The sequence below is a fragment of the Triticum urartu genome, chromosome 2A (genome assembly GCF_056163025.1).
Source record: "Triticum urartu cultivar PI428250 chromosome 2A, HENAU_Tu73, whole genome shotgun sequence".
NCBI lineage: Eukaryota > Viridiplantae > Streptophyta > Magnoliopsida > Poales > Poaceae > Triticum > Triticum urartu.
This window is the reverse complement of record NC_141874.1, coordinates 441,921,797-441,993,885: the sequence shown is the minus strand read 5'-3', so window position 1 is coordinate 441,993,885 and position 72,089 is coordinate 441,921,797. Positions and strand designations below refer to the sequence as shown.

The window sequence follows — 72,089 nt, the reverse complement described above, 5'->3', positions numbered from 1 at the left end:
ATTTCTGAAAAGATTTTTCTTAATTGCTCAACGAACCTTCCAGGCATTTGCCATGTTGCCATAACACTCTGCAAATTGTGGGTCAATGGCAAGAGCCTCTTCATTCTTTGCGATGCAAAGATCATAATCACGAAGCTAGAGGAAACCAAGCTTTCAGTGATAAATTTGGAAGAAAGTACTCCCTCCGTTCCAAAATAGATGACTCAACTTTGTACTAACTTTAGTACAAAGTTGAGTCATCTATTTTGGAACAGAGGGAGTAAGAAAGAACATGCCCAAGCATCACAATAGTAATAACCTGGAAATAAATAGCCCCGAGGAGAAGTAGATTATCAGTTCGACGTGGATTCTTCTCGTAAACAGCATTTCCATGCTCCAGTGCCTGACTATATTTTCCTGATTTGTAGCTCTGATGTGCAAGAATCAGGTGGTCCTCTTCATTAACTAAATCATTTGAAGAAGCAGGATGGCAATTAGAATATGAACAAAAAGTAAAATTTAGAAGGTACAAAAGATCAATTCCAACATGAGTATCCATTTGAATATCTACACCAGCTAATCCCACACGATGCAACAGGTACACTCCAATAACTCCATAGTTCTAATAAGGTGCATCAGATCGCCTCCACCATGAGGTGTGGAGAGGCCAAGAATACAGCTTTTCACATGACTTAAAATTGTAAGTCTTGCACAAACAACAAAAATCATGTGGAGACCACCTTTGCCTTCAAAACACCGTTCAAAATTATGCATACACTTTCCGACAACCCGCTAACAATCCTACAAGTGGTAGAGGTGAGGAGTAAAAAAATTGTTAGGAAAACACAACAAATTCGCTGTGACTGAATGTAGTATATACCACAGCCAACGCCAAAAGGCATTCCAAAACAATCTTGTTCATTTCCTGGCCCTGAAGGATTTGAACACATAGGTGCGTCGCAAATTCCAAATTATTACCAGTATGACTAAATCTGTCAAGATATCAAGGGTGTAGACAAACAAAACTGTTCTAATCTGACCAGGTTATTCACAAGAGTATCCTAAGTGTCAGGTAAACTACCACATTAATAAGAGATGTGATGCTGATTCACGTACCAATACTAACAGACAACATGGTAACGCAAAAGACAATGGTTTGGGAAATAATCCATCCATGAATCTAACCAGTATATTATCAAAAGCTCAAATATCTGCAGTAAGTTAGCCGGCTTGAGCTCCATTTGGACTAGTACGCAGATAGTTATGTGAAATGTATGTGTTTAATACCAGACAATTAGGGGCAGATACACAATATAGCCACTGGTTTCCTATGAGTGAATACTTTCCGCCCAAGACATGGAAATGTTCTAATTATAAAGGGGCGACTCCGATCGGCTGAAGCAAGTGAGCCCAGAACTTCATAATAGCCTAGACTGCACATCACCACTCAACCAGTGGACTCCACATGCCCTCAACTAATCTAGCTCTCGTCTCAACCCACATGCCCACAGCCAACATGTACAAGCAAGGCAGGCCAAACAAATTATGTGCACATGTTCCTGCTGCATCGACATGGACTGTACCGACCATAAGCGCTGAAAGAGTACTCTTTTGCAATGGATGAATTATTTTTCTACTCCTGGCAAAATGATTGAAACATTTAGACTTGAACTGAATACAAAGTTCTAGATACTTAGATTGTATTCAATAGAAGATTGAAATTCAATTACTCCTACCACAGATCAAAGTGCACTTGGTTCTAGTACAATTAGTTCAGCTGTATACGATCTGATTTGACAGAACATTCAGGTTTAATCTAGAGGCCTGCCTGAGAAGGAAATTGAGTAGTCCACTTGTATCCATTTTATGAACTTGACATGCCCAAAAATGTTTCCGTGGACCTGCTTTGTTAAATCCTAAAAGAGCCCGAGGAAACCAGTAGTACAAGACTAGAATTCCTAGTACGGTTATTGAGTTACTAGCTCACATGTTCCTGGAGATCCGAACAACAACACCAGCCACGCAGACCATTCTGGGTAATAAAAAATGAAGCAGTTCTCCCGATTTTCCACTTAATTTCAAGCCCCGTAAACTCAAAACAAACACAAACAACACACCCCAGAGTACAGTTTTCCACAAGCTAAACTGAGTTAAGATCCTTCAGGCCCTAGCAGAAGGAGGAAAAGGGAACCCCTGGCAAATCGGTGATCACAACCTAAAAAAGAGATCAACGAGTAGCGAAATCGGGGATCAGCAGAGGTGCTCACCCCCGACGAGCTGCTTGGCCCTCGCATCCAAGGACACGGGGGGCAGCAGGAAAGCCGCCGCTGGCGCTGGCCCCTCGGGAGCCGGCCCCGCGCCGCCGCTGACCCCGAGCCATACGTCGTCCCCGCCGCGCACCACCGGCGCCGCCAGGTGGCGCGCGTCGCTACGCAGCGAGAGCATCGCGCGGAAACCCTAGATCCGGAGGCCTAGACCAACGCGGGCCCGAAATCTCGCGCGGGCGCGAGAGGTTTTGGGGCGGAGGGGGGAGTGCTGTGATGGACGACGGCGCCTCTCCACTTGCGGAGATTGGGGAATTCTTGGGAGAGATTTCCCGGAAGAGGTGGAGATTTTTATTTGCTCTGTTGCACCGTTTTCCGCCGCGGCAAATGGAGTGAGCCAAGTGGGTGCACGCCATGTGTCCTTGGTGTGGACTGTGGACGTGTTTGGTAGTCAATTTTGGTAACACTGTGGAAGGAAGGAACTTGCGAGCCCCACGTGGAAAGAATGGGTCTGTTTGGTTCCCGCATACATTATTTGACCTACATCACACGAAGTTTAAAGCATCTCCTAGTCTGAGCCAACTACTACATCTGAATCGGCAGTTTCTGAAGAGCCAGACTGGGCCGAAGCAAGGGAGGGGGAAGTGGCGCTGAGCTCGTGCGACCACGGAGATGGCGAGAGCTCACGCGCGTCTCCGAAAAATCAGCAAGAGGATTTTGGCTCACCTTCCGCCGATTTGGTCGCCCCATTTAGCCTTCCCCTCTCACCGCCCAAAATCCCGCCACCCTCCTCCCCACCACCACCTCCTCCCCCCCCCTCGAGCTTTCCCGCCGACGAGCAAGTAAGCGGCGCTCCTTCACCGGCGGGCGGGCCACGCCGGCGGAGACTCCTGTCCTTGACTTCTTCGACTGTTCCCGCGTCCCCCTCGGGCTGCAGCCATGGCCTTTGTGAGTTCAATCACCCTCTTCTCTGTGTTCGTTGTAACTAGATCTGAAAGCATGTGGTCGTAGGGTTTGATGTGCAAACATGTGGTAGGGTTTGATCTGTGAGCATATGGTAGATTGTGATGTTGTGGTAGCTTTTTGATGGTGGATTTGTAGCATGCTAGAGTAGTATGATAGTGATGAACACGATAGATTCATAGCTAGTTGGCTAGTTGTGATGTATGCTCCTTCTTTCATAGATCATTCGGTATTGTGTGTGTTATGCTTATTGTCAATGTGTGCTATGATTATGGCACATGACCACGCAAACCCAATATCTTAGTCAGGCCCTTGTGTAGTAACAAAGTATGTCTACCAGATGGGGTGAATGGGAGTTTTTAAAATTTCTTCGAAAATATCAAAACTCTCCGAACCCAGCAGCAGAGCGAATGAAAACAGTGTACAGTGAGCGAATACAAACTAAAGAACGAGAACTAAAAGCATGCATCGAGACAAATCACATGATTGAAACAGTTCGAATGTAAAGAGGAGTAGCAGAGGTAACCAGTGATGCTCGATGGCAATAAGGAATTTGGTAGACCAGTTCGCCCTTCTGCACAAGGATTACGTCTGGTTAGAGGGGTTGTGATTTAATACAAAAGATAAACTCTCTTCGCTCTATTCTCCTCGACAATTAGCTCGTCAACCAATGTCGGTCACTCGTGGCAGACACTTGAGGCGACCTCCGACCCTTTATAGACTTCTTCTTCGAGAATCACAATTACTCTTAGTCTCTGAAGAAATTGACGCATAACCGTCTAAAGAGTTTGCAGCTCTCAAGAGTAATAGGCGGAGTGTACTGGACTTAGATTTGAGTGATGTTGAACCACTATCTATTTTTTCGGCTCTAGGGGTTTTCTCTCAGTGGATTTTAAACTCAAATCACTCTGGAGAGGGGGTTGCTCAACAATCTTCTCACAATCAAACGGAGCAGCCACCGGATAACGCTGGTGAGGGGTGGCTATTTATAGCCGCAGCCTTCCCTGGTGGGAAATTACCATTTTGGACACGCAGACCAGCCAATGGCCAATCGACATGTTTACAACGGTCAGATTTCAAGAGCAACGGTATCATTACTTGAGGAACAAGTAATGCTAATGTGACGCCCCCGATTCAATCGTACACTAATCATACACGCAAACGTGTACAATCAAGATCAGGGACTCACGGGAAGATATCACAACACAACTCTACAAAAAAAAAACAAGTCATACAAGCATCATATTACAAGCAAGGGGCCTCGAGGGCTCGAATACAAGAGCTCGATCATAGACGAGTCAGCGGAAGCAACAATATCTGAGTACAGACATAAGTTAAACAAGTTTGCCTTAAGAAGGCTAGCACAAACTGAGATACAAATCGACAGAGGCGCAGGCCTCCTGCCTGGGATCCTCCTAAACTACTCCTGGTCGTCGTCAGCGGGCTGCACGTAGTAGTAGGCACCTCCCGAGTAGTAGTAGTCATCATCGACGGTGGCGTCTGGCTCCTGGGCTCCAACGTCTGGTCGCAGCAATCGAGTATAGAAAGGGGGAAAGGAGGGAGCAAAGCAACCGTGAGTACTCATCCAAAGTACTCGCAAGCAAGGAGCTACACTACATATGTATGCATTGGTATCAAATGGAATAAGGATATCCTATATGGACTGAACTGCAGAAAGCCGGAATAAGAGGGGGATAGCTAGTCCTTTCGAAGACTACGCTTCTGGTAACCTCCATCTTGCAATAGGAGGAGAGAGTAGATGGTAAGTTCACCAAGTAGCATCGTATAGCATAATCCTAACCGATGATCCTCCCCTCGTCGCCCTGTGAGAGAGCGACCACCGGTTGTATCTGGCACTTGGAAGGGTGTGTTTTATTAAGTATCCGATTCTAGTTGTCATAAGGTCAAGGTACAACTCCAAGTCGTCCTGTTACCGAAGATCACGGCTATTCGAATAGATTAACTTCCCTGCAGAGGTGCACCACATAACCCAACACGCTCGATCGCATTTGGCCGGACACACTTTCCTGGGTCATGCCCGGCCCCGGAAGATCAACACGTCGCAGCCCTACCTAGGCACAACAGAGAGGTCAGCACGCCGGTCTAAATCCTATGGCGCAGGGGTCTAGGCCCATCTCCCTTTGCACACCTGCACGTTGCGAACGCGGCCGGAAGCAGACCTAGCCTAGCAGGCGTTCCAGTCCAATCCGGCACGCCCCGCTCAGTCGCTGACGCCACGAAGGCTTCGGCTGATACCACGACGTCGAGTGCCCATAACTATCCCCGCGTAGATGGTTAGTGCGTATAGGCCAGTAGCCAGACTCAGATCAAATACCGAGATCTCGTTAAATGTGTTATCTTGAAATAACTGCGAACGCCGACCAGGGCCAGGCCCACCTCTCTCCTAGGTGGTCTCAACCTGCCCTGTCGCTTCGCCACAAAGTTTCACTCAGAGGGCCGTCGGGACAAACGTCCTTTCGGACCCAATCCGTGAATCACTCGCGGGTACTCCTACGAGCCGACCCGTCTTTAGTTACCACAAGTATCATATATTATGTATATAAGTATATACCCGTGATCAACTCCCGAGTGATCATGGCCCGATAGTATAGCATGGCAGACGGACAAGAATGTAGGGCCACTGATGGTAAACTAGCATCCTATACTAAGCATTTAGGATTGCAGGTAAGGTATCAACAGTTGTAGCAACAATGACAGGCTATGCATCATGATAGGATTAACGGAAAGCAGTAACATGCTACACTACTCTAATGCAAGCAGTATAGAGAGTAGAGTAGGCGATATCTGGTGATCAAGGGGGGGGCTTGCCTGGTTGCTCTGGCAAGAGAGAGGGGTCGTCAACACCATAGTCGAACTAGGGTCGCCGGCAGTCTCGGGGTCTACCGGAAAATAGTAACGGAGGGGGAATACAATAAATAATAGAGCAATCAAAGTATCACAAAGCATAACGAGACAATACGCGGTGCTAGAGGTGACCTAACGCGGTATGAGATGATACCGGTGAAGGGGGAAACATCCGGGAAAATATCCTCGGTGTTTCGCGTTTTTGAACAGATGAATTGGAGGGGAAAGTTACGTGTTCGCTATGGTAGGGATGCGTGACGGACGAACGGGCTGCGTATACGGATTCGTCTCGTCGTTCTGATCAATTTTCATATACAAAGTATTTTCATCTGAGCTACGGATTATTTTATATTAATTTTTAAAATTTTTAAATCATTTTCTAGAATCAACAGAATTAATTTAATACTAAAATACATTTCTGACGTCAGCATGACGTCATCACGACATCAGCAGTCAACCAGTCAGTTGACTGGGTCAAACCGACGCGTGGGTCCTACTGTCATTGACTAAGACTAATTAAACAGATTAATTAGTTTCATTAGTAATTAGGTCAACCTAACAAAGATTAATTAAGTTAATTAATTCATCAATTAATTAATTAATATTTAAATTTTTTACTTGTTTATTTATCTATTATTATTTTTATTAAATATCTTTTTTTTCGTTCTGGGGCGTGGGCCCGGCATGTCATTGGCCCAGAGGGCCGAAGGCTGGTGCGGGCATCGGGTGCTAGGCGCCGGGCCACGTTTAGCGGGCGCGGCCGCCCGACAAGGCGCCCGAGGGGGCGGCGAGGCCGTGGCGATGCGGGCGATCGCCAGAGGGGGACGCCGGTGCTGTGGAGCAGCAGTAGAGCCACCGCGGGGCGGAAGCGGGGCAACGACGTGAGGAGCCGAGGATGCAACAGCAGGTGGGGCAAGTAGTGGTGGCGGAGGCGGGGAGCGAGGCTGGTGACGAGCAGGCCCGCGGGCGTCAGAGAAGCAACAGCAGGGGGTGGACGCGGTCAGGGGCGGCGACGCGCGGTGGAGCGGGGCGGAGAGCGTGGGCACACGCAGCGCGTGCGGTGGGGCGTGGGCATGCGCCGGCGAGCCGGGGCATGGCCAAGCGCGGATGCGCGCGCGCAGCAACAACGAAGGCGTCCGGCGCCAGGAGCAGGTGCAGGCGGGTAGCGGAATCGGGCGCGCGGGCGTGTCGCGCGCGCGGTGAACGGCGCCGAGCAAGGAGGAAACGGGGGAAGGAGGAGGAGGGCGGAGGCCGTGGCCTCACAGGGGCGTGTAGGGACAAGGCTGCGGAGTCGGGGAGGGAGTCGAAGACGACGTCGATGGGGAGGTAGTCTGGCGGGGAGGTCCGTCGAGGAGGAGGGCGGCGAGGCGTTCCGGCCGATGGGGATCCGGGGGCGACGGGGTCGGCCCGATGCGAGGCGTCGTCGAGCGGGAAGGTGAGGTGAGGGGCACCGGAGCCAGATCCAAAACGGGGGGGAACGAGAGAGAGAGAGACGTGGGGGCGAGTGGGGTTGACCGGTTAGGGTTCGGTCGTGGGCAGGGGGCCATATAGGCCTGCTTAGCTAGGCCGGCTAGCACAGCGGTCTGCTGGGCCGTGGCCTAGTTGGGCCAAGTGGGTTTTCCTCTTTTTTACTTTTCTGTTAATTTTCTTTTTTTATCTATTTCTTTTCTGTTTTCACTTTAGTTACAATTTATTCTTTGTTTAGTAAAATATGACAATAGCTCCAACTTAGTGTTTCAAAACAATCCACTACCCTAAAAGTTTTACCTCAAAATAAAATAGTTTATGATTTTTTAAAAATATATCAAAGGCACTTATTCAATCGTTTTAACTACCGTTTTAATCATTTTAGAGTATTAAAACATTTTATAAAAGTGGGATTTCCTCACCTCAATTAACTTTGCATTACTTGGCACAACCCGGACATTTTAGTTTTAAAGTTTGAAAACTTTTGTTGTTTGCCTTTAATTCAATTTTGAATTTGAATCATTTTTGAACTAACCCGAGATTAGCAACTATAATCAAGGTGACGTGGCATAATTAGAAGAGGATCACTGTAGCTTAATTACCTGGGCGTCACAATTCTCCTCCACTACAAGAAATCTCGTCCCGAGATTTAAGAGGGGAAGTGCGGGGAAAGGATTAGGTTACGGAATTCTAACGGGTCTTGTTGGTCTTGGTTACTCTTCTCAAAGAGGTCGATCCATTAAGTTGATCTTCTCCAGGTCATCATGATGAAGTCGGCATCCTTTCTCCAGGAACTCCATCGTACTTACGAATAGGTAAGGGGCAGGTCGATAACAATAGGATGCCTACGAGGGGAACAATCTGGGGGTTAACCCATGAATGAGCATAAGATTTTCTCTCGAGTTGAACATATAAAATACATCGAGAGTGAGGTACGAAGGTACAATAAGAGGTTCCAAGCAGATAGATAGTTGCTCGAAGTCTGAAGCAGAGTGAGAAAGGGGTTTTAGAGCGGCGAGAGTAAGTATAGCGTCTGATACCAGAATAGAGCACTAGGAAGGTGGCCCGTAATTTAATATGAAGCCAAGCATGGGGAATAACCATTAGAAACAGGATTGTACAGGTGAGTCAGGTTTCGATCCTGTGGAACTGTGGGTTATGGGCCCACCATGTGGGTTAGAAGTAGGAAGGGCGATGACGTCTTGCATGATCATGTAAGCAAGGCATGTCAGAGGATAGCCTATCAGTTATGTTGACTGCATCGTTGGTACCAAGGGCGAGGGACAAAGAGAACCATTTTCCTGCTCGTTGAACGAGGCGGACCAATAGGCAAGTTCTCGTCCATCGGTGGCTACCGGAATGTCATCAACAATAGTACAGGGTCTTGCTGACAGAATTGTACATCAAGACATTTACATAAACAGGAGAATATTACTGCTTAGATCATATAGATCACAAGAAAGGTTAAACCAAACAATGGAAAGGAAAATGTGTTAAAACACATATTTCAGGGGTATATCCTTCACAAGGACAAGCAGAGCATGATATCCATGACATGATAGATAGTAGAAAACTCTTTAGGTTAGGGGAAGAATTTTCATGACATTACCCATACAGCGGTGTTTGGATAATCGAGCAGGAAACATTTAGCATTGGGCTTCAAACTTTTTTGTTGAAAATCGGAGTACCATAGACATGCTTCGAGATAGCATTGACATGGCCGTCAAGCAAAGATTACACTTCGGATACACGAAGGATCCATCAGGAACAACTTGTAGAATAAGCCTTACAATTTCCTCATGGAAGAATGGATAATCTTGCTAAAAGGAAGAACTATAACAATAGGCCCTCCAGCCAGGTGTGCTAGGCATGGCATCACCTTACCGGGTCATATAAAGACCAACGTTATAACTCTTGGAAAATGAGTTCCAACCATCATATCTGACCGGGATCCATATCTGATTGGTGTCAGGATACTTCAGACTCAGGATGCCTGAGAAGAAAAGGTGCAACACGATTTGACGAGATGACATTGTGAGATTCTCAGAAATGATCTATGGAAGTGAGCTTCGAAACAATAGTTCTTCAGTAAACCAAGGAGAGGATGAGGAGGTGGCTGATAGGCTCAGCAACAAATCATCGAGATTTCTAAAGGATTGATTTCCAAAATTATGTGAACAAGGAAATATCATTTGTCGGATCAAATGATATAATGATGTATGCTCGAGGGAAACATACACAACTGAACAATGATAGAAGGGTGCACCCAGGAATCTGGACTAGGTAGCACGATCAATGTTCGAATGATGATTCAATAAGCAATAGACTTAGAATGAAACTGTAGACCAATAACTTCAAAGCAATAGGGTTGCTAGAAGTTTAGAATTTACACATCATAGACCATTTGCCGGTATTCCTGTTAGAAACAACACGAAGACCAAGAAATGAACGCAAAAGGCGAGAGATATTACTATATCAAGAATTCTCAAGAGGTGGTAAAATTACCACGACATTCTTGACATAAAAGGTGGTAATATTCCAAGGTAAAGAAGAACAAATGCTGATAGCAAGGATCTGAAGATATAACACAAAACACGAATAAGTTTGTGTTGAACGGAAGGCAATAAGGTGGTCGAGGATAACACAAACCATTGAGGGGCGAGGATGGTATTTCTCATCAAGAATTCGATATATAACTTGGAAGAGCTCAGGATGTTGATGATGACCACGACACATTTGTCGAGAGATTTCATGAAGATGTAATCGGTTGGCGATGACATCAAGTCAAATGATGATGCAGCGAAAGTCAAATAATACTTGAAGAAGAACTCATAAGAAGTTATGCAGTTTCGTGGTAATCCCGAGATACCAGAGGGGGTAATACTCGATGACAGATCAAAGTAGAGGTTGGACTGGGGTATTTCTCTACAAAAGACAAGCGCTTAAACTTGCACGCGAAATGGTATTTAAAGGAGAACATGGTCGGAACCACGATTGCAAAAGGCCAGATCCCAGATATAAGATGAACTTATACCAAAGGAATAATTTAATTTAAGAGAAGCTTTAACGATAAGATCTACATCGTGTCCATGGGCATGAACACAAAGTTCAAGGTCGACTCCCACTTCTCCAATGCATAACCTTTCATTCACTTCTCACTTTTGAAGAAGTTGTAGTGTTGAAATTTCATCTGGCAAAATACCAGAAGTGTATGACTCGTGAAAACTTTCGAGTTCACACAGTTTAGAGAAGGCATATGTTCAACCCATAGGGGCTTCTTAGAAACATATACCACAAGTTTCAAGGGTAAATATCACAAGCTCGAAAGTAGAGCAAGGTTGAGAAAGTACATGATACAATTTACCAAAGGCATTATGTATCCGAGGGAAGGCTCACAAGGTTATTGAATATGAAGGACGCTGCCGGATAAAATCCATTAAAGGATCTACCGGTCCATAACAGAGCTGACGTGAGCATCGACACACAACCAGAGGAAGTAACAATGCAAAGGCATTGGATTATGGAAACAACTGACTAATCCAGAGCTCAAATGCAAAGGAATTATGATGTTTAAATCAAGGGATCAGAAGCGATGTTCTGATTAGGGATGGATAAGTCGAATAGCCTTAGGGGTACAATCGACGGCAATTGGATCTGTTGAGAACCAGCTCATGTTTAAAATGACGTCTGAGCCGGAAAGATAATTTAAAAGGATCAACTGATGATTGCGCGCATTCGCATTCATGTTGAATCAAAGGGATCAAAATGACGGTGCCTAAGGATACTAACGAATATTGCCAGACATATGGAAAGCATCCATCATGCAAGCAGACAAGTATTGCAGAGCAATAAGCTACTAAGGATTTTTGGAGGATCGAATAGTATTTCGATGACCATTGTGAAACACATGAACAACTGGGGGATGAGCGGATACTCGATAAGTGCGAGAATTATCCGTAGGGGTATTCAGGTGACAAAGAACAATAAGGCAGTAAGCCCAAAGGATTATCGAAACAACGACGAGTATTACGGGGTGTCTTATAATAACAAGACCAACTGGGAATAAAAGTAAGAACGACAAGTGTAAGTATTTATCCATAGGGATTTTTCGGTGGTAGGGAATTGCAAAAGCAACAGGCACAAGGTCTAGAGAAAATATCGGAGGGTATTGTCAGAATCTTCTGTTGAAGCAGTCGACCATCCGTAATGAAAGGGTTCTCCGGCAGGAAGTGGTAACGAGAACCTAGAGTTAGATTTTAGCAAAATTATTTAACCCGAATAGAAGAGAGATCAGAGTCCCAGGGTAAGGATCGAGGAGTAAAAGATCCTAATACCACCCAGATGGCGATGTGGGCCCGTAAGGCACACAGCCATGTTAGTAAAAGTTTTTTTGTAATGTCTAGACTCAACTTCGGCCAAGGAGCATGGAAGGGGGATTCCTACAGGCAGTCGGCTCTGATACCAACTTGTGACGCCCCCGATTCAATCGTACACTAATCATACACGCAAACGTGTACGATCAAGATCAGGGACTCACGGGAAGATATCACAACACAACTCTACAAATAAAATAAGTCATACAAGCATCATATTACAAGCCAGGGGCCTCGAGGGCTCGAATACAAGAGCTCGATCATAGACGAGTCAGCAGAAGCAACAATATCTGAGTACAGACATAAGTTAAACAAGTTTACCTTAAGAAGGCTAGCACAAACTGAGATACAAATCGACAGAGGCGCAGGCCTCCTGCCTGGGATCCTCCTAAACTACTCCTGGTCGTCGTCAGCGGGCTGCACGTAGTAGTAGGCACCTCCCGAGTAGTAGTAGTCATCATCGACGGTGGCGTCTGGCTCCTGGGCTCCAACGTCTGGTCGCAGCAATCGAGTATAGAAAGGGGGAAAGGAGGGAGCAAAGCAACCGTGAGTACTCATCCAAAGTACTCGCAAGCAAGGAGCTACACTACATATGTATGCATTGGTATCAAATGGAATAAGGATATCCTATGTGGACTGAACTGCAGAAAGCCGGAATAAGAGGGGGATAGCTAGTCCTTTCGAAGACTACGCTTCTGGTAACCTCCATCTTGCAATAGGAGGAGAGAGTAGATGGTAAGTTCACCAAGTAGCATCGTATAGCATAATCCTAACCGATGATCCTCCCCTCGTCGCCCTGTGAGAGAGCGACCACCGGTTGTATCTGGCACTTGGAAGGGTGTGTTTTATTAAGTATCCGATTCTAGTTGTCATAAGGTCAAGGTACAACTCCAAGTCGTCCTGTTACCGAAGATCACGGCTATTCGAATAGATTAACTTCCCTGCAGGGGTGCACCACATAACCCAACACGCTCGATCGCATTTGGCCGGACACACTTTCCTGGGTCATGCCCGGCCCCAGAAGATCAACACGTCGCAGCCCTACCTAGGCACAACAGAGAGGTCAGCACGCCGGTCTAAATCCTATGGCGCAGGGGTCTAGGCCCATCTCCCTTTGCACACCTGCACGTTGCGAACGCGGCCGGAAGCAGACCTAGCCTAGCAGGCGTTCCAGTCCAATCCAGCACGTGCCGCTCAGTCGCTGATGCCACGAAGGCTTCGGCTGATACCACGACGTCGAGTGCCCATAACTATCCCCGCGTAGATGGTTAGTGCGTATAGGCCAGTAGCCAGACTCAGATCAAATACCGAGATCTCGTTAAATGTGTTATCTTGAAATAACTGCGAACGCCGACCAGGGCCAGGCCCACCTCTCTCCTAGGTGGTCTCAACCTGCCCTGTCGCTTCGCCACAAAGTTTCACTCAGAGGGCCGTCGGGACAAACGTCCTTTCGGACCCAATCCGTGAATCACTCGCGGGTACTCCTACGAGCCGACCCGTCTTTAGTTACCACAAGTATCATATATTATGTATATAAGTATATACCCGTGATCAACTCCCGAGTGATCACGACCCGATAGTATAGCATGGCAGACGGACAAGAATGTAGGGCCACTGATGGTAAACTAGCATCCTATACTAAGCATTTAGGATTGCAGGTAAGGTATCAACAGTTGTAGCAACAATGACAGGCTATGCATCATGATAGGATTAACGGAAAGCAGTAACATGCTACACTACTCTAATGCAAGCAGTATAGAGAGTAGAGTAGGCGATATCTGGTGATCAAGGGGGGGGCTTGCCTGGTTGCTCTGGCAAGAGAGAGGGGTCGTCAACACCATAGTCGAACTAGGGTCGCCGGCAGTCTCGGGGTCTACCGGAAAATAGTAACGGAGGGGGAATACAATAAATAATAGAGAAATCAAAGTATCACAAAGCATAACGAGACAATACGCGGTGCTAGAGGTGACCTAACGCGGTATGAGATGATACCGGTGAAGGGGGAAACATCCGGGAAAATATCCTCGGTGTTTCGCGTTTTTGGACAGATGAATTGGAGGGGAAAGTTACGTGTTCGCTATGGTAGGGATGCGTGACGGACGAACGGGCTGCGTATACGGATTCGTCTCGTCGTTCTGATCAATTTTCATATACAAAGTATTTTCATCTGAGCTACGGATTATTTTATATTAATTTTTAAAATTTTTAAATCATTTTCTAGAATCAACAGAATTAATTTAATACTAAAATACATTTCTGACGTCAGCATGACGTCATCACGACGTCAGCAGTCAACCAGTCAGTTGACTGGGTCAAACCGACGCGTGGGTCCTACTGTCATTGACTAAGACTAATTAAACAGATTAATTAGTTTCATTAGTAATTAGGTCAACCTAACAAAGATTAATTAAGTTAATTAATTCATCAATTAATTAATTAATTAATATTTAAATTTTTTACTTGTTTATTTATCTATTATTATTTTTATTAAATATCTTTTTTTCGTTCTGGGGCGTGGGCCCGGCATGTCATTGGCCCAGAGGGCCGAAGGCTGGTGCGGGCATCGGGTGCTAGGCGCCGGGCCACGTTTAGCGGGCGTGGCCGCCCGACAAGGCGCCCGAGGGGGCGGCGAGGCCGTGGCGATGCGGGCGGTCGCCAGAGGGGGATGCCGGTGCTGTGGAGCAGCAGCAGAGCCACCGTAGGGTGGAAGCGGGGCGACGACGTGGGGAGCCGTGCGTGCAACAGCAGGTGGGGCAAGTAGCGGTGGCGGAGGCGGGGAGCAAGGCCGGCGACAAGCAGGCCCGCGGGCGTCAGAGAAGCAGCAGCAGGGGGTGGATGCGGTCAGGGGCGCGACGCGCGGTGGAGCGGGGCGGAGAGCGTGGGCACACGCAGCGCGTGCGGTGGGGCGTGGGCATACGCCAGCGAGCCGGGGCGCGGCCTAGCACGGATGCGCACGCGCGCAGCAACGGCGAAGGCGTCCGGCGCCAGGAGCAGGTGCAGGCGGGTAGCGGAATCAGGCGCGCGGGCGTGTCGCGCGCGCGGTGAACGGCGCCGAGCAAGGAGGAAACGGGGGAAGGAGGAGGAGGACGGAGGCTGTGGCCTCACAGGGGCGTGTAGGGACGGGGCAGTGGAGTCGGGGAGGGAGTCGAAGACGACGTCGATGGGGAGGCAGTCCGGCGGGAAGGTCCGTCGAGGAGGAGGGCGGCGAGGCGTTCCGGCCGACGGGGATCCGGGGGCGACGGGGTCGGCGCGATGCGAGGCGTCGTCGAGCGGGGAGGTGAGGTGAGGGGCGCCCGATCCAGATCCAAAACGGGGGGGGGGGGACGAGAGAGAGACGTGGGGGCGAGTGGGGTTGACTGGTTAGGGTTCGGTCGTGGGCAGGGGGCCATATAGGCCTGCTTAGCTGGGCCGGCTAGCACAGCGGTCTGCTGGGCCGTGGCCCAATTGGGCCAAGTGGGTTTTCCTCTTTTTTACTTTTCTGTTAATTTTCTTTTTTATCTATTTCTTTTCTGTTTTCACTTTAGTTACAATTTATTCTTTGTTTAGCAAAAATATGACAATAGCTCCAACTTAGTGTTTCAAAACAACCCACTACCCTAAAAGTTTTACCTCAAAATAAAATAGTTTATGATTTTTTTTAAAAATATCAAAGGCACTTATTCAATCGTTTTAACTACTGTTTTAATCATTTTAGAGTATTTAAACATTTTATAAAAGTGGGATTTCCTCACCTCAATTAACTTTGCATTACTTGGCACAACCCGGACATTTTAGTTTTAAAGTTTGAAAACTTTTGTTGTTTGCCTTTAATTCAATTTTGAATTTGAATCATTTTTGAACTAACCCGAGATTAGCAACTATAATCGAGGTGACGTGGCATCATTAGCAGAGGATCACTGTAGCTTAATTACATGGGCGTCACAGCTAACTCCTCGGTCAGAGACAAATCTCTCGCAGCGAGGAAGATCACAGTCTCTTGCTGGTAAGTATTTGCTCGGAACACAAAGAGCTTTCTCTCGCAAGTTCATAGGACTTGGGTTTAGCTTTAGAGTATCAAAGCTTTGAACGCTACACCCCTCTTAGTAGTACGGTGGTCCTGTGACTCAATAAAGAGAAAAGAAACAACAAAATAAATGATACGTCTTCACCTCGTCTTTGATCTTCTCGGTCGCAGTCTCTTCGTTTGGACAAGCATCGAACCAATTACTTCGCGTCAGCAATTTTTGAGGGGTCACTCTTGTCCTCATAATCTTCGGTGATAATCTTCACTACTACGCAGGGGATTATCTTCGACGTTTGAATCAAACTCCTCTTGACTTCAGGGACCTGTTACTCTGTGTGCACTAGCAAACACGTAAGTCCCATACTATTTATGTCAACAAACTCCGAAATATAAGGAGGCAAACTATTGCACCAACAATCTCCCCCTTTTTGGACGGTTGTTAACAAAACAGATAATCATCAAAGTGAAGATAGATAAGTGACAAGTGATTCCAATGAGTGGATAAGTGTTACTTTGCTCGATGATGAAATAGACTCCCCTTAAATGTATGCAGGGAAGAAGATATGAGATTAATTCTCCTGCAAGTATTGAAGTATACAAAGGAAAATTCAATCATTCGAGACAATGATTCGCACTAATGACATATAATCCATCATGATTGTAGTGCTATCGTTCATAATTTTCGATAATAATTCCACATGCAAAACAAATGTTTCGAGAGAAAAAGTGCAGCGGGAGGGGTTATTAACATTACATCACATAAGTTTTTACAACTCAGAGTAGATAGGCTTAAACCAGAAGTTTCAAACTTGCACGAAACCAAAACAAAGAAACACAAAGAAAATCTATCGAGACTCAACGTAATTCTCCACCTTTTTGTCAACTAGTGTCAAAAAGGTAACGAATAACGGGAGTGCAAAAGCGCGGAACTTGCTTCACTTAGTGGCATCTCCAGAAGAACTAGCCGAGGTGATTTCGTCTTCGGAAGTGACTGGATTGGCTTCGTCTTCAGCAGCAGCGGATTTTCTTTCAGGGATAACAACTTGGGGCTGAGGAGGCGATGGCATATTGGGGCAACCACATGAGGAATATGGGATAACACATTGCCTTCGGTGGGTTTCTCAGTCGATGAGGTGGGCTTCGGATTCTCCAATCAGCCTGCGAAGCTTGAGATGTAGAAGATCGATGGTTGGCTCACGACCTGGAAGAGGAGGGGTACTCTGTTCTTGGAAATCATTAATAGTGAAGCCTTTATCAATATAATCATAGAGCTCTTAGAGATTGACATTCAGGAGTTGTTTCTCGGTGAAGAACTTGCGAAGCAATTTCCAGAGCCTCTTCTAGTTCTCATCTGTAATCAGATGCACGATTCTGGTTCGATTATTGATAGCATTTAGCTCGGAAGCGAGATGTTCTTTTTTGTGTCTATCCTCAACGATGTGCTACAACAGCAGTTGTTGAGTATGCAAACTAACTTTGAGTTGCGATGGAGGTTGAAGCAAAATCTTTCGGTCACGATGAGAGAGACGTGGGCCATTAAATTGCCTGTGATAATCATGAGCGCTTGACGCGAGCGATTTACCTGAAGAAATATCTTCCATGATTTGTAGGGTATCATGAACAGGAGGGATAAATCTTTTGTGACTTTCCTTCTGAAAGGATCGAGAAGAGGTGTCTAGAGGGGGGTGATTAGACACTAAGTACCAAAAGTTGCAGTTTTTAATTTCTTTGTGTTGAAGTGGAGTTTTGGCACAAGTTTAACAAACACAATACATATCAAGCAAGCATGCAAAGAGTATATGAGCAGCGGAAAGTAAAGCATGCAACTTGCAAGAATGTAAAGGGAAGGGTTTGGAGAATTCAAACGCAATTGGAGACACGGATGTTTTTGTCGTGGTTCCGATAGGTGGTGCTATCGTACATCCACGTTGATGGAGACTTCAACCCACGAAGGGTAACGGTTACGCGAGTCCATGGAGGGCTCCACCCACGAAGGGTCCACGAAGAAGCAACCTTGTCTATCCCATCATGGCCATCGCCCACGAAGGACTTGCTTCACTAGCGGTAGATCTTCATGAAGTAGGCGATCTCCTTGCCCTTACAAACTCCTTGGTTCAACTCCACAATCTTGTCGGAGGCTCCCAAGTGACACCTAGCCAATCTAGGAGACACCACTCTCCAAGAAGTAACAAATGGTGTGTTGATGATGAACTCCTTGCTCTTGTGCTTCAAATGATAGTCTCCCCAACACTCAACTCTCTCTCACAGGATTTGGATTTGGTGGAAAGAAGATTTGAGTGGAAAGCAACTTGGGGAAGGCTAGAGATCAAGATTCATATGGTGGGAATGGAATATCTTGGCCTCAACACATGAGTAGGTGGTTCTCTCTCAGAAAGTGTGTATTGGAAGTGTAGGTATGTTCTGATGGCTCTCTCCACGAATGAATAGTGGGTGGAGGGGTATATATAGCCTCCACACAAAAACTAACCGTTACACACAATTTACCAATCTCGGTGAGACCGAATTGAGAAACTCGGTCGGACCGATTTAGCAAACCTAGTGACCATTAGGATTTTCGGTGGGACTGAGATGCAACTCGGTAGGACCGATATGGTTAGGGTTAGGGCATAACGTAATCTCGGTGAGACCGATTACACAAACTCGGTGGGACCGATTTTGGTAGTAAGCTAACCAGAGAGTTGGTCAGGCAAACTTGGTGAGACCGATTACACAAACTCGGTGGGACCGATTTTGGTAATAAGCTAACCAGAAAGTTTGCATTGTAATCTCGGTAGTACCGATTGCTCAATCTCGGTGGGACCGATTTTGGTAATGGACATACACAGAGAGATTACAATCCCATCTCTGTGAGACCGAGATCCCTATCGGTGAAACCGATTTGCCTAGGGTTTGTGGCAGTGGCTATGACATCTGAACTCGATGGCGCCGGATAGAAAGAATCGGTGGGGCCGAGTTTGACTTTTGGTTTAGGTCATATGTGGATGTGGGAAGGTAGTTGAGGGTTTTGGAGCATATCACTAAGCACTATGAAGCAAGAACCTCATCAAGCAACACCTCATCCCCTCTTGATAGTATTGGCTTTTCCTATAGACTCAATGTGATCTTGGATCACTAAAATAGAAAATGTAGAGTCTTGATCTTTAAGCTTGAGCTAATCCTTTGTCCTTAGCATCTTGAAGGGGTTACACATCCTTTAGTCCATGCCACTTAATTTGTTGAACTTGTCTAAAACATACTAGGTAAAAGTATTAGTCCAACAAGAGATATGCTGTCATTAATTATCAAAATCACCCAGGGAGCACTTGTGCTTTCAATCTCCCCCTTTTTGGTAATTGATCGCAACATACATCAAAGCTTTAGATAAAGATATAGAGAATAGCAAGTAAAGCTTTGGAAAGACATGTAACAAGCATAGGCTCCCCCTACATGGATGCAATCATGTGAATATGGAATATAGAAGCATGTGAGAGCATAACCATGACAGAGTAGCAATGTGTTACATGTATCTTGGCTATATGCATCAGGGCAAAAGATATGAATATGGGAAATGTACCTTCATGCCCATGAGTCCTTCTTGCAAACAGTATGTACACCAGCAAGAATTTCTCATACACATGACTATGATGCATATACTTACCTTGTGGTCTTGAGTTGGCTAAGATGGGATGAGCCTGCGTAAACAAGGTTAGATAACACAGATGCACCCACTAGCTAGAGCAAACAAAAGAAACCACAAGAGTACCAAGACTGGGATGACATGTAGAGTGAGTATAGAGTAACATGTCCCCAAAGAGAAAGATATGCAATGAATTTAATAAATTTCTTTCCCTTGGATGTCTTGCTCCCCCTGAATCTAGCATGGGATACTGGGAGAAGATAGGGAACAGAAAAACAGAGCTCAAAGAAACAAATGAACAGAGCCAATGCAAATAAGCACATATGAACATGTCTTTCCCCCAAGAAGACATGTGGCATCTCTCCTCTTGAACATCAAGCATCTGGGATCCTTGAAGATTACTCTTTCCTGGAGTATTCCCTACCCCTAGAGATCTCTCCCCCTAGAGATATGATTAAGCTTTGATGTGATCTCTCTCTCCCCCTTTGACATCAATTTCCAAGAAGGGTCTTCTGGAATTTGTTGTGAATGGGTTCGGTCCTTGAATCACAGTACAAAGCATTAAGGTAAATGTGATGCTTGCAGAGGACAAGATTCATTGAGTGGAGCTGGATCAAGAATAAAGCAGGAATAAATGGCAAAATGTTTTTCCTGTAGTGAAATCGGTGTCACCGAGTTGTATGCTTCGGTTGCTCCGAAAATCTTCGGCTAGACCGGAGACATGAAACCGGTGGAACCGAGTTCATCACAGAGAAAAACACTTGTCACCTCAGCTCATTGGACAAATAAGATCTCACAAAGATTTGCAATGAATTGGATGCAGAAAATGCAGAACAAAAAGCAAAGAAAAGAAACTAAAAGATCTAGATGAAGTTTTTTTTGAAAGGGGAAACAAATATGCATGAGACAAATGCAAGAACACAGAAAAGAACACAAGAGAACTTCATCTAGAGTTGGGCGGTGACAAAGTCACCTATGTTAGAGTATATTGACCTAGGAGTCAAGTGAGATCACTTGATCATAGGTCGTACTCATCGTTTAAGCTCAAAATGGGGTTACCATTTTTCGTTTAAGTATCTTGATGTATTCACATCTTGTCGAGTTGCTTTGACTCATGACTTGGAGTAAAGCTACTCTAAGATGTAATAACATTCCTTGGGTGGCGGTGTTGATCTTGATCATGTAGTTGAACTTGTGTGGGTTGCTCAAGGTTGATGTAGCACATCAAGAGTTGGGAGCACCCTTTGGATTTTGAGTTCATCTACCTACATGGGTTAGTTTTCGCAAGGAAGAGCGCTTGTGTATCCAACATGACAATCATGAAGGTCAACATAGAATTTGTCAAAGGATATGTTTGAAAGGTTTCGTGCTTCCTTTTCATCAACCACCATTGTGTAGAGACTTGGTGATGTAGAGATTGCTCAAGATGTGAGTGAGTTGCAATCTCATAGAATTAGATTCATCCAAGTACCTACAAGGGTTAGATAACATGCAAGATGCAAATTTTCAAGACATAAGATAATCATCATAGGAGAAATATCAAGTGATTAGTCGTAAGCTCAAGTCTTGCATGTATCCAATGGAGTTCCTACTCCAAGTTTGAAGCATCAATGATGTTCAATTCACCTCTTAACCTGCAAAACACTTTCTCATCAAGTGGTTTAGTGAATATATCCGCTAATTGCTTATTGGTGCGAACATGCTTAAGGTTTATGTCACCCTTAGCAACATGATCTCGAATGAAATGATGACGAACTTCAATATGATTAGTTCGAGAGTGTTGCACGGGATTGTGAGCAATCTTGATAGCATTTTCATTGTCACAAAGTAATGGAACATGTTTCACATATATCCCATAATCTTTAAGAGTTTGGGTCATCCAAAGTAATTGAGCACAACATGAACCAGCGGCAATGTATTCCGCTTCGACGGTGGATAAGGATACCGAGTTTTGTTTCTTGGAAGACCAAGAAACAAGAGATCTACCAAGGAATTGACAAGTACCCGAAGTGGACTTTCTATCAACCTTGGCACCGACATAGTCCGAGTCGGAGTAGCCAACAAGATCAAAGGAAGCCCTCTTTGGATACCAAATGCCAAAATTTGGTGTATGTATTAAGTATCTCACTATCCTCTTCACGGCCTTAAGATGACATTCCTTAGGAGCAGCTTGATATCGTGCACACATGCACACACTTAGCATGATATCGGGACGTGAAGCACATAAATATAACAATGAACCAATCATAGAGCGGTAAACTTTTTGATCAACTGGTTCACCATCTTTGGTCAAATCAAGATGTCCACTAGTAGGCATGGGTGTAGTCATACCTTTGCATTCTTGCATATTGAACTTCTTGAATAAGTCCTTGGTGTACTTCGTTTGAGAGACAAAGGTGCCTTCCTTAGTTTGCTTGATTTGCAAACCAAGAAAGAATTTGAGTTCACTCATCATAGACATCTCAAACTTCTCCGACATTAGCTTCCCAAACTTTTCACTAAAATGATGGTTAGTTGATCCAAATATAATATCATCGACATAAATTTGGCATACAAATAGTTCTCCATTAACCCTTTTAGTAAAAAGAGTAGAATCTATTTTTCCAATTTCAAAGCCTTTTTCAATAAGGAACTTGGTCAAGCATTTATACCATGCTCTAGGAGCTTTTTTAAGAGCATAAAGGGCTTTGTGAAGTTTGTAGACATGATTAGGTTTCTTAGGATTGACAAAGCCGGGAGGTTGCTTAACATAAACTTCCTCCTCAATTTCACCATTTAGAAAAGCACTTTTAATGTCCATTTGGTACAAAGTGATATCATGGTGATTAGCATAAGCAAGTAAGATGCGAATGGACTCAAGTCTAGCAACGAGAGCATATGTCTCACCATAGTCCATACCTTCGACTTGTGTGTAGCCTTGGGCGACGAGACGTGCTTTGTTGCGAACCACTTGTCCATCTTCATCTTGCTTGTTGTGAAACACCCATTTGGTACCGATGATGTTGTGGTTGTTGTCGGGCTTCTCGACCAATGTCCACACTTGATTTCTCTCAAAGTTGTGTAGCTCTTCATGCATAGCGTTTATCCAGTCCGGATCCTCCAATGCTTCTTCAACCTTCATAGGTTCAATGCTAGAGATGAATGAGTAATGTTCACAAAAGTTAGCCAAACGAGTTTTAGAGCGAGTGATTCTCCCGGTTTGGATATCATTGTAGATTTGCTCCACGGGATGATCTTTAGCAATTCTTGCTCGAACTCGTGAAAACTTTTGCTTGGGTCTTGGTTGAACATCTTCTTCATCTTGTTCTTCTTCTTGGCCTTCTTCATTGTTAGCGTTGTCATTCTCTTGTCGTGGTGGATAAGGAGATTGTTGACATTCGTCTTGGTGCACTTCCTTGTTTTCTTCATCTTGGTGTGTCCCACTCGTGGATGCTTCCATATCAACTCTTGGTTCACCTTGTCATGAGGTAGAAGCTTCCACTTGGATGGACAAGGTACTCTTCTTTATCTCCGTTGGACGAATCTTGCCAATAGACAAGTCTTGGATTGCTTCCGAGGGATCTTTGTCTCCTACATCAATTGGCAATTGCTCTACTTGTGAGCCGTTAGATTCATCAAACTTCACATCTACCGTTTCTTCAACCTTTCGGGTGAAATTGTTGTAGACACGGTATGTGTGAGAGTTTGAGCCATAACCAAGTAGGAAACCTTCATGAGACTTAGGAGCAAATTTAGAACGACGATACTTATCAAGAATGTAGCACTTTGAGCCAAATACTCGAAAGTATCCAACTTGGGGTTTGTTACCGGTGAGGAGCTTGTATGCCGTCTTGCCAAGTAGCTTGTGAAGATACAAGCGATTTGTTGCATGACAAGCTGTCTCAACCGCTTCCGCCCAAAAGTGTTTTGGCGTCTTGTACTCATCAAGCATCGTTCTTGCCATCTCGATAAGAGTCCGGTTCTTCCTCTCAACGACTCCATTTTGTTGAGGTGTGTACGTAGCCGAGAACTCATGTGGAATCCCTTCTTCGTCAAGAAAGGTGTCTACATTTGCGTTCTTGAACTCCGTTCCGTTGTCGCTTCGAACCTTCTTGATCTTCACGTCAAATTGATTTTGGGCCTTCCTAGCAAAGTTTTTGAAGATCTTTTGGACCTGCGATTTGTCATCAAGAAAGAACACCCACGTAAATCTTGAAAAATCATCAACTATGACTAGACTAAATGAGTTACCACCGAGACTCTTGTAGGCATTTGGACCAAAGAGATCCATGTGAAGTAGCTCGAGTGGTCTTCTTGTGGTCATGATGTTCTTAGCGCGATGACATCCTCCAACTTGTTTCCCTGCTTGACAAGCACTACAAAGTCTATCCTTGTCAAATATGACATCGTTAACGCCAAGGATATGATTTCCTTTAATGAGTTTGTCAAGGTTTCGCATGCCCACATGGCCTAGCCTTCTATGCCACAACCAGCCTTTAGAAGATTTAGCAATTAAGCAAGTTCTAGGTTGAGCCTTTTTAGTGAAATCAACAATGTAAAGATCTCTACGTATACCGGTAAAGACCATTTTATGATTATCTCTACAAAACACTTGGCAGTCTACTTCAGTAAATAGGACATTGAAACCGAAATCAGCAAGTCTAGATACTGAAAGTAAGTTGTAGCCAAGAGATTCAACGAGCATGACATTTTGTATGGAGCTATCATGTGAGATGGCCACCTTACCAAGGCCAACCACCTTACCCTTTGAATAATCACCAAAAGTGACATACTTTCGAGGGTCGTCGTTTCTAGCAAGCTCACGGAACATGTCGTTATCTCCGGTCATATGATCAGTACATCCACTATCAAGGACCCATTCCTTTCCTACAGCCATGTAGCCGCGAAGATTTGCCATAGGACCAAAGTGTCTCATTGCATCATCGAGATCATAGTCACTATCATCATCCTCGTCATAGTATCCATGTTCAACATCATTTTGTGATTGATCAATTCCTAGAGAGGGTAATTCATTAGACAAATGATCATCACAATGATCACCTTTATGAATTCTAATAGCTTCGGATATGATATCGCTAATGATCCCAACATTTCCTATGGCACGCATGAGATTGGTAAGCTCAAATAGACAATCACCAAAGCTAGGATCACTAGAATTCATCTTACTCAAAGCAATAGACTTATGGAGAATTTCGTCTAAATTTTTCAAGGAATAATCTGGAAATCATTCCTCAAGAAATTTCCATATAGTATAGGCACAATCAAGAGTAGGCAAACTAGCAATCAAATTTTTGGGCAATCCTATTATGATAAGATTGATGGTTCTAAGATTGTGAATCATGTCAAGATCCTCTTCGGGCGTGGGATGCAAGGGATCAATATGAGGTGCACAAGGGCTAGCAATGTACTTGTTCAAGTGATATTCATTGAAAATCTCAAGCATTTCATTTTTCCACTCATGAAAATATTCTCCATCAAGAATAGGTACTCTATGTCTAAGACTCCCCAAAGTAGACACATCCATCTTCCTCCAAAGGTGTTTAAACCAAGGCAATGGAGATCAAGGCTCTGATACCAATTGAAAGGATCGAGAAGAGGTGTCTATAGGGGGGGGTGATTAGACACTAAGTACCAAAAGTTGCAGTTTTTAATTTCTTTGAGTTGAAGTGGAGTTTTGGCACAAGTTTAACAAACACAATACATATCAAGCAAGCATGCAAAGAGTATATGAGCAGTGAAAAGTAAAGCATGCAACTTGCAAGAATGTAAAGGGATGGGTTTGGAGAATTCAAACGCAATTGGAGACACGGATGTTTTTGTTGTGGTTCCGATAGGTGGTGCTATCGTACATCCACGTTGATGGAGACTTCAACCCACGAAGGGTAACGGTTGCGCGAGTCCACGGAGGGCTCCACCCACGAAGGGTCCACGAAGAAGCAACCGTGTTTATCCCATCATGGCCATCGCCCACGAAGGACTTGCCTCACTAGCGGTAGATCTTCACGAAGTAGGCGATCTCCTTGCCCTTACAAACTCCTTGGTTCAACTCCACAATCTTGTCAGAGGCTCCCAAGTGACACCTAGCCAATCTAGGAGACACCACTCTCCGAGAAGTAACAAATGGTGTGTTGATGATGAACTCCTTGCTCTTGTGCTTCAAATGATAGTCTCCCCAACACTCAACTCTCTCTCATAGGATTTGGATTTGGTGGAAAGAAGATTTGAGTGGAAAGCAACTTGGGGAAGGCTAGAGATCAAGATTCATATGGTGGGAATGGAATATCTTGGCCTCAACACATGAGTAGGTGGTTCTCTCTTAGAAAATGTGTATTGGAAGTGTAGGTATGTTCTGATGGTTCTCTCCACGAATGAAGAGTGGGTGGAGGGGTATATATAGCCTCCACACAAAAACTAACCGTTACACACAATTTACCAATCTCGGTGAGACCGAATTGAGAAACTCGGTCGGACCGATTTAGCAAACCTAGTGACCATTAGGATTTTCGGTGGGACTGAGATGCAACTCGGTAGGACCGATATGGTTAGGGTTAGGGCATAACGTAATCTCGGTGAGACCGATTACACAAACTCGGTGGTATCAATTTTGGTAGTAAGCTAACCAGAGAGTTGGTCAGGCAAACTTGGTGAGACCGATTACACAAACTCGGTGGGACCGATTTTGGTAATAAGCTAACCAGAAAGTTTGCATTGTAATCTCGGTAGTACCGATTTTGGTAATGGACATACACAAAGAGATTACAATCCCATCTCGGTGAGACCGAGATCCCTATCGGTGAAACCGATTTGCCTAGGGTTTGTGGCAGTGGCTATGACATCTGAACTCGGTGGCGCCGGATAGAAAGAATCGGTGGGGCCGAGTTTGACTTTTGGTTTAGTCATATGTGGATGTGGGAAGGTAGTTGAGGGTTTTGGAGCATATCACTAAGCACTATGAAGCAAGAACCTCATCAAGCAACACATCATCCCCTCTTGATAGTATTGGCTTTTCCTATAGACTCAATGTGATCTTGGATCACTAAAATAGAAAATGTAGAGTCTTGATCTTGAAGCTTGAGCTAATCCTTTGTCGTTAGCATCTTGAATGGGTTCCACATCCTTTAGTCCATGCCACTTAATTTGTTGAACTTGTCTGAAACATACTAGGTAAAAGTATTAGTCCAACAAGAGATATGTTGTCATTAATTATCAAAATCACCTAGGGAGCACTTGTGCTTTCACCTTCGCTAGATATTCTGTGCGCATGGCATGATCAATAATTTTCTGGATCCATGGCGCGAAAACTCTGAGGCAGAAGGGATATTGAGCAGAATCCTTCAGAATACGCAGAAACATGTCCTCAACATCGAAGATATATCGCTCAGAGATTGCATAGATAGTATTCCGAAGAACATCTGAGATGGACTTATCTATATTCATCTCGGCCAGAGGGTAAATAGTGTAAGAGAGCATGTGATATAGCGTCTGATTTTCGAACGTTAAATGCTCATGACGGGGAGGACTAATGTAGTCACGAATCTTTTCTTGATCCATAGTGCAACGAAAAGTTTCATCTGATATGACATCAATGTTATGCACCTGAATTTCATTGTCACCATGCTCAAAGCGAGGGAAATGGAAGTGCGAGACAAAGTATGTTGCAGTGCATTTGATGTGTTTTCCTTCGGTCATCCATTCCATAATCATTTTGAGATGTCGGATTCATCACCAGTGATATAGAGTGTGGCATAGAACCGAAGAATAATCTCTCTGTTCCGAGGATGCTCGAATTCGAATACCTTGGTGTGGCAGAAGTCATCCAGATCTTGTAGCATTGAAGCAGCCAATATTTCGCATAGCAGGGATGTTTGGGTATTCATGAGGAAATATCTTTCTGCTCTCATAGAGGACCCAAGAGTAATAGATGGTCTGTTCTTTGTCCAGAAGCAAGGTGATTCCGAAGTGCACTGCCCATCATACGGACTATCTTGAAAGAATTTGGGATGCACATTCCGATTGAAAGGAGGACCTTTGGTGCCATCTCCTAACAAGAACAAAGGTTGTTGACGAGGGTATGGATATTTGAGTTCGTCTTTAGATGAGAGAACTTCATCGCCATATACAACGGAGTACGGCGAGCAGAAAAAGATTTTTGTTCGGAGGGACCAACATCTTGCATTCTTGGCGTTGTGTCGATGGATAACTTCATAGAAGTTGATGGAGCTGGTGGTGTTGGGAATCGTTGCATGGAAAACAAAAAAATTATATGCACACGCAATTATCTATCCATGGAGATGCATAGCAACGAGGGGGAGAGTGTGTCTACGTACCCTTGTAGACCGTAAGAGGAAGCGTTTCACAACGCGGTTGATGTAGTCGAACTTCTTCGCGCTTCAACCGATCAAGTACCGAACGCACGACACCTCCGCGTTCTGCACATGTTCTGTTCTGTGACGTCCCTTGCCTTCTTGATCCAGCAAGACGTCGAGGTATTAGATGAGTTCCGTCAGCATGACGACATGGTGACGGTGATGGTGAAGTGATCCTCGTAGGGCTTCGCCTAAGCACTACGAAAATATGATCGAGGGAGTAAACAGTGGACGGGGGCGCCGCACACGGCTAAGACAATGTTGTGTATCCTTGTGTGGCGCCCCTACCCATGTATATATAGGTGGGATGGGAGGAGGCAGCCCCTGTGCGCCCCAAGAGACCTGGCTGCAGCCCTAGGGCTGCTGCCTTGCCCTGTGCCCCCTTTCCTTGTAAGAAGAAGGGGGAGGAAAGAGGGGGGAGAGGGAAGGAAGGGGGAGTCCTACTCCACACTTTCCTTGCCCTCACCTCTTTCCTTCTCCTACTCATAGGCCAGCCTGCTATGGGGGCGCACCAGCCCCTTGTGGGCTGGTGTGTTCCCTCTCTTGGCCCATAAGGCCCATATTTTTGTCGGGGTGCCCGAAACTCCTTTCCAGTGACCCGATAAGTACCCGGTACCCCCGAAACACTTCCGGTGTCAGAATACTGTTGTCCTATATATAATTCTTTACCTCTCGACCATTTCGAGACTCCTCGTCATGTCTGTGATCTCATCCGGGACTCCAAACAACATTCTGTCACCAAATCACATAACTCATATAATACAATATCGTCATCGAATGTTAAGCGTGCGGACCCTACGGGTTCGAGAACTATGTAGACATGACTTATTGGCTCCTACATATTCTATGAAGATCTTCATCGGTCGAACCGTTATGACAACATACATTATTCCCTTTGTCTATCAGTATGTTACTTGCCCAAGATTCGATTGTCGGTATCTTCATACCTAGTTCAATCTCATTACTGACAAGTCTCTTTACTCATTCCATAATACATCATCCTGCAACTAACTCATTAGTCACTTTGCTTGCAAGGCTTCTAATGATGTGTATTATCGAGAGGGACCAAAGATACCTCTCCGATACTCAGAGTGACAAATCCTAATCTCGATCTATGCCAACTCAACAAACACCTTCGGAGATACCTGTATAGAATCTTTATAATCACCCAGTTACGTTGTGACGTTTGATAGCACACAAGGCATTCCTCCGGTATCCGCGAGTTGCATAATCTCATAGTCGATGGAACATGTATTTGACATGAATAAAGCAATAGCAATAAAACTAAACGATCATAATGCTAAGCTAATAGATGGGTCTTGTCCATCACATCATTCTCCTAATGATGTGATCCCGTTATCAAATGACAACTCATGTCCATGGTTAGGAAACCTTAACCATCTTTGATCAATGAGCTAGTCAAGTAGAGGCTCACTAGGGACACAGTGTTTGTTTATATATTCACACATGTATTTAGGTTTCTGATCAATACAATTCTAGCATGAATAATAAAACTTTATCATGAATAAGGATATATAAATAACAACTTTATTATTGCCTCTAGGGCATATTTCCTTCAGTCTCCCACTTGCACTAGAGTCAATAATCTAGTTCACATTGCTATGTGATTAACACCAATAGTTCACATCGCCATGTGATTAACACCCATAGTTCACATCGTCATGTGACCAACACCCAAAGGGTTTACACTGGTACACGTCGGTGCTATACAAACGGTTTTTAACCCCTTTCCGTGATGGCATTTGGAACCGTCGCCTAGTGAGTGACGGTGATAGGGGGTCCTTCCCACACGACCCAGAAACCGTCGGGGATAGGGACCCTACAGTACTCCTACTCGTTTTTGCTCACATTGCCATTGCAGTCGGTGTTCTGTGGTGCTACGTTTACGATGCGCAGCCCATCACAAACGGTTCACTATTATAGAACATGTATGATGCGTGGCCCATCAGAAACGGTTCACTATTAAGAAGATTAGCTAATCGTCGTATGAGTGTCGAACAGGATTACGAAACGTCGGACCGTCGTAACATCATCGTACACAACAACTATCGCACACGCTATTCTGTAGTGCAACGTTTACGATGCATACTTCATTAGAAATAGTTCATGGTTGCGAATCGCGTACGATAAGGCAACTAACACAAATGTTTAGTTTGCTCGCATCGTTTGTGATATTGTCTGACATCGCACACGCTTTGCAAACGGTAACTGTGTGCATGCTTGCACACGTTTCCTCTCTGTGAACCGTCTCAGATTATGGTGTATATCGCAAACGATTGTGTTTTACCAACCGTGTGTGTCGTAACGACCTAGAGGGCATAATTTCGCCGTAATTTAATTGTTGTTATTTCAAATTGTACCAGATTTGAATTTGAATTTGAATGTATGCTACAACTTTATTCATATCCATCAGGTTCAAACAACCAATGCATTATTCGATTCATAGGTACATATGTTCAAGAATTACATAAGAACCAAATAATGAATGATGAACCACCGTTGTATACTTGTACTATTAAAGACGGTAAAGAAAGAGGCGAAATACATTCTGGTTGCTGAACAAGGTGAAGCGGAATTCCCATATTGTGCCCTCCTCCATGCAGAAGGCACGCACGACTCTAGTCCAACCCCTTGTGATGGCCGACCGCCCATCCTTCATGGTCTTCATGAAAACATCTAGATACTCATCGTGTTCTGGTAGAAATACTTTAACCTTTGCATGCCCACCAATCATGTAGTTTGAGAGGTAACCTTGAGTAAACTGCTTTGGCAACCACTGCAAAGGAAAAAGATTCAGACATTGTCATCTAACACAACTCATTATGGGCAGTAAAAAGAAGGCTGCGGAGTTCTTACTTACCATCATGCAGTTTGCTGTTGTCTTGGATAAAGTGTAAACAAATAGTTTAATTGCCATCTTTGGACCCATTTTACTAACAATCTTTATTAGCTTCCTCACTTGATGCTGGTTCATCGATATCTCATTGCCCCATACACATAAAGGGTCGAAGCGCGGATCTTTACCAATGACATATGTACCTAAAAGCACCAAGTTAATATTAGAATCTAAACAGCAATTGCACAATGATGTAGTACAACACTCTTTTATAATATCTTATAACATCCAATATACTCACATATTAGATGAATTAACATCTTATATTATGGGCCGGAATGAGCTTAGTGCATTCTTACAAATTATCGGCTGATTAACTGCTGTTGTGTCCATGGGTTACAGCTAGTTTGAGCTAGTTCGGGCTCAAATAGCCCTAAAGTATATCTAAACATGAGGGCTAGTTTGAGCTAGTTACATCTATAACCCACCCAAAAAAACTATCCAACCCAAGAGGTGCTAATTGGAGCTAGTTCTCCTAGTGCATTTATTGCCAATCTAACCCTGCCATCCAAACAACTCTTTGGATGGAGTTAGCTCAGGGTTAGTCATGAGCTAGAAACTAACTCTAACCTCTAGCTAAGTTGAGTATCCAAACAGGTTGTGTTGTTGTTGTTGTTGTTGTTGTTGTTGCTGCTGTTGTTGTTGTTGCTGCTGCTCTTCTACGTATATCTAGACACCATCAGAACATTAATGTAACCCTCTTCCTTGTTGCTATGTAGCTTAGGATTGCATATTTAGACATTAAGTACATTGCATGTTGCTATGTAGCCTTAGATATATTACATATGGCCCTAGTTAACCTAACGATAAATGGGTTGCAGATATATTCAGTTAAAAGTCTGATTCACCGATTAGCACCTTATCAGCCCCCGGCCTATATGGTACCAGCTACCGATATCCTGAACAGTGAGCATATATAAGCCATGGGATGAAACCAACCTCGATGGAAAACATCAGTCATTCCCAAAATTGTCCTGTGTAGGTACATCGAGAAGCATGTTAAGCACAACAGGCTAAACATCAACCAAAATTATCCATGGCAGACAGAATAAACTCCAAAAGATAGCTTCAGCGTGCAGGTTTAAGCACGCTAGTTATTGTTAAAAAATGGAAAGGTGTGGTAACTACAAGATGCAACAACCAAATGTAGTCATTCATAGTGGTATTGTTGAAACTGGTAGTGATGAAATCGAACTGCACAGTTCATACTTGCACATATAGAACATCATGTTGTGAATAACTGGAATAAACAAGGCATACTACAAACAACCAAAGATAACATTTGAAACTGGACATATGCTAACTACAAACAACCGAACAATCAAAAACTTTAAAAGAGGCATATGCTAGCTATAACAGGCTTAACAACAAGCAAATATATGCATTCCTATCGGTATGTTTAAAACTGGATTGATGAAATGTACTGCACAGTAAATAATTGCACATATAGAGCATCACATTGTGAGCAACTGAAATAAACAAGGCATACTGCGAACAACCAGATATAGCAATTAAAATTGGACATATTCTCACTACACTACAAAAGGGACTCGACAAAACAAATCATGGGTTTCCCCCTGTGAAGAGTCATGGCAAAACAAATCATGGGTTTCCTCACTTGTCACAGATGGGCTCATTCTCGTGGGAAGAGCACGGTCCCTGGATGCGCTCCATGTTGTCGCAGATGGGCTCCTTCCCCTTGGAAGAGCACGGCTGTAGGGTGCCCTCCCTGATGTCGCAGACGGGCGCTTTCCCCTTGGAAGAGATGGAGAGGGTGCCCTCCTTGTGGTCGCCATCGATGAGGTCTAACTTGGAAGCTGTGGATCCCAAGCCAGCGTCGTAGAACGTGTCCTTCAGAAATGACAAAAAGGGCTCGATGGTGATGTAGGATGGCAAATTGTTGACAACGAGCTAGAGGAGATCAGCGGCGGGGCCATGGATGAGATCGACGGCGGTTGAACCCGAGGGGTTGGGGGTGGGCCACTTAACCTGTGACATAGCCCGCCTCAGGACGTCGCTGTCGATGACCTCGATGTCATAGCCGGCGGCCGAGACATGCCCGCATACTCTAGCCCACTTCTTGAGTGCCTGCCGCCAGTAATGGTCATCAGCTTCCTCGGCGACGTCGGGCGAAGAGACCGCGATACACCTCTTTTGGGCCAGTCACTCCTCGAGCTCCACGGGAAGCATAGCCAGGCTTAGGCTGCGATGCTCTAGAGTGGGGGATGGGGATGGGGATCTATGGGAAAGGGGGCGTTTGGCAGGCGTCATCTAAGAAACTCAGGGCGGTATGGGTATGGAGATCGGTGGGTAAGCTGCACGGGCAAACCAGCAGATGTTAACAAGGAAGGCCTTGCGGCGGCGGCGGCCTAGGGTTTCGAGCGAGGGAGGGTGTGTGTGTGCGCGCGCATGCCTGAGGAGGTTTTGGTGTGTGTGTGTGTGGAGGGGGGGGGGGTTGTTTGAGGAAATGACACGGGTACTAAAATTTTTACTACGCGGGAGTCAAACGCGGGAGTGAAATGCCGGGGCTATTGAAAATCTTGATGATGGTGCATCGCACACGGTCCGGAGATAACAACCATGTGTTGTGAAATAGAAAAACCCTCGAGCCGGGCAGATATTTTCGAGGGATGCAGGCGGGATTGGGAACAAGAAACATCACACACGGTCCGGAGATAACAACCGTGTGTTATGAAACAGAAAAATCCTCGAGGCGGGCAGATATTTTCTAGGGATGCAGGCGGGATTGGGAGCAAGAAACATCCCACACGGTCGAAACACAATAACCGTGTGTTATCGAACAGAAAAAGCTACAAGCGGGTAGATATTTTTGAGAGAGGATTCCCCGTGGAGCCCAATGTACCATGCAGATGTGTGCGTGACAGGGGCACCGGCGTGGCGCACGGTTAGTTTGAGTGAAACCGTGTCTGTTGCGTCATTTGACTTGTCTAATATTCATAAATTTGGCGAAAAATGACACGGGAGAGGGTTAGAACACGGACACACTTGCATGTGGACCAAATTTATGTATGAAAAGGGTGGTTTGATTTTCAAATACCAAATGCAACTTCGATGTGGCACCTATCTCGCAAAGTGCACGGTATTGCTTGCCCCCCTCGTGTCGGCACGAAGGGGATCCTAAGCTATGAATGCATGTCCCCTCCTCCCAACCGAGGTTCACCTAGAAAAGTGCGAAGTAGCTAGCAGCCCCCCTCCCTCGTGTCGGCACGAAGGGAAATCTAAGCTATGAATGCATGCCCCCCAACCGAGGTTCACCTAGCAAAGTGCGAAGTAGCTAGCAGCCCCCCTCCCCAACCGAGGTTCACCTAGCAAAGTGCGAAGTAGCTAATAGCCCCCCCCTCCCTCGTGTCGTCACGAAGGAAATCCTAAGCTATGAATGCATGCCCCACCAACCGAGGTTCACCTACCAAAGTGCGAAGTAGCTAGCAGCCCCCTCCCTCGTGTCGGCACACAAGGAATCCTAAGCTATGAATGCATGCCCCCCAATCGAGGTTCACCTAGCAAAGTGTGTAGTAGCAGCTAGCAGCACCCCCCTCGTGTCACCACGAAGGGAATCCTAAGCTATGAATGCATGCCCCCCCAGCCGAGGTTCAGCTAGCAAAGTGCGAAGTAGCAGCCCCCCACACACTTTCAGTCGACGGGCTAGAAAGGCATCTCTCACCAAGATGGATCGTAAAACGGACCAAGAATAATCCACCTTGGTCGTACAACCTCTCACTTGTTGTTGGTCAAAGTGATGGCCGTCCATGCGACCCCGGAGATGGGCTAGCTCGCCAATAATCACGCAAGTAGCTAGTCCTCGAAGACAACCACTACATGCGTGTGGCCCAAACATATGTATGGAGAGGTGTGTTTTTGAGTAACAATGGAACAACTTTGATGTGGCACCATGATTTCAAACTAGAAATCTCCACACTGAGTGAGGGTTAGGTTGACGATGCATATGTATGTTACACCACACTTCAAGCCAACGATGGGGATTCATGCATGCATGCGCGCATAGTATATGCGCTCAAACTCAATTAGGTCTGAATCTCACCATGACCTATACTATGATAACACGAACCAAATGAAGAATCCGCCATGGTAACCTATCTTCTTGTCGGTCAAGGTGATCATGGATGTCCACGCGGGCCCACGAATATATAGGCTTGTCGCCGGTAACCACGCGAGGGAGTGTACCGTTCGAAGGCAACCACTACATGCATATGTATGGAGGTGATGTGTGCATGCATGTCTGAATACCATTTCACAACATTGATGTGGCGCATGCGCAAAAAATCATACACTAACTCCCCACACAGAGCGAGATCAGTTCATGACGTGTCATTGTATTAGCGACTTTGACTCGATGGGAGGGATTCGTGCATACACATGCATATGTGTGTGCTCAAACTGTATCATGCATGTCATCCCGTAGCATGACATATATATATATATATATATATATATATATATATGAGTGGCACTATTTTAATTATGGAATTAGAATAACTATTTGAATCACAGCCAGCCCTACAAGGGCCTGAGTGGATGCTCCTGAACTCCTCGAAGGCCCGAACCGGCAGGCAGAAAAAAAGGAGAACACCACCCCAAATCCACGAACCACTCTCCACCTTCCCCGAACCACCCCCAATCCCGCACCTCCCACTCTCTCCCGATCCCCCACGGCGCCGCCGTCGCTGCCTGCCCAGGATCCCGCCGCACCGCCGCTGCTGCCTGCCCAGGGCGCCGCCGCCCCCCCCCCCCCCCCCCCCCCCCGCCTCCTCCTGTGCACCGTCGCCACCACCTACTCCGGCGCGACGCCGCCCCACAGCTGCTTGCGCACTCCGCGGAACGCGCGCCGGCTGCTTGTGTCCGCCATCTCTTGCTTCACCGGCGCTGCGGTGGACTGAGAGCTGCCGTGGCCTCGGGCGTAGCTTCCTGGTACTTGGAGAGCATGTCGAGCAGCAGCATCATGTCGGCATCGTTGTTGTCAAACAGGAGCAGTGGCCGGGGCTTGGTGGTGCCAGGTCATCGAGTCGGTGGAGCCGGTGGAGGAGCCCGGCGAGGGCGAGTGCTGCTGCTGCAGCAGCTGCTCGGTGGTGTGTGGTCATGGCGCGGCGGGTCAGAAACTTAACGACGCGTGTGGTGAGCCGTGTTGGATAATCCAAACATCCGAGTACTAGTAAGTTTAGGTAGCTAAATTTGATACGGTGCAATCAGTGTTGCCGGGTTTTAGATTAGGGAAGTAAATTAAGTGAGTCCGGTTAGGACTTTGTGTCCGTATCACATTAGTTTTGGAGTCAGGTCGTGCACCTATATATATGCACCACCTTGCGTTGCTGCGTTCTGGCTAACTTCGAGTTGCTGCGTTCGTGTGCGTGTGTTTTGGTCCCGGTGTTTGCGTGAGCACCGGTGAAATATCAAGTGCTACAGCTAGTTCGTATACGTCAAGACGAGTTGCGCGTACATGACCCGTCGAGCTGCAGCGTGATCGTGTGTTTGATCCTTGGGAAATTCCAACAATTGATATCTAGAGTAAGGTGTGAAGGCTTCGCCGTCAAGTTACGTCACGGCGGAGTTGAAGGATTCTTCGTCGCCGTCAAGTTGTGTCACGGACGACGGAAAATCGAAGAGGATCATGTCGACTTCAAAAGCGAGTGGTGGTGGTGTGACCATCCAGTTCCCCATGCTTGAAGGCGGGAATTATGGGGTGTGGGCTGCAAAAATGAAGATCTTCATGCGTGCACGTGGAGTCTGGGCAGCGGTGGAAGGTGATGGTGCGGTCGAGGAGATAAAGGACCAAGAAGCTTTCGCCGCCATAGCCCAAGCTGTGCCTGATGCCGTTTTCATGACCATATCGGAGAAAGAGATGACAAAGGAAGCTTGGGAAGCTCTCAAGGAGATGCATGCTGGAGATGATCGTGTCAAGAAGGCTCGTGTTCAAGCTCTAAGGAGGGAGTTCGAGAGGATGAGCATGAAAGAATCAGAAGGGGTTGGTGAATTTGCGTTGAAGCTAACCTCCCTGGTTAATGAGATGCGGGCTCTCGGATCAAAGACGGAGGACATCGTAGTTGTGGAGAAGTTACTTCGAGCCGTTCCCGATAAGTTTTTACCGATTGTTGGCACCATAGAGCAGTGGGGCGATGTGACGAAGATGTCGGCGATGGAGGTGATCGGGAGGCTGAAGACCTATGAGTTGACGTTGAAGGGGCGTGAACGCGACCAAGAAGAAGAGCAGTTGATGTTCTCGCGTAGTAGGGAGAAAGATAAGCAGAAGTACCGGAAGTTCGACAAATCTAAAGTCCGTTGCTACAATTGTCAGGACCATGGACACTATTCGCGAGAGTGTCCTAATCCGCGGAAGGAGGCAAAGAAGGAGCACGGGACTCTACAACTAGCTGAAGTGGGCATGGATGATGACCCGAGATTGCTTTAAGGAAGAAGCGGCGGTTGAAAAAAAAACAAAAAAAAAGAGTCGTGTCTTTAGTTTTGTTTGTGTCTGAGTCGTCCGTGTGTCTTGGCGAGAAGACGAAGGCCAGCGTGAAGATGGATGCGCACCGGTTAAGTTGAGTTCCTGCATGAGAGGCTATGTGTTTAGTCTACATGTAGCACGCTAAGATGTGACGGCGTGGACTGATAATTCAGACAATGTGTTGGTTCAGAGTCTACGAGTCGAATGTTTGGATTAGGGGTGATTGTTGGATAATCCAAACAATCTCTAGTAGTATACGTGTTGGATGTCTAGTAGTAGTCCGAGTACTAGTAAGTTTAGGTAGCTAAATTTGGTACGGTGCAATCAGCGTTGCCGGGTTTTAGATTAGAAAAGTAAATCAAGTGAGTCTGGTTAGGACTTTGTGTCCGTATCACATTAGTTTTGGAGTCAAGTCGTGCACCTATATATATGCACCACCTTGCGTCGTTTGTAATTATCAGAAAAACGAAAAGCAATAAAGAGATATTACGAGGCACGACACGTGCTTCTGGCTAACTTCGAGTTGCTGCGTTCGTGTGCGTGTGTTCTGATCCCGGTGTTTGCGTGAGCGCCGGCGAAATATCAAGTGCTACAGCTAGTTCGTATACGTTAAGACAAGTTGCACGTACACGATCCGTCAAGCTGCAGCGTGATCGTGTGTTTGATCCTTGGAAAATTCCAACAAGCCGCGCCTCCTTCGGCGCACCGCCGCCACCACCTACTCCAGCGTGACACTGCCCCCAGCTCCATCGCCTCCTCCAGCACGCCGACACATAGCCCCTCCCAACGGCCCCCACCACCGCAGCACATGGGGTGTTCCGACCGCTGTGGGCGCCGCCCCCATCTCACCTCCTCCTAGGCGTGCCACCACTACTCCTGTCTCCAGCAACCCATCCCAGATCGCGATCTGGAGCGGTTCACCCCTCGGGGCTTGGGAAGTTCACCGCAGCCGGTAAGTGCCGTCGAAGGGCGGTGATCTGCAACTTCCTCTCCTTCCTCGTCGTCGTCACCTGTCGTTGCTTCGACGCCACCAGCTGACCCATCTCAGGCTAGCGTCCCCACGCCCAGCCGGAGCTCGCCTGGCTCGAAGATGATCTGCAGGACTAGAGCACAATATCCTGAAGAGATTGTAATTGTTGCACGTTCAGGAAGCCCTTGGCTCAAGCATCAAAGAGAAAACTAGTTGTTTAAGTAGCGGTGGAGGAATATGTGCATCGATGCATGATTTGAGGCAATAACTTTCTTTATAACTTTGATCTTCGAAGTCGGGCACTGGCGGATTACAAATTCAATTCTCTGAACTTATCAAAAAACTGCTACAGGTCCAGTGATGTATCACTGCAGCTCCTGACGGTCGATGGTGTCGTTGCGGTGCGTTTGGCTTCGCAATGCCCCACGCTGCCACCACCTCCAGTCACTTCAATTCAGTTCAACCTGCCCAGCCACATCAACTCGATTGTTTGTGTTTTGAAGAACAAAACAGAGTTGGCTGAAAATTTGCAGCAGTTCAATGAATCTCACAGTGGAAGGAATCATGTGGGAAAAAGTTGCTTTCACCCATTCCAGTGCTGCAGCAAATTCTGTTGATTGTGTGTCATCACAATTTTGTTTATCTATCATGTGGTGCTACTTCTCTCTCTTCCCCTATCACTCTCTCTAATTGATTCTAATCCATAGCCGACAGTGCCCCCAAACATCTACGGATGGAGCTCTTGCGACCGATTGCTGAAATTCTAATTAAAAATGGAGAGAAGTCCAGTGAAAAAGTTAAAATGACGATGAAAAACAACACTTGATGACTACTGGATTAACCGACGAAAGGAGGAATGCGTGAGGCATATGGTTTTTGTTAGTTTGTATATCGCTACATACTTTATCAGTGAACGACTCCCTGTTTTATTAGTGAACATTAAAAATGTAACTAGTTCCAACACTTAAAAGTTAGTGTTAACTTAAAAAACATTTTGCTATGGCATATCGTTTGTTAGAAAACAAAAATCACCAGCTCAGATTTCAGTGAAAAAAGAAACTATAGAAGTTCATATATTGACGCCCTCCATCTGTTTAATGAGAAATTCCAACGAAAGAGCTCGAAAGAATTTCTCGTTTGTTAAAAAAACAAAGCTAAGCTAAGGCACTACTTTCTTGTATGTGAATGAGATGTGATTTAAAAAAGGATATACAAGAAATTGCTCGTGTTTATTTTTTAAATTGGATTTTAATCGTTTCTAAAAAATAATCATTTTTTAAAGTTAGATTTTCCTCGTTTCTAAAAAATAAGAGAGAAGGCCAACTCAAAATAAATAGAGCAGTCCAAAAAGTTTATAAAAAATGGATTTTCAAAAAAATAATAGAAAATTTGAAATAACCGAGAAGATCAATAAAATGTAGAAGTTCAAATTTGACAACCCTATAAGTTCAATTTCAAATAATCGAGAAGATAAAAAACTAGAAGTTCAAATTTAAAAACCCACAAAATTGTTTGCTTATGTAAAACCATATTTTTCTAAGAAGTTCAAAGTAAAAAAAGAGAGAAGTTCGAAGGTAAAAAACTTAGATGTTTTATCGTTACTAAAAAATAAAATGAAGAAGTTCAAAATAAAAAAAAGGAAAAACTAAAAAAGTTTTAAAAGAATCTTCTTGTTTTTTAAACCGAAACGCAGAGAAGTCCAAATTGATAACTGCCGGAAGTTCACGTATTGCATGGTGTGCATTTCGTACGAGAAAAAAGAATAAAAAAAGGCAAAGTTTAAAAATTTGTTGCTAGAAGTTCAAGTGCTCTTCACTCAGAAGTTCAAAAATTCTTGTTAGAGAGGTTCAGCATGTGTTTACATGTTCAAAAAACACAAAAAAGATGTTGTGTCTCATGTTTTAAAATAATTCTCTCGATCCATTGCAAGTTTGGAACAAATATACTCTATATGAAAAAAGTTTTTTCTATTCAACAACTTTCCAAGAGGTATATTGTATGCTCTATTTGAAAAATAAATGGTTAAAATAAATTGGTGTATATTGTTCGAAAAGAAAGGTTTAACCATATTAAAAAAAGTTGTGTTTTTCAACAAGTTTCTAATGATTTACCATTTGTGGAACTCCGAGGAATGAGTGAGAAATTACAATCAAAAAATACATGGCTGAAGTTCAATATGAAAACATCGAGTAGTTCAACTACTATACGAAATGCATTTCAGATGAGAATAAAAGAATACAAACCACCCTGCACGGTTCAAAAATTATATTACGAGACTCCGAACTTCATAAGCTTTCCAACCCTATATTATATGCTACATTCCCATGAGCGGTTTAAAATTTTCATGTATACCGTTTAGAACATGTTTTTATATATTCAAAAAATTCTTTTGAACCGTCGCGAGCACGAATACTGATAAACACGGGAAAGTTGCGTGTTTTCAATAGATTTCCATTAGTATATCATTTGGTTTGGGAGTTACGGATAAAAAACAACACGTCAAAAACAGAGTGAAGTTCAAACAGACATGCCCGAGAAGTTCAACTACTTCACGCACTGCATTTCCATTCGCGATGAAGGCTGAAATCATGATCTCGTCATTTTCTAATTTACTTCAAAATGACAGGAATATCATTTGTGTAAGTTCAAGTCCTCGGTCGGAGAAAGTTAAAAAAATTATTGTGAGAGAGGTTTGTATAAAAGGAATATCATTTATGTAACACTAACGAATGGATGAGAAAATTACAAACGACAATACGTCACAAAATTTCAACGTGAAAACAGTAGGAAGGTCAACTACTACATGGTATGCGTTTCAGAAGAGAATAAAAAAATTACAAAACTAAAAGCCTAAAAGGTTTGTTGCAAGAAGTTCACGTGCTTCACCCTGCACGGTTAAAAAATTATATTTACGAGACGTCCGTCCTACATCAACATGTTGTTTTAAAAGGCAAAAAACAACGTTGTTTTGCCATTTTAAATACTGCTGTCAAACGACAACGAATTTGGGACACATGTCTACATGAAAACTTGCTGCTATTCATAAGCTTTCCACTGGTATATTATGTGCCACATTTCGATGAACGGTTTAAAATTTTCATGTATACCCTTTAAAACACGTTTTTATGTATTCAAAAAATTCTTATCTATTGAAAAAAGTTCATAGTGAAAACAACGAGAAGTTCAAGTACTGCAAGGATTGCATTTCAGGTGAGAAAAAAAGTATAGAAAAATAAAATCTTAAAAGGTTTGTTGCAAGAAGTTCACGTGCTTTGTCCGGGGAAGTTCAAAAATTCTTACGAGAAAGGTTCACCTTGTATTTCCATGTTCGAAAACACAAAAAAGAAATAGTTTTTTTGTGTTTTAAAATAATTCTCTCAATCCACAAAGAAGTTAAGTTATTATTTGGGAGCAATTTGATTTCAAAAAGAAAATAAAAATTTATAACATCCCAAAATTCTAAATTTTGGAATGTTATAATAAATAGATAGATTCGACTGATTGTTTGATTGATTGTCTGAAAGTGAGTGAATTCGAAACTTTTTGAAAGTTAAATGAGAGGGAATAAAAGGACTTTCCCAAACTTTCATATTTGCTTTCTGATCTCCATGAATTCAAATTCTTTTCAAATACAAAACCTCGGAGAGAAGATGACATGACTTCTTCCATTTATTTAAATGACAAGGGGTGTTGAAAATATTTGAATTTCATTTGAAAATATTTCCGATTTTGGAACTTTATGCAACTCAATGATTTTCATGAGAGAAGATAAAATGACTTCTTCAAATTATATAAAATATGAGTTGGGAGTTTCAAAGAATTAAATTCAAAGTTCTTTTGAATTTATTTTCAATTTGGAGTTATTTGAGTTTTATTCAAATTATTTTTCTTCAAAAATAAAATATGTGGAAATTAGGTAACATGATTCCCTACATTAGAAAATTGGAGAAAAATTTATTTGAAATCATTGTGGTATTTTTAAAATGATTTTTGTTGGATTTTAATAGACCAGTAGCACTCTTTGATTTATCTGAATTTGTGTGGATTTTATTTGAAGTTATAAAAATGTTCATGTTGCAGAAAATCTTTTTCTGAAAATTTTGATATATTATATGCCTATATAATATTTTTAATTATTTTGATTTTATTATTTTATTTGTCTGGAAAATAATGTTAACAAAAAGAACTTCCCTCGCCGACTGGGCCGGCTCAGCTCCTGCCAGGCCGCGGCCCAGCCCAGCTCCCCGTCCGCCTCGCCCTCCAGCTCGGGACGGAGTCCCGAGCGACGCCGCGATCGCCGCCGCCTCGACGTTCGTACCGTGCCCGGATTCCCCTCGCCGCCTCTCTCCTCCCTCCTATAAAATCCGGAGCCCCGGGCCTCCTCTCTCTCTCCTCTCCCCGCAACCGCCGCCTCCCGCCGCTGCTGGCTGCCCGCGCCGCCGACGCACATCGCCGCCGCCGCCGCTAGCTGCTGCTGCTTTGCCGCCTCTGCCGCGACGCCGCAGCTGCGCCTCGCCGCCTTGCCGCGCCGCACCGCCGCTGCCCGCGTAGCCTCCGCCCTTGCGGCCTCGCTGCCGCGCCAGATCCGCCGACGCCGGAGCTCGCCGGAGTCCGCAACCTCGCCGGAGAGTCTCCGGTTTTCACCGAAGAACCGCCCCGAACCGGTATAAAACCGCCCCCGGTTCGCCGGTTTTCTTTTAGGTTTAGGTTTTCTTCGGTTTTGCTTAAGAACCCGTTTTTTTTAAATCTAGTTAATTTGCGAACGTTCACTGTTTAGATCTCCTTACCGAACGGTTTTCGTCGGTTTAGGTTCTGTAGCGAGCGTTCGCTCGATAGATTTTTTCCTTTTTCTTATTATTTCGGCCAGGGACCTATTTGTGAGGATTTTTTTCTTTTACAGATTAGTCCCTGATTTTCAAATGACTATAACTTTTTACTCGTTTGTCCAAATCCAACGAAACCAACGCCCACTTTTTCGTTATGATCTCCTCTATCCAGTAATCCAACTCAAACATGTTTTTGAAAAGTTTAAAATTTGAATTAGATCAGATTTGAATTCAAACTTCGTTTGATCATAACTTGAGTTTCGTAGCTCCGTTTGAGTTGATTCTTTTTGCAAATCGAAGCTCTTGACCTAAACATTCTAATAAGGCCAAATTCGCATAATTTTGGTACTGTTAGAAATTGTTTTATGTTGCAAGAGTTATTTGCTTGGTTTTGATGTTTCCGAATCGTCTTCTCCGTTCTTTCTGATCTTTTGAGTGATTGCTTATGTGTGGTTACTATTGCTTGCTTACGATAGATTGACCGGAGTGTGACGAGTAGATCTATCAAGAGTTTTGAGTGCGAATAATCTTCATCAACATTGCAGGCAAGTTCACACTTTGATCATACCTCTTTCATACCCAGTTTTTATTGCATTAGATCAAACCTCCAACATTGCATGATTATGATCTAATTAAATTGTGGTTATTGGGAAGTAGTTGATGAGGTAGGAACCTATTGCCCTGCATTCAAACCTTGGGAGTTACTTTTACGTTATGCTTACATGGCCATGCTATGCTCGTAGACGTGGATTGGGTTTTGAGAGCATCGATGACAGATGTGAGATTGTTAATTAATGGTTTACTTAAGGTGGCAACTTAAACACACATCTGGGTGGATTGAGGCACCTGGTTATTCTAGGATTGCCTGTCTAGGCACCTGGGTAATCCAGGACTTGCCTGTTTTCTTTTGGACCGCCACCCAGGCTCAAAGGGATCATGAGATTATTCATACTAGAAACTTCCGTGTGCAGCCACAAGCTATTATGGGCTCTAGCATAGTTGATTAAGTCGTGTGAACTCTTAGAGTGGTAGACTAGCAGATGTAGGGGTTGTAGGTGGTACGGTCTACCCATCGTAAGGTGCAAACGCTTCTGAAAGACTATGTCTCGGTCATCCGTTTCTCAAACATCCTGTAGTGCGAGAAATCCAACGGAGGCGATCGAGTCTTGTGGGGAAAAGTGCGCAAACCTCTGCAGAGTGTATAAACTAATCATGATTAGCCGTGTCCCCGGTTATGGACATCTTGAGTATCTAGTTCTTGGATTATCCTGTTGATCTCGTCATGTTACTTTAAATGAATATTGTTGGGTTTTAATGATGATGCTTAATTGGGATTGAGAATGCTGTCAACCATTCTCAATGTTCAACAACCACCATGATAGTTAAATAAAAATTTATTCCTTTGCAGTAGGGAAAAATTGGCTTTTCGCAAAAACTAAACCATAGAGCTTTTCCACCAGCCAAATATGCATGTAGTGATAGCCATTATTCATCATTATCCTCTGGTGTGAATTTGCCAGTACATTCAATGTACTGACCCTCTGTGGCTGCAACGTCTCATGTTGCAGGATTATCTTACGACGAGTAAGTGATACGTTAGGGTTACGATTTCTACACTCGACTTTGCCGTTGGTGTTGATGGGAATCCATAACCTTGTTACTTCCGCTATTTTGGATTTGAGGTAATAGTATTTACGTTACTTTATACATGTGATTTACCTCTGTTATAAATCCTTCGAGTACTGTGTGTGTCAGCATACCGATCCAGGGATGACACTTAAGCACAGAGACTTGATCCATTCGGGTCGGGTCGCTACAAGATGGTATCAGAGCACATGTTGACTGTAGGACGTGACCCTAGAAACTGGCAAGCCCATAGCAAAGATTTTTCTCTACAACTTTCCCTTTCAAAAAGATCTTTTACCTCTCTTCTCTTCTGAGCTTATTCAAAAATTCCCTTTAGTGAGACCATACCCCTTTCCCCTTTTGACCCCACGAAGGTTCGACTGATGAGACCACTCCAAGAAGTACAAGATATCGGACAACTAAGACCACTTCGAAATGAAGAGTATTTTCCGTGCCTCTGAATAATGGAAACTACAACGGTTGAAGGCCGAAGACAAGTAGAATTTGAAGGCTCTGAAGAATTCCCAGATTTATATGACCTAGGAAGGCTACCCTTATGGAACTTGGCAGACTATGGAAGTTGTCAATACCCGAGATCAAGGTGTATTGGAGAAAGACCAAAACATGGAGAGTTGAGAACTCAAAGTTTTGTCAAGAAAACCCTAAGGCAGGGGATATCAATTATGGAAGATAGCTCATGGCAATGACAAGGGCAGAAACACGGTTATCCATGATGTCATCGCCGCTGATGCTATTGTCACCGTGCTGAGTTAAGGATGCATTTCATCAGAATGGATTTGATGGAAGAAGGCTGATGGAGCACCTATCATAAGATGAAGTTTTAGCCCTAGCTGGTGTATCACCAGGATCTGGAGTAGTACATCAAGAAGTTTAAAATGAGCTCCAGGAAGTCGTATTAGACAAGGAAGTATTTCATGAGGAACTCAGGATCCTGAAGATGAGAGTAGCCAAGCTGGAGGAGCTACAACCTCGAGATACCGGAGAATTGTCAAGAACTGAAGGACAGTATGACCATGGTTCATGTGAAGGATGTTGAAACCAGAAGTTTGAAATGCAACTCCGGAATATTAAAGGATGTCACGAGAGATTTCACGTCAACAGAGATTGATCTGGCAAAAGAACTTGAGAAAGACAAGCATGAGCGGAAGAAGCCATTGGAGGCATGAACAAGGCTTGAAGAGTTTGGAGACATTGAAGATTTATTGACCTTAGAAGACCAAACTCCTGTTATATACCTACGTTAGGTGCGACGTTTGTGAGCTGTCATTTGTTTAATGTTTTTCGACAGCCACAACAAAAATCTGTCTTTTCAAAACTTTTGTTTGTATTGTGTGCATCCCTCTCTATATCTCTTATCTTACCCCAAACCCACATGGAACCCATAGAGGATGAATGGAGATGAGCTTGTATTTTCTGGACCGATGAGTCAGTGGGAGACAGACCGATGGATTTAGAACATGGAAGATCACATGTAGAATAACCCTGTAGTTGGAAATAATATGACCCAGCATGCTTTTCAGTGCTTTGAAAGAGGTGCTGCTACTTGGTGGAGGATGTACCAAACCATCAATGGATGGCAAGGAGTAACCACTTGGAAAGAATTTAAGTTGACTCTGCCAAAGTCTTGGCTTATTTCCCAGAAGTTGAAAGCCTTATGGAAAGGACATGAAGAAACCTTGTGCATGCAAGATTTGTGGAGAAATCAGACACACCCATAAAGAACACAAGGATGAATGCCCTAATTGTGAAGGAAGTCACCCAGTTAAAGAATGCCCAACTAGGCAGATTACTTGTTTCTTGTGTGAAGGGACTACCCACTATCCTGCTTAGTGTCACATATACCCCATGGTACAACGAACCACCCAACAGAAGAAAGAAGAAATGAAAGGAGCCCTCATGGAAATTTTAGAAGAAGCTGTGATGGAGGACACACCTAAAGAAGACCCGAGTAAACCCTGCACTAAGTCTTGCTATTCATGTGGAGAAGAAGGACACATCTCCCAAAATTGTTTGAATAGGGATCTAGTAGAATTCCCAACAGAGGAAGTAGAGTATGACCCACAGGAAATAGAAGCCATGATTGGCATGGAAAGGTCCAGGAAGAGAAGCAGATTGGATTCCAGGAAGGACCTGAGTCATATCACCTGTTATAGGTGCAAGGAGTCAGGGCACTACCTCAACAATTGCCCAAAAAGGAAACCTCGAGACTTGTCAGAAATAATATGTTTTCGTTGTAATGGAGCAGGGCACTTTGCCAGAGAATGCCCCAAGGAGAAGGAAACTTGTGCTATATAGTTGAGTTTGCAACAAAAGAAATGGAGTAGTAGAAGTGAGAACATTTTTCTTTTATATTGAGGTGTTGAGTTGAGACATGTAATGGAGAAGCGAGAGATTGTAATCATTTGAGAATGAATGAAGTAGCATCGTTGGTACTGATATGGATTTTATGAGTTGTTACCCTATGAAGAAGGATTTTGACCATTTTTGAGGATAAGAGAAATATGGTCTATGGAAGATTTGTGCATTTTAAGGGTGGTAGTACCCTGTAATGGATTTTGGACAAAATGAATACGAGTTTTGTCTCGATATGTGTGATGCCCCAAGAGTATGTAGGATGAAGTTGGAGACCGACAGTTGTTTGGACCAAAGGTGATCAAAGGAGTCAGAAGAGAATGTTAAGTTGATTCGAGATAGACTGAAGGTAGCTCAGTCCAGGCAGAAGAGTTATGTAGACTCAAAAACTCAAGGAGGTAGTCTATGAAATTGGAGACAGAGCATGTCTTCATGTGTTCCCTCTGCGAGGAGTTAAACGAATTGGAGTTAAGGTAAAGTTAGCCCCGAGATTTGTAGGACCATACCGAGTTTTGGAGCGTATGAGAGAAGTGGCCTACAAGTTGGAGTTACCCGAAGGACTGTCAGGAGTTCAGGATGTGTTTCATGGTTCCCAGTTGAAGAAGTGCCATGCAGAGATGGCCAATATTCCCGTGTAAGGACGCTTGACCGCGGAAAGGATAATGATGTTCCACGAAGTGGAATATGGACTTCATAAGTATAAGTTTTTATCTCGGTATGAGGGATATCCCACGAGGATGAAGAGATAAATTACTATTGGATATAAAGGAGGTATGATGTCGGAAATATCGATCAATGGAAACTCCATGATGAGTCTGAGTAATCATGTCCTAGTTTGGTGCCAATAGAAGGAAGGAAGACAGTACAATTGGAATGCTTTAAGTATGCTAGGAAGCTGGAAGCTGGATGTTGGAATAATGACTAGTTGCCCAGAGGATAAGTTCAAGGTTTACAAGTGATGAGATGGTCCATAACCCACAGGCCCCAGGACCTGCCAAAAAGCAAGCACATTCTTGCTAAAGGAAAAACCCTGGAGGAAGATACGATGTTTTATCGGCAGACAATTTTATAGGAGTTTACGCAAAACCTGAGAGTTGTGAAGGAACGATAGATGTTTGTCTGGCTTGCAGAATCAATGGATTATTCCGAACTTGGTTCGTCGACGAGAGAAATTCTGCAATGCTTGTGAGGATGACCGAGTGTTACAATGCGAGATTCGCTAAACCGTATACAAGGTAATGATTTGGGTGCGGGATGGATTGATCACCATACCGACTTACTCTTATTATTCGGCTTGCTAGATGGGATGGTAAATCTGAGTGACTTACCTATAGTGGAGAGACGACGATCAAAACCTTGTTTAAGCCTTAGAATGGTATAGGTATTTTTCCCTTGTACAAGGCAGCTTTGCCAACCGTAGGTTATATGGTGAGGATCACCCAGACCCATTTCCTGCAGGAGAAACCACAAATTGTTGACCACCATGAGATACCGATAGTTGTTTAGTTTTGGCGCCAGACCCGTCAGCTAAGAAGACCCAATCTCGGAAGAACCTTACCAAGACGAAAGGATAGAAAATTTGTGGTAAGGTTATGCCACTACCGGAAGAGCCCGGATAAGGAATTATCCTGAAGATCTAAGAAGACCGACACTGTCAAGAATAAGGATGGAGTATATGAGTTTTGATAGAACCGTAACCATGCTTCTAAGGGTGGTAGCACCCCAGACTCCGGTGATGATTGATGGAATTTGAGGAGACCCCCAAACCCTAACCTTTTTCTTGCTAGCCTCTCCGAATCTCGAGGACGAGATTCATTTAAGGGTGGTAGGTTTGTAACATCCCAAAATTCTAAATTTTGGAATGTTATAATAAATAGATAGATTTAACTGATTGTTTGATTGATTGTCTGAAAGTGAGTGAATTCGAAACTTTTTGAAAGTTAAATGAGAGGGAATAAAAGGACTTACCCAAACTTTCATATTTGCTTTCTGATCTCCATGAATTAAAATTCTTTTCAAATACAAAACCCCGGAGAGAAGATGACATGACTTCTTCCATTTATTTAAATGACAAGGGGTGTTGAAAATATTTGAATTTCATTTGAAAATATTTCCGATTTTGGAACTTTATGCAACTCAATGATTTTCATGAGAGAAGATAAAATGACTTCTTCAAATTATATGAAATATGAGTTGGGAGTTTCAAAGAATTAAATTCAAAGTTCTTTTGAATTTATTTTCAATTTGGAGTTATTTGAGTTTTATTCAAATTATTTTTCTCCAAAAATAAAATATGTGGAAATTAGGGTAACATGATTCCCTACATTAGAAAATTGGAGAAAAAATTATTTGAAATCATTGTGGTATTTTTAAAATGATTTTTGTTGGATTTTAATAGACCAGTAGCACTCTTTGATTTATCTGAATTTGTGTGGATTTCATTTGAAGTTATAAAAATGTTCATGTTGCAGAAAATCTTTTTCTGAAAATTTTGATATATTATATGCCTATACAATTTTTTTAATTATTTTGCTTTAATTATTTTATTTGTCTGGAAAATAATGTTAAAAAAAGAACTTCCCTCGCCGACTGGGCCGGCCCAGCTCCTGCCAGGCCGCGGCCCAGCTCCCCGTCCGCCTCGCCCTCCAGCTCGGGACGGAGTCCCGAGCGACGCCGCGACCGCCGCCGCCTCGACGTTCGTACCATGCCCGGACTCCCCTCGCCGCCTCTCTCCTCCCTCCTATAAAATCCGGAGCCCCAGGCCTCCTCTCTCTCTCCTCTCCCTACAACCGCCGCCTCCCGCCGCTGCTGGCTGCCCGCGCCGCCGACGCACATCGCCGCCGCCGCCGCTAGCTGCTGCTGCTTTGCCGCCTCTGCCGCGACGCCGCAGCTGCGCCTCGCCGCCTTGCCGCGCCGCACCGCCGCTGCCCGCGTAGCCTCCGCCCTTGCCGCCTCGCTGCCGCGCTAGATCCGCCGACGCCGGAGCTCGCCGGACTTGCCGGAGTCCGCAACCTCGCCGGAGAGTCTCCGGTTTTCACCGAAGAACCGCCCCCGGTTCGCCGGTTTTCTTTTAGGTTTAGGTTTTCTTCGGTTTTGCTTAAGAACCCGTTTTTTTTAAATCTTGTTAATTTGCGAACGTTCACTATTTAGATATCCTTAGCGAACGGTTTTCGTCGGTTTAGGTTCTGTAGCGAGCGTTCGCTCGATAGATTTTTTCCTTTTTCTTATTATTTCGGCCAGGGACCTATATGTGAGGATTTTTTTCTTTTACAAATTAGTCCCTGATTTTCAAATCACTATAACTTTTTACTCGTTTGTCCAAATCCAACGAAACCAACGCCCACTTCTTCGTTATGATCTCCTCTATCCAGTAATCCAACTCAAACATGTTTTTGAAAAGTTTAAAATTTGAATTAGATCAGATTTGAATTCAAACTTCGTTTGATCATAACTTGAGTTTCGTAGCTCCGTTTGAGTTGATTCTTTTTGCAAATCGAAGCTCTTGACCTAAACATTCTAATAAGGCCAAATTCGCATAATTTTGGTACTGTTAGAAATTGTTTTATGTTGCAAGAGTTATTTGCTTGGTTTTGATGTTTCCGAATCGTCTTCTCCGTTCTTTCTGATCTTTTGAGTGATTGCTTATGTGTGGTTACTATTGCTTGCTTACGATAGATTGACCGGAGTGTGACGAGTAGATCTATCAAGAGTTTTGAGTGCGAATAATCTTCATCAACATTGCAGGCAAGTTCACACTTTGATCATACCTCTTTCATACCCAGTTTTTATTGCATTAGATCAAACCTCCAACATTGCATGATTATGATCTAATTAAATTGTGGTTATTGGGAAGTAGTTGATGAGGTAGGAACCTATTGCCCTGCATTCAAACCTTGGGAGTTACTTTTACGTTATGCTTACATGGCCATGCTATGCTCGTAGACGTGGATTGGGTTTTGAGAGCATCGATGACAGATGTGAGATTGTTAATTAATGGTTTACTTAAGGTGGCAACTTAAACACACATCTGGGTGGATTGAGGCACCTGGTTATTCTAGGATTGCCTGTCTAGGCACCTGGGTAATCCAGGACTTGCCTGTTTTCTTTTGGACCGCCACCCAGGCTCAAAGGGATCATGAGATTATTCATACTAGAAACTTCCGTGTGCAGCCACAAGCTATTATGGGCTCTAGCATAGTTGATTAAGTCGTGTGAACTCTTAGAGTGGTAGACTAGCAGATGTAGGGGTTGTAGGTGGTACGGTCTACCCATCGTAAGGTGCAAACGCTTCTGAAAGACTATGTCTCGGTCATCCGTTTCTCAAACATCCTGTAGTGCGAGAAATCCAACGGAGGCGATCGAGTCTTGTGGGGAAAAGTGCGTAAACCTCTGCAGAGTGTATAAACTAATCATGATTAGCCGTGTCCCCGGTTATGGACATCTTGAGTATCTAGTTCTTGGATTATCCTGTTGATCTCGTCACGTTACTTTAAATGAATATTGTTGGGTTTTAATGATGATGCTTAATTGGGATTGAGAATGCTGTCAACCATTCTCAATGTTCAACAACCACCATGATAGTTAAATAAAAATTTATTCCTTTGCAGTAGGGAAAAATTGGCTTTTCGCAAAAACTAAACCATAGAGCTTTTCCACCAGCCAAATATGCATGCAGTGATAGCCATTATTCATCATTATCCTCTGGTGTGAATTTGCCAGTACATTCAATGTACTGACCCTCTGTGGCTGCAACGTCTCATGTTGCAGGATTATCTTACGACGAGTAAGTGATACGTTAGGGTTACGATTTCTACACTCGACTTTGCCGTTGGTGTTGATGGGAATCCACAACCTTGTTACTTCCGCTATTTTGGATTTGAGGTAATAGTATTTACGTTACTTTATACATGTGATTTACCTCTGTTATAAATCCTTCGAGTACTGTGTGTGTCAGCATACCGATCCAGGGATGACACTTAAGCACAGAGACTTGATCCATTCGGGTCGGGTCGCTGCAAAATTCAAATTATAATAATGGAAAAAGTTCATGTACTACATGGGTGTGTTTAATATGAGAAAAATGAATTAAAAGGCAAGGTCCAATTTTATTGTTGTTATAAGTTCAAGTCCTCGGTCGGAGAAAGTTAAAAAAATTATTGTGAGAGAGGTTTGTACAAAAGGAATATCGTTTGTGTAACACTGACGAATGGACAAGAAAATTATAAACGAAAATACGTCACAGAAGTTCAACGTGAAAACAACAGGAAGTTCAACTACTACCCTGAATGAATTTCTGATGAAAATCTTATAAAACCGTCGCGAATATAGAAAAATGATCAACACGGGAAAGTTGCATGTTTACATCAGCTTTTCGTCGGTATATCACTTGCTCAATTCCGGTGAGTGTTCTAGTGAGTGAATGGAGAGCTGTGAGCAAAAAAATAAACCTAGAAGTTGAAATTTAATGAAGGGGCTCGATGTCTATCAAAAAGTTGGATTTTTCTATTACTAAAATAAATAAAACCAGGAAGTCCAAATTAGAAAGATTGAGAAGTTCGATGATTATAAAAAACTCAGATTTCCCTCGTTATTAAAGAATGGAAAACAAGAAGTTCAAAAATTAAATAACAAGAAGTTCAACTTTTAAAAAAATAGAGCGCTTTAAAATTTCATAAAAAAGATTAAGAAAAAAAAATCAGGAAGTCCATATTAAAAAGATGGATAAGTTAGATGATTATAAAAAACTCAGATTTTCCTCATTATTAAAGAGTGGAAACAAGAAGTTCAAAAATAAAAAACAAAGAAGTTTAACTTTTAAAACAGAGCACTTCAAAATTTCATAAAAAAGATTAAGAAATAAAACTAGGAAGTTCATATTAAAAAGATGGAGAAGTTCGATGATTATAGAAAACTTAGATTTTTCCTCGTTATTAAAGAATGGAAACAAGTAGTTCAAAAAAACAAGAAGTTCAACTTTTAAAAATAGAGTGCTTAAAAATTCATAAAACAGATTAAGAAAATCAGATTAAAAATTCATAAGAAAACTCAGAATATTTCACATAACCGAGAGAAGTTTAGTTTGATAACCGCCAGAAGTTCACGTACTCCACGGTGTGCATTTGTATTATAAAAAGAAAAAAAATTCGAAGGCTAATTTTTGTTGTTGTTATAACTTCAAGTCCTCCGTCGGAGAAAGTTGAAAAAATTATTGTGATGGTTGTTTGTACAAAAGGAATATCATTTGTGTAACACTAACTAATGGATAAGAAAACTACAAACGAAAATACGTCACAGAAGTTCAACATGAAAACAGCAGGAAGTTCAACTACTACAGTGAATGAATTTTAGATGAAAAACTTTTAAAATCATCGCGAGTATGAAAAAACGATCAACACGGGAAAGTTGCGTGTTTACAGCAGCTTTCCACCGGTATATCACTTGCTTAATTCCGGTGAGTGTTCTGGATGTGGATGGAGAGCTACGAGCAAAAAAAGCACGTGAAAAACAGAGTGAAGTTCAAGTAAACATGCCGAGAAGTTCAAGTTCTTCACGTGGTGCATTTTTGAAAAATCTGTTTCGTAATAAAGGCAGGACGAATGATCCTGACGTTTTCGAAATTACTTGAACACGACTAGGAATCAGAGAAAACCATCAACATGAAATTTTTTCGCATTTTTTGTAGCTTTTCAACGGTATACTATTTGCCCCATTCCGATGAAAGATGTAAAAATTACAGCAAAAATACGTTTTTAGCCATTTTCAAAATTGACATAAAACCATAATGAATTGGGAGAAATAATATATACCAAAAAGTTTCGCATTTCCTCAAGCTTTACAACGCCATACCATTTACTGCATTTGGATGTAAGGTTAAAAAATTAGCTCGAAAATACGAACTTGGTGGAACTTGTACCATTTTCTAAATTACTTTTAAATCGTTAAAAATTAGAAAAAACTTTCAACAAGAGAAAGTAGCGCATTTTCATAAGCTTTCCAACGCCATATCATTTGCCTCAATTGGATTAGCCGTTTAGAAAATGACATCGAAAATACGAACTTGGTTGTTCAGTTTGCGAAATTTTACAATTTTCCAAATTACTCTTTAAGCATAAGGAATTAGAGAAAACTTTCAACATGTGGAAGGAGCGGTTTTATAGCAGCTTTCCAACGTCATATTATTTGCCTCATTCCGATAAATGGTTTAGAAATGCGATCAAAAATACGATTCACGTTTTTGTATGAGGAAAAACGGTTTTCAAAATTGCTCTTAAACCGCTTACATTTTGCCAAAAATTTAACTTGGGTCATGATACTGGTGTCCATATCTTTCCAATGGTATATCGCAAGCCCCATTTGGGCAATGTTGGCGAAAGTTCAACCGAGCACTATGAGAAGTTCAAGTCGAACAACTCAGGCAGTGAAATTGAAAAAAACGCAATTTCATCACAACCCGAGAGAAAAATCCTCCAACGAGCGAGATTCCTATTTAAAATGGGTATTTAGTTGCTAAAAACGTTTCTAGATTACACTAACATCATATAGAACACAACTAACCAGAATAATTCGCGCGGGGAGACACGGTTGCGAAGATAGCCTGAAGTTCGGGTTCGTACAAAGGGAAGTTCAGGCGCGTTACTCAGGCAGCTGATACGTCTCCAATGTATCTGTAATTTTTGATTGTTCCATGCTATTATATTATCTGTTTTGGATGTTTAATGGGCTTTAGTATACCTTTTTATATTATTTTTGGGACTAACCTACTAACCAAAGGCCCAGTGCAAATTACTGTTTTTTTGCCTATTTCAGTGTTTCGCAGAAAAGGAATATCAAACGGAATGAAACCTTCGGGAGAGTTATTTTTGAAACAAGCGTCATCCAAGAGACTTGGAGTGGACGTCAAGAAAGAAGCGAGGAGGCCACGAGGCAGGAGGGCGCGCCCAGGGGGGGCCAGGCGCGCCCCCACCCTCGTGGGCCCCTCGCAGCCGTTGGGGAACGCAGTAATTTCAAAAAAAATCCTACGCACACGCAAGATCATGGTGATGCACATCAATGAGAGGGGAGAGTATCGTCTACGTACCCTCGTAGACTGTAAGCGGAATTGTTATGACAACGCGGTTGATGTAGTCGTACGTCTTCACGATCGACCGATATAGCACCAAAGATACGGCACCTCCGCGATCTGCACACGTTCGGCTCGGTGACGTCCCTCGAACTCACGATCCAGTAGGGCTTCGAGGGAGAGCTTCGTCAGCACGACGGCGTGATGACGGTGATGATGTTTCTACCGGAACAGGGCTTCGCCTAAGCACCGCTACGATATTACCGAGGTGGATTATAGTGGAGGGGGGCAACACACACGGCTAAATATCAATGATCAACTTGTATGTCCATGGGGTGCCCCCTCCCCCGTATATAAAGGAGTGGAGGAGGGGGAGGGGGCCGGCCTCTCTAGGCGCGCCCCAAGGGAGTCCTACTCCCACCGGGAGTAGGATTCCCCCCTTCCCTTTGTTGGTTCTAGGAGAGAAGGAAGGAGGAGGAGGAAGGAAGGAAAGGGGGGCGGCCCCCTTCCCAATTCAGATTGGGCTTGGGGGGCCCCCTCCTTTGCTTCTTTTCCCTCTCTTCCACTAAGGCCCAATAAGGCCCATATACCTCCCGGGGGTTCTGGTAACCTCCCGATGCTCCGGTATACTCCCGATTTCACCCGGAACCATTCCGATGTCCAAACATAGGCTTCCAATATATCGATCTTTATGTCTCGACCATTTCGAGACTCCTCGTCATGTCCGTGATCAAATACGGGACTCCGAACTACCTTCGGTACATCAAAACACATAAACTCGTAATACCGATCGTCACAGAACGTTAAGCGTGCGGACCCTTTGGGTTTGAGAACTATGTAGACATGACCGAGACATGTCTCCGGTGAATAAGCAATAGTGGAACCTGGATGCTCATATTGGTTCCTACATATTCTACGAAGATCTTTATCGGTCAAATCGCATAACGATATACGTTGTTCCCTTTATCATCGGTATGTTACTTGCCCGAGATTCGATCGTCGGTATCTCAATACCTAGTTCAATCTTGTTACTGGCAAGTCTCTTTACTCGTTCCATAATGCTACATCCCGTAACTAACTCATTAGCTACATTGCTTGCAAGGCTTATAGTGATGTACATTACCGAGAGGGCCCAGAGATACCTCTCCGACAATCGGAGTGACAAATCCTAATCTTGATCCATGCCAACTCAACAAACACCATCGGAGACACCTGTAGAGCACCTTTATAATCACCCAGTTACGTTGTGACATTTGGTAGCACACAAAGTGTTCCTCCGGTATTCGGGAGTTGCATGATCTCATAGTTATAGGAACATGTATAGTTATGGAGAAAGCAATAGCAACAAACTAAACGATCACCGTGCTAAGCTAACGGATGGGTCAAGTCAATCACATCATTCTCTAATGATGTGATCTGATGTCTACTACAGAACCTTCTTCTTGTAGACGTTGTTGGGCCTCCAAGTGCAGAGGTTTGTAGGACAGTAGCAAATTTCCCTCAAGTGGATGACCTAAGGTTTATCAATCCATAGGAGGCGCAGGATGAAGATGGTCTCTCTCACGCAACCCTGCAACCAAATAACAAAGAGTCTCTTGTGTCCCCAACACACCCAATACAATGGTAAATTGTATAGGTGCACTAGTTCGGCGAAGAGATGGTGATACAAGTGGTATATGGATAGTAGATATGGGTATTTGTAATTTGAAAATATAAAAACAGCAAGGTAACTAATGATAAAAGTGAGCACAAACGGTATTGCAATGCTAGGAAACAAGGCCTAGGGTTCATACTTTCACTAGTGCAAGTTCTCTCAACAATAATAACATAATTGGATCACATAACTTTCCCTCAACATGCAACAAAGAGTCACTCCAAAGTCACTAATAGCGGAGAACGAACGAAGAGATTATGGTAGGGTACGAAACCACCACAAAGTTATTCTTTCCAATCAATCCGTTGGGCTATTCCTATAAGTGCCACAAACATCCCTAGAGCTCGTACTAGAATAACACCTTAAGACACAAATCAACCAAAACCCTAATGTTACCTAGATACTCCAATGTCACCTCAAGTATCCGTGGGTATGATTATACGATAAGCATCACACAATCTCAGATTCACCTATTCAACCAACACATAGAACCTCAAATAGTGCCCCAAAGTTTCTACCGGAGAATCACGACGAAAACATGTGCCAACCCCTATGCATAGGTTCATGGGCGGAACCCGCAAGTTGGTCACCAAAACATACATCAAGTGAATCACGTGATATCCCATTGTCACCACAGATACGCACGGCAAGACATACATCAAGTGTTCTCAAATCTTTAAAGACTCAATCCGATAAGATTATTTCAAGGGGGAAACTCAATCCATTACAAGAGAGTAGAGGGGGGAAGAAACATCATAGGATCCAACTATAATAGCAAAGCTCGTGATACATCAAGATCGTATCACCTGAAGAACATGAGAGAGAGAGATCAAACATATGGCTACTGGTACATACCCTCAGCCCCGAGGGAGAACTATTCCCTCCTTGTCATGGAGAGCATCGGGATGATGAAGATGGCCACCGGAGAGGGATTGCCCCCTCCGGCAGGGTGCCAGAACGGGTCTAGATTGGCTTTCGGTGGCTACAGAGGCTTCTGGCAGCGGAACTCCCGATCTATTGTGTATTTCAATGTTTTTAGGGTATATGGAGATATATAGGCGGAAGAAGTACGTCAGGGGAGCCACGAGTGGCCCACGAGGGTGGAGGGCGCGCCCCCCTACCTCGTGGCCTCCTCGAAGCTTCCCTTACGTGGACTCCAAGTCTTCCGGGCTTCTTCTGATCCAAAAATAAGTTCCGTGAAGTTTCAGGTCAATTGGACTCCGTTTGATTTTCCTTTTCTGCGATATTCTAAAACAAGGAAAAACAGAAACTGGCACTGGGCTCTGGGTTAATAGGTTAGTCCCAAAAATCATATAAAATAGCATATAAATGCATATAAAACATCCAAGGTTGATAATATAATAGCATGGAACAATAAAAAATTATAGATACGTTGGAGACGTATCAGCATCCCCAAGCTTAATTCCTGCTCGTCCTCGAGTAGGTAAATGATAAAAATAGAATTTTTGATGTGGAATGCTACCTAACATATTCCTCTAAGTAATTCTTCTTTATTGTGGCAAGAATATTTCAGATCCATAAGATTCAAGACAAAATTTTAATACTGACATAAAAATAATAATACTTCAAGCATACTAACAAAGCAATCATGTCTTCTCAAAATAAGATGGCCAAAGAAAGCTATCCCTACAAAATCATATAGTCTGGCTATGCTCCATCTTCACCACACAAAATATTTAAATCATGCACAACCCCGATGACGAGCCAAGCAATTGTTTCATACTTTTGGTGTTCTCAAACTTTTTCAATCTTCACGCAATACATGAGCGTGAGCCATGGATATAGCACTATAGGTGGAATAGAATGGTGGTTGTGGAGAAGACAAAAAGGAGAAGATAGTCTCACATCAACTAGGCGTATAAACGGGCTATGTAGATGCCCATCAATAGATATCAATGTGAGTGAGTAGGGATTGCCATGCAACGGATGCACTAGAGCTATAAGTGTATGAAAGCTCAACAAAATAAACTAAGTGGGTGTGCATCCAACTCGCTTTCTCACGAAGACCTAGGGCATTTTGAGGAAGCCCATCATTGGAATATACAAGACAAGTTCAATAATGAAAGATTCCCACTAGTATATGAAAGTGACAACATAGGAGACTCCCTATCATGAAGATCATGGTGCTACTTTGAAGCACAAGTGTGGTAAAAGGATATTAGCATTGCCCCTTCTCTCTTTTTCTCTCATTTTTTTATTTTTTTATTTGGGCCTTCTCTTTTTTATGGCCTCTTTTCTCTTCCTTTTTTATTTGGGCTTCTTTGGCCTCTTTTATTTATTTATTTATTTTCGTCTGGAGTCTCATCCCGACTTGTGGGGGAATCATAGTCTCCATCATCCTTTCCTCACTGGGACAATGCTTTAACAATGATGATCATCACACTTTTATTTACTTACAACTCAAGAATTACAACTCGATACTTAGAACAAGATATGACTCTATATGAATGCCTCCGGCTGTGTACCGGGATGTGCAATGACTCATGAGTGACATGTATGAAAGAATTACGAATGGTGGTGAGGGAGTCCTAGATTAGGGGCTCTCCGGACAGCCGGATTATATCCTTTTGCCGGACTATTGGACTATGAAGATACTAAATTGAAGACTTCGTCTCGTGTCCGGATGGGACTCTACTTGACGTGGAAGGCAAGCTTGGCAATACGGATATGTAGATCTCCTCCCATTGTAACCGACTCTGCGTAACCCTAGCCCCCTCCGGTGTCTATATAAACCGGAGGGTTTAGTCCGTAGGACACAATAACAACAATCATACCATAGGCTAGCTTCTAGGGTTTAGCCTCTCCAATCTCATGGTAGATCAACTCTTGTAATACTCATATCATCAAGAATAAATCAAGCAAGATGTAGGGTTTTACCTCCATCAAGAGGGCCCGAACCTTGGTAAAACATCGTGTCCCCTGCCTCCTGTTACCATCTGCCTTAGACGCACAGTTCGGGACCCCCTACCCGAGATCCGCCGGTTTTGGCACCGACATTGGTGCTTTCATGAGAGTTCCTCTGTGTCGTCATCATCAGGCTTGATGGCTCCTTCAATCATCGTTAGCGATGCAGTCCAGGGTGAGACTTTTCTCCCCGGATAGATTTTTGTATTCGGCGGCTTTGCACTGCGGGCCAATTCGCTTTGCCATCTGGAGTAGATCGAAAGTTACGCCCCTGGCCACCAGGTCAGGTTTGGAAGCTTAAATTACACGGCCGATGCTCGCGGAGACTTGATATTCGACGGATTCGAGCCCCGGCCTTGTGCGCCACACGGTCACGATGGGTACGATTTAGCTCTGCCATTGGACCGTATTCAGGAGATCGCACTAGTAGCCGCTCCGAGCCTCAATTCGGAGCTAGTTGCGCCATCCATGGACGGGTGGATAGACCCCGTCACGGAGGCCGTATCCTCAGCGGCGATTGAGCCGAATATCGACCTTACCCTGCACGAGAGCCGTGTTGTCAGACTATCGGACCCTTCTCCGGCCATGGACTCCGAACCGCCTGCGCCCGTTCCTAGCGAATCCGATTGGGTGCCGATCATAGAGTTTACCTCCACGGATATTTTTCAGCACTCGCCCTTTGGCGACATACTGAACTCATTAAGGTCTCTCTCCTTGTCAGGAGGATCTTGGCCGAACTATGTCCGGCAGGATTGGGATGCGGATGATGAAGAAATTCGTTGCCCACCAACCACCCACTAAGTAGCCACTGTCGACGACTTAATCGACATGCTCGACTTCGACTCCGAAGACATCGACGGTATGGACGATGATGCGGGAGACGAAGAGGAACCACTGCCCACAGGGCACTGGATAGCCACCTCATCATACGATATATACATGGTGGACACACCCAAAGAAGGCAATGGCGACGAGACAGCGGAGGATGACCCCTCCAAGAAGCAACCCAAGCGCCGACGTTAGCGGCGCCGCTCTAAGTCCCGCCAAAGAAAAAGTGGTGATACCGGCACAGGAGATAATAACACTCCGGATAGTGCCGAAGATGGCAACAATCCCCTCCAGCACGATCTAGGACAGGAGGATGGAGAGGCCAGCCCTCCAGAGAGAGCGGCAGACGGAGAGGCGGAGGATGATAATTACATGCCGCCCTTCGAAGACGAGGCAAGCCTCGACGATGACGAATTCATCATGCCAGAGGATCCCATCGAACAAGAGCGCTTCAAGCGCCGGCTTATAGCCACGACAAATAGCCTTAAGAAAAAGCAGCAGCAGCTTCAAGCTGATCAAGATCTGCTAGCTGACAGATGGACTGAAGTCCTCACGGCCGAGGAATATAAACTCGAACGCCCCTCCAAGAGTTACCCAAAATGCAGGTTGCTACCCCGAACGAAGGAAGAAGCGTATGACGTGGCTGATCGGCCACCTCGTGGCCGTGATAGAGAGGCATTCCAGCCAAAATCTCAGTCTGCACCCCGACGCCATTCAAATAGAAAGGCATGGGGAAATACGCCAGACCTGCGAGACGTATTGGAGGACAAAGCAAAACATGCAATATCGATCTACGGATCACGAGGGCGCGCCTCTATGCGAGACAGTAAACGTCACGCCGGATACAGTAAAAGTAAATCCGGCCGGGCCGAACACAGCGGGCAAGACTCATTGGAGCTGCGTCGCGATATAGCCCAGTATAGAGGTGCCGCACACCCCTTATGCTTCACAGATGAAGTAATGGATCATCAAATCCCAGAGGGTTTCAAACCCGTAAACATAGAATCATACGACGGCACGACAGATCCTGCGGTATGGATCGAGGATTTCCTCCTGCACATCCACATGGCCCGCGGTGATGACCTACACGCAATCAAATACCTCCCACTCAAACTTAAAGGGCCAGCTCGGCATTGGCTCAAGAGCTTGCCAGCAAAATCCATTGGCTGTTGGGAAGATCTGGAAGCCGCATTCCTCGACAACTTCCAGGGCATTTATGTACGACCACCAGACGCCGATGACCTGAGCCATATAATTCAGCAGCCAGAGGAATCGGCTAGGCAATTCTGGACACGGTTCCTAACAAAGAAAAATCAAATCGTCGACTGTCCGGATGCAGAGGCCCTAGCAGCTTTTAAACACAACATCCGCGATGAGTGGCTAGCCCAGCACCTTGGTCAGGAAAAGCCGAAATCTATGACAGCCCTCGCGACACTCATGACCCGCTTTTGTGCGGGAGAAGACAGCTGGCTGGCTCGCTGATACGTCTCCAACGCATCTATAATTTTTGATTCATCATGCTATATTATCTACTGTTTTGGACTATATTGTGCTTTATTTTCCACTTTTATATTATTTTTGGGACTAACCTATTAACCGGAGGCCCAGCCCAGAATTGCTGTTTTTTTGCCTATTTCAGTGTTTCGAAGAAACGGAATATCAAACGGAGTCCAAACGGAATAAAATCTTCGGGAACGTGATTTTCTCACTGAACGTGATCCAGGAGACTTGGACCCTGCTCCAAGGAACAAAATAGGCGGTCACGAGGGTGGGGGGCGCCCCCCCAGGGCGCGCCCCACTGCCTCGTGGGCCCCTCGTTGCTCCTCCGGCGTACTTCTTCCTCCTATATATACACACGTACCCCCAAACAATCAGAACGGGAGCCAAAAACCTAATTCCACCGCCGCAACTTTCTGTATCCACGAGATCCCATCTTGGGGCCTGTTCCGGAGCTCCGCCGGAAGAGGGCCGTCATCACGGAGGGCTTCTACATCACCATAGCCTCTCCGATGAAGTGTGAGTAGTTTACCTCAGACCTTCGGGTCCATAGTTAGTAGCTAGATGGCTTCTTCTCTCTCTTTGAATCTCAATACAAAGTTCTCCCCCTCTCTCGTGGAGATCTATTCAGTGTAATCTTCTTTTTGCGGTGTGTTTGTTGAGACCGATGAATTGTGGGTTTATGATCAAGTCTATCTATGAATAATATTTGAATCTTCTCTGAATTCTTTTATGTATGATTGGTTATCTTTGCAAGTCTCTTCAAATTATCCGTTTGGTTTGGCCAACTAGATTGGTAGTTCTTGCCATGGGAGAAGTGCTTAGCTTTGGGTTCGATCTTGCAGTGTCCTTACCCAGTGACAGAAGGGGCAGCAAGGCACGTATTGTATCGTTGCCATCGAGGATAACAAGATGGGGTTTATTTCATATTGCATGAATTTATCTCTCTACATCATGTCATCTTGCTTAAGGCGTTACTCTATTTTTAACTTAATACTCTAGATGCATGCTGGATAGCGGTCGATGAGTGGAGTAATAGTAGTAGATGCAGAATCGTTTCGATCTACTTGTCACGGACGTGATGCCTATATACATGATCATGCCTAGATATTCTCATAATTATGCACAATTCTATCAATTGCTCAATAGTAATTTGTTCACCCACCGTAGAATAATTATGCTCTTGAGAGAAGCCACTAGTGAAACCTATGGCCTTCGGGTCTATTCTCATCATATCAGTCTCCATCACTTTAATATTGTTTTGCTATTTACTTTGCCTTTACTTTTTACCTTGCATCTTTATATCAAAAATACCATCTATCAGATCTCACTCTCGTAAGTGACCGTGAAGGGCTTGACAACCCCTAATCGCGTTGGTTGCAAGTAGCTATCGCTTTGTGCAGGTACGAGGGACTTGAGCGTGACCTCCTACTGGATTGATACCTTGGTTCTCAAAAACTGAGGGAAATACTTACGCTACTCTGCTGCATCATCCCTTCCTCTTCGGGGAAAACCAACGCAAGCTCAAGACATAGCACTCGCAGTAATAACATATCAAAGAACCGTGGTACTTCGGATACCAAGGACGGCAATGGCAGGTCACGTCGCAACAAACATAAGCGCCACATTAACAGCGACAATACCAAGGATACGACAGTCAATGCCGGATTCAAAGGCTCTAAACCCGGTCAGCGGAAAAAGCCATTTAAAAGAAGCACTCCGGGCCCGTCTAGTTTGGACCGCATACTCGATCGCTCGTGTCAAATACACGGCACCCCCGACAAGCCAGCCAACCACACCAATAGGGATTGTTGGGTATTCAAGCAGGCCGGCAAGTTAAATGCCGAAAACAAAGATAAGGGGCCACATAGCGATGACGAGGAAGAGCCCCGGCAGCCGAACACCGGAGGACAGAAGAGGTTCCCCCCACAAGTGCGGACGGTGAACATGATATACGCAACCCACATCTCCAAGAGGGAGCGGAAGCGTGTGCTCAGGGACGTATATGCGTTGGAGCCAGTCGCCCCCAAGTTCAACCCATGGTCCTCCTGTCCGATCACCTTCGATCGCAGGGACCACCCCACTAGTATCCGTCATGGCGGATTCGCCGCACTGGTCCTAGACCCAATCATTGACGAATTTCACCTCACTCGAGTCCTTATGGATGGCGGCAGTAGCCTAAACCTGCTTTACTAGGACACAGTGCGCAAAATGGGTATAGACCCCTCAAGGATCAAACCCACAAAAACGACCTTTAAAGGCGTCATACCAGGTGTAGAGGCCCATTGCACAGGCTCAGTCACACTGGAAGTGGTCTTCGGATCCTCGGATAACTTCTGAAGCGAAGAGTTAATCTTCGATATAGTCCCGTTCCGCAGTGGCTATCATGCACTGCTTGGGCGAACCGCATTTGCGAGATTCAATGCGGTACCGCATTATGCATACCTCAAGCTCAAGATGCCAGGACCTCGGGGGATCATTACAGTTAATGGAAACACAGAGCGCTCTCTCCGAATGGAGGAGCACACTGCCGCCTTCGCAGCAGAAGCACAAAGCAGCCTCTTAAGGCAACCCACTAGTTCAGCGGTTAAGGACCCGGACAACTTCAAGCGCGCCCGGAGTAATCGACAACTGGACCGCCTGGCACATTCCGAGCTCGCATAGCAATGCGGCCCCCACCCCGGTCCCAGCGAAACGGCGAAACCCATGCCACACGTACATAATTACGCATTAAAAATACCATGGGCACAGGCGGGGAAGGGGGCACGACTACGGCACGCCCCAAGACACGGCTTAAACCGCACTAGGGGCTTCCCGCTTTGTTATTTTTCTCTCTTTCAGGACATTAATCTCTGGAAACCCTGTCCGGCAGCATGATTGCCGAACACATCATGCAGCAACCAAGGAGGCAGAAAGCTACATCACACCACGGAACTCCCAGGTGGATTACGATAACGAGTGAAATACTTGCTTTAATATTATTCCTCAGCTTGCCCTTGGAGGGGACATAGTCCTACTTTTTGCTTATCACACTACCTGTATCATTCTGCTCTAACGCATGTTTTTTTAATAAACAATGCATTGCATTAAGGCTTTTATTGCATTCTTCTTTATATATATATATGTTCATTCGTGACATCCAGCACCCGTACACTCTGGTACGGCCAATACGCTAGGGGCTTAAGCATACCCCACAATACGGCGTGAGAAGTCCGAACACTTTCGACAGTGCGGCACCCCGAACTTATAGCATTATATGCATCAACTCCGAATCATGTCTTGGGTCAATAGTTGGGTTTGCCCGGCTCCCATGTTTTGGTACCTTACGTTCCGCTATATCGGCTAAGGTAGCACTGGGAGAACTACTGCGATTGTGCCCCGGTTCTGCTGGGCTAAGCACCTCAGTAGAGAAAGCTAAAACTGACTGTCATGATAAGGTGAGAGACTGGTCGCTGTTCGAGAGGTTTTCGAGTCCTTAAAGACTTATGCCGCTTAGAGCAAGGAGTCGGCCCTGTCCGGCTTAAGGCGTGTATCGCGCCCCAGATTCGGCCTTCCGAATACTAGTGGCTTTGCCGAAATTTAAAATTATATAATTCTATGGCTAAGTGAGAGTGATAACGCATTATAGTCCGATTGCCTTGTTCGTTATGCTGAGCACCTCCCTCGAAGGACCCAAAAATGGGAACAAGAGTGCTCAGGTTTATCCCGAACACCCCAGCACTCATAGCATGGGGGCAGAAGCCGACGACTAGCCATCTCTCAGATCTGATAAACAACCGAACAGAAGGTAATATTTTAAATTCAAACAAGCGTTGCATAGCGCATATGAACAAGTTTTCATGAATACAGAATTACACGAGCGAGTTCACTCAAATATTATATCTTTCGTACACTCGTACGCTACGAGACGGGCACCCTTCAGGACACCCTCATAGTACATCTTGAGGTGGCGATGCTCCTTGCCCTCCGGCGGCCCTTCCTTGATCAGCTTCACGGCGTCCAGCTTGGCCCATTGTACCTTCACACGGGCGAAAGCCCGGCGTGCACCTTCGATGCAAATAGACCGCTTGATAACTTCCAGCCGTGGGAAGGCATCCACAAGCCGCCTCACCAAGCCGAAGTAGTTGTTGGGAAGGGCGTCGCCAGACCACATCCGGACTATCAAGCCCCTCATGGCCTGTTCGGCCGCCTTGTGTAGCTCGACCAGCTGCTTTAGCTGGTCGCTCATAGGTACTGGGTGTTCGGTCCCAGTATACTGGGCCCAGAACAACTTCTCCGTCGAGCTTCCCTCCTCGGCCCAGTAAAATTTTGCGGCATCCGACACGCTGTGGGGTAAATCTGCGAATGCTCCTAGAGAGCTCCGGATTCGGGTAAGTAACAAGTAATTTACTTTCACATGCTTACTTTGCATATAGAATGCCTTACCCGCCGCTATCTTCTCCATCGCATCAATCTCCTGGAGGGCCTTTTGGGCTTCGGCCTTGGCACTCTTTGCACCCTCAAGGGCCGTGGCAAGCTCGGACTCTCGCGTCTTCAAGTCAAGCTCCAGCGCCTCGTGCTTCATCACGAGAGCATGGAGCTCTTGCTGCACCTCGCCCACCCGTGCCTCATGCCTCTCCCGCTCGGTGTGCTCCTTGGCCGCTTTGTTTTCGGCCTCGGACAATGCTTGCTTCAGGGTCGCCACCTCAGTCGTGGCCCCTGGCAAATTTATGATAATCCTGTCATTTTGCAATCGCTTTCCTTTTATATAGATCCATAGACTAGGTACTACTTACCTTTGTTCTCCTCGAGCTGCCTCTTGGCAAGGCCGAGCTCTTCCTTGGACCCTTTAAGGTCCTGCTTCAGTGCGGCGACCTTCGCAGTTAGTGCGGCAGAGGCCAGCAGTGAAGCCTGCATACGCATATAGACATACTTATATTAGACTCCTGCGATATTGTTTGATCCTCTGTTTGGCTTTTCTTTGTGAACACGGAACAGAGCATCAGGGGCTACTGTCTATGCGGTAATATTTCTCCTATATTTCAAAAACTTACCTCAAAGCCTGTTAGAAGGCTGGCACAGGCTTCAGTCAGTCCGCTCTTGGCGGACTGAACCTTCTGGACCACCACACTCATAATAGTGCGGTGCTCTTCGTCAATGAAAGTGCCGCGAAGCGCTCCCAGCAGATTGTCCGGTGCCTCTGGATGGGCAGAGGTCACTGGCACAGGCGTCTTTCCCCTCTTGGAAGGAGGCCGCCTGCCCGAGTCCGGAACCAGTGGAGGTTCCGGCGCGGTGTTCGGCTGAGGGCCGAACTCGGAGCCCTCGGGGGCTTTGCTCCCCCCGCTCCCGGAGTCCGGAAGGTCACTTTGAGGCGCCTCCGGGACTGTCTCCCCTCGACCCAGTGCCTCTTGAGACAACACCTTGGCGTTGTCCGTAGGGCAAGGGGAGGTGGCGGTCGAAAGTGGATCGCTATCCATATCCGACAAGCCTACGGATCCGTCCGACGAGGATACGTCGATACGGGTTCGGGGCGGTCTACACAATCATAATCCGGCATTAGGAGAATTAGTGCGACAAAGGAATGCTATGAGTTACTCTGGTATCCGAATACTTACGACTTTGACAGGGGCTTGGCCCTGAGCAGCCACTCGTCTTCGCCTTCGGCGGCGGTGGTGGAGTAGTCCGGAAGGAGAGTCCTTCCCTTCTTGGACCCTTCGCCCCCCCGGTTGGGGCGGCCTTCCTCTTCTTGTCTCCCCCGACTGAAGGGGGAGCATCTTCATCTTCCTCCTCGTCTTCGGGGGAGGAGTGCGTCGCGGAGTTATCAGACGATAAGTCCGATAACGCCTGGTGTCGGGAACTCTTTCGGGTTCCCTTGGCCTTCTTGGTCTTCTCCGGCACCTTGTAAGGAGCCGGAGTCAGCATCTCCGTCAGGAGAGCATCCGCAGTGTCTTCGAGCAGAGGGGCCAGACAGTTAATCTGCCCCGACGTCTCCACCCAGTCCTGTCAAAGGCATGGAGCTCAGACCCCGCACATGGTTAAGCTAGGGGAAATAAATATCCTACCGGATGTATAGAACTCACCGAATGTGCTTGGCGCTTCGCGCTTAGCCCGCGGTCCTCAGTGAGGGAGGGAGGGACCTCGGCGCCCTTGAACAGCACCTTCTAGACGTCCTTGTGCATCGTGTCGAAGAGCTCGCTCAGAGTCTGGTGTTGGGCCGGGTCGAACTCCCACAAGTTGAAGTCCCGTTGTTGGCACGGGAGGATCCGGCGGATGAGCATGACCTGCACTATATTGACAAGCTTGAGCTTCTTGTCGGCCATATTCCGGATACATTTCTGGAGTCCGTCCAGTTCTACCGATGAACCCCAGGACATGCCCTTCTCTTTCTAGGAGGTGAGCCGCGTGGGGATTCTGGATCGAAACTTGGGGGCAGCCACCCATTTGGCGTCGCGCGGCTCGATGATGTAGAACCACGCCGATTGCCACCCCTTTATGGTGTCCACGAAGGAGCCTTCAAGCCATATAACGTTGGGCATCTTGCCCACCATGGCTCCGCCGCATTCTTCTTGTTGGCCGCCCACTACCTTCGGCTTGATATTGAAGGTCTTTAACCACATGCCGAAGTGGGGCCGGATGCGGAGGAAAGCCTCACACACGACGATGAATGCCGAAATGTTGAGGACGAAGTTCGGGGCCAGATCATGGAAGTCCAGCCCGTAGTAGAACATGAGACCACAGACGAATGGATGGAGGGGAAACCCCAGTCCGCGCAGGAAGTGGTGGAGGAAGACTACCCTCTCGTGAGGTTCAGGGGTAGGAACAATCTGCCCCGCAGCGGGCAGCCGATCCGCGATATTCGTCGCCAAGTATCTGGCTCCGCGCAGCTTCTTGATGTGTCCCTCCGTAACGGAGGAAGCCATCCATTTGCCTCCTGCTCCGGACATGATTGGAGAAGGTTGAGGGGAAGGATGTGGGCTTGGGCGTTGGAGCTCGAGTGTACGAAAATGGATGAGCAAAGGAGGAAGAAGACATGGATGAAAAAGGTTAAACCTTGTCCCTTTATAAGGGCGGCCGAAACTATGCGCCCCCACTAGCCTGGTAAAACTCACTTATCCCCCAAGCGCCGTAATCGATGGCACGGTTGGGTTACCCACGCCCGTATTGATGAGAATCCCATAATAAGGGGAAGACGATCTCTGCTTTGACAAGACGTGTCAAGAAACTGCCTCGCGTTATGTGCGGGGCTAGTTAAAGGAAACAGTTCGAATAATCACCGGGCTATGGCATAATGTTATGTTGTCAAAACGTGTCGGCAGATTAGATTTGTGGAAATATTATTCTCTCTACGGTGGTATGTGGAAATTATTTTGAAGGGTCGGACACTATCCGTATATTCAAATTCTTCCGTGATGTATTCGGAGGAGGAACCCGCCTTGCAATGCCGAAGACAATACCGCGCGCCGGACTCATCGTCATTGAAGCCTGGTTCAGGGGCTACTGAGGGAGTCCTGGATTAGGGGGTCTCCGGACAGCCGGACTATATACTTTTGCCAGACTATTGGAATATGAAGATACTAAATTGAAGACTTCGTCTCGTGTCCGGATGGGACTCTACTTGACGTGGAAGGCAAGCTTGGCAATACGGATATGTAGATCTCCTCCCATTGTAACCGACTCTGCGTAACCCTAGCCCCCTCTGGTGTCTATATAAACCGAAGGGTTTAGTCCGTAGGACACAATAACAACAATCATACCATAGGCTAGCTTCTAGGGTTTAGCCTCTCCGATCTCGTGGTAGATCAACTCTTGTAATACTCATATCATCAAGAATAAATCAAGCAGGACGTAGGGTTTTACCTCCATCAAGAGGGCCCGAACCTGGGTAAAACATCGTGTCCCCTACCTCCTGTTACCATCCGCCTTAGATGCACAGTTCGGGACCCCCGACAGGTGGCTTTGGCACAAATACGATGTCAACTACATGATCATGCAAAGCAATATGACAATGATGAAGCGTGTCATAATAACAGAACGGTGGAAAGTTGCATGGCAACATATCTCGGAATGGCTATGGAAATGCCATAATAGGTAGGTATGGTGGCTGTTTTGAGGAAGGTATATGGTGGGTTTATGGTACCGGCGAAAGTTGCGCGGTACTAGAGAGGCTAGCAATGGTGGAAGGGTGAGAGTGCGCATAATCCATGGACTCAACATTAGTCATAAAGAACTCACATACTTATTGCAAAAATTTATTAGTTATCGAAACAAAGTACTACGCGCATGCTCCTAGGGGGATAGATTGGTAGGAAAATACCATCGCTCGTCCCCGACCGCCACTCATAAGGAAGACAATCAATAAATAAATCATGCTCCGACTTCATCACATAACGGTTCACCATACGTGCGTGCTACGGGAATCACAAACTTCAACACAAGTATTTATCAAATTCACAACTAATCAACTAGCATGACTCTAATTTCACCATCTCCATATCTCAAAACAATTATCAAGTATCAAACTTCTCTTAGTATTCAATGCACTCTATATGAAAGTTTTTATTATATCCCTCTTGGATGCCCATCATATTAGGACTAAATTCATAACCAAAGCAAATTACCATGTTGTTCTAAATACTCTCAAAATGATATAATTGACGCATGAGAGTTCATCTATTTCTATAAAATAAAACCACCACCGTGCTCTAAAAATATATAAGTGAAGCACTAGAGCAAATGACAAACTACTCCGAAAGATATAAGTGAAGATCAATGAGTAGTCGAATAATCATGCAACTATATGAAGACTCTCTAACATTTAATAATTTCAGATCTTGGTATTTTATTCAAACAGCAATTAAAACTAAATAAAATAAGATGACGCTCCAAGCAAAACACATATCATGTGGCGAATAAAAATATAGCTCCAAGTAAAGTTACCGATCAACGAAGACGAAAGAGGGGATGCCTTCCGGGGCATCCTCAAGCTTAGGATTTTGGTTGTCCTTGAATATTACCTTGGGGTGCCTTGGGCATCCCCAAGCTTAGGCTCTTTCCACTACTTATTCCATAGTCCATCGAATCTTTACCCAAAACTTGAAAACTTCACAACACAAAACTTAACAGAAAACTCGTAAGCTCCGTTAGTATAAGAAAGCAAATCACCATCAAGGTACTGTAATGAACTCATTCTTGATTTATATTGGTGTTAAACCTACTGTATTCCAACTTCTCCATGGTTCATAAACTCTTTTACTAGCCATAGATTCATCAAAATAAGTAAACAACACATGAAAAACAGAATCTGTCAAAAACAGAACAGTCTGTAGTAATATGGATCAAACATATACTTCTGGAACTCATAAAATTCTCAAATAAATTGCTGGACCTGAGTAATTTATCTATTAATCATCTGCAAAAATAATTTACTAAATAACACTTTCCAAATAAAAATGGCAGCAATTCTCGTGAGCGCTAAAGTTTCTGTTTCTTACAGCATGATCAACAAGACTTTCCCCAAGTCTTCCCAAAGGTTCTACTTGGCACAAACACTAATTAAAAGCATAAACCACATCTAAAAAGAGGCTAGATGAATTATTTATTACTAAACAGGAAAAAAAAGCATGGAATAAAAATAAAATTTGGTTGCCTCCCAACAAGCGCTATCGTTTAATGCCCCTAGCTAGGCATGATGATTTCAATGATGCTCACATAAATGATAAGAATTGAAACATAAAGAGAGCATCATCAAGAATATGACTAGCACATTTAATACTAACCCACTTCCTATGCATAGGGATTTTGTGAGCAAACAACTTGAGGGAACAATAATCAACTAGCATAGGAAGGTAAAACAAGCATAACTTCAAAACTTTAAGCACATAGAGAGGAAACTTGATATTATTGCAATTCCTACAAGCATATATTCCTCCCTCATAATAATTTTCAGTAGCATCATGAATGAATTCAACAATATAACCAGCACCTAAAGCATTCTTTTCATGATCCACAAGCATGGAAAATTTACTACTCTCCACATAAGC

At 44.7% G+C, this 72,089-nt stretch overlaps 2 protein-coding genes across 2 annotated transcripts in view; one reads left to right on the top strand and one right to left on the bottom strand.

Annotated features, from left to right (window-relative positions):
- SEC (Tetratricopeptide repeat (TPR)-like superfamily protein) overlaps nucleotides 1-2,624 on the bottom strand; it is a 14,108-nt gene extending 11,484 nt beyond the window's left edge. The window contains exons 1-3 of the mRNA XM_048701418.2: nucleotides 2,247-2,624; nucleotides 299-444; nucleotides 37-135 (exon numbers count right to left, since the gene is read on the bottom strand). Of these exons, the coding sequence (XP_048557375.2) occupies nucleotides 37-135; nucleotides 299-444; nucleotides 2,247-2,424 (423 nt within the window). The 5' untranslated portion in view covers nucleotides 2,425-2,624. The remainder of the gene's footprint in view (nucleotides 1-36; nucleotides 136-298; nucleotides 445-2,246) is intronic.
- A 33,854-nt stretch (nucleotides 2,625-36,478) lies between these two features.
- On the top strand, nucleotides 36,479-37,276 carry LOC147985397 (uncharacterized). Its single transcript, XM_087541549.1, has one exon. The coding sequence runs from the start codon at nucleotides 36,479-36,481 to the stop codon at nucleotides 37,274-37,276; it is 798 nt and encodes a 265-aa protein (XP_087397675.1).
- The last annotated feature ends 34,813 nt before the right edge of the window (nucleotides 37,277-72,089 follow it).

Excerpts from the sequence above, each read along its gene's own strand:
- LOC147985397 (XM_087541549.1), top strand. The coding sequence starts at position 36,479 with ATGTCGACTTCAAAAGCGAGTGGTGGTGGTGTGACCATCCAGTTCCCC.